This window comes from Bombina bombina, chromosome 2 (assembly GCF_027579735.1).
Source record: "Bombina bombina isolate aBomBom1 chromosome 2, aBomBom1.pri, whole genome shotgun sequence".
NCBI lineage: Eukaryota > Metazoa > Chordata > Amphibia > Anura > Bombinatoridae > Bombina > Bombina bombina.
In genome coordinates this window covers 518850380-518922468 of record NC_069500.1, presented here as the reverse complement: position 1 = coordinate 518922468, position 72089 = coordinate 518850380, and the positions used below count along the sequence as shown (strand labels likewise).

Sequence of the window (72089 nt, the reverse complement as noted above, 5' to 3'; positions counted from 1 at the left end):
ACCAGCGTTAGGAAGATCCCATTGAAAAGATAGGATACGCAATTGGCGTAAGTGGATCTGCGGTATGGAAAAGTTGCGGCTTGAAAGTGAGCGTTAGACCTTTACCTACACGACTCTAAATACCAGCGGGCGGCCAAAAGCAGCGTTAGGACCCCTTAACGCTGCTTTTGACGGCTACCGCAAAACTCTAAATCTAGGCGTATATTTTTATACTGGAATTAATAAAGCTTATATTTTTTACCTTACACTAAAAAAGTGGATAATCCAGATAAATTGAACATATACAACAGTTCTTGTTAATGAATAATATGCACTTGCTAATCCTTATTAAGTGTATGGAAGCTTGACACCTATAGATTAAACAAACCCATACAAAAAAAGCAACACATCAGGAGTGTAACTAGACCTTGCTGGGTCCCAGGGCAAAGGCTGTAGTTGGGCATCCCATTTCAACTGGCTGTATGCAATAAGCAGTATCTGAGGTGGCAGCCACATAGGGGAAAGAGGAGCTGCTTCTGAGATATCTTCCCTCTTTGATTAGTCCATGCTAGAGGATATGTGCAGCCTTCCTGTACAAATATTGTGACAGTTTTTTATACAACAACACTATGGTGGACATCTTGAAAACCTTTCCACCATATTGTAAAGGCAATCCATACACTTTCCTTAAACAGTAAGCCTAGTTTGTCGGGGGCACACAGAGGGTCCAGACATGTAAATTAATAATCTCATTAAGTATATGAAAAACAATAAAAAAAAAAAAAACATATTTTTGATTCAAACTTTGGGGTTGATCACAATCCTTTAGAATATATATATATATATATATATATATGTATATCCAATAAAAAGGCACTCATTGTGGCCGATTGTGTCTGCTAGGGATTCTTTGCTATCTAGTTTGGCGATTTTATATCGATTTCTTTTTACAGCCTATTGTCAGCGACACTCAGACAAACCTCCAAGATTCCCCTAGTATGATTAAAATGTTTGGTGAATATGTGGATTTAAAATGTGAGGATGTTCTAGTCACCATGGATGTTTACAGCCTTTACACCGTGATCCCCATGTTGAGGGGGTCCTTACTGTCAAATCCATGGTGACTGGAAACCAATTGTATATTGTTCCTCCTATAGAATTTTTGTGTGATCTATTGACTCTGTGTTTAGAGAAGAACTACTTTAAATTTGAAAGGGATTATTTTTTCCAGATTGCAGGCACAGCCATGGGGTCAAACATGGCACCCACTAAACTTATGAAGCCATTTATGCACCCTGAAATATAGTACTACACTCGTTACATTGATGATGTGTTTTTGGTGTGGAGAGGTAGCATATTGGAGTTGCAGGAAAGGGTTTAATGTTTGAACTCCATGGCGTGCCCTATCCGGTTCAAGTTGGAATTTGACAAGCATATGATACATTTTTTAGATTTGAATATCTTTAAGGTTGATGCCTGTGGTGGATGCCGTTTTGGCACGTCTCTTTACACTAAGCTAACGGACCGCAATTCTTTGCTGGATGCCAGGAGTTTTCACCCCAGGCATAAAAAACGGGTATAATCAACTCAAGGGTCAAGAGAAATAACAGTGAAGTGCCCATTATGATGACACAGATGGTTGAGATAGAGAGGAAACTGACTTCAAGAGTTTATAACGTCAAGTATGTTGTGGCTACAAGGGAGAGGTTGTTAAACCCCACTGCTGACACAAGGGCTAAGAAGATCATTGACATTGATAGCAGAAATAGCCAGCTGAATTTTGTGACTACTATGTACCAACGTGTGATAATTTTTGCTAAATCTGTATGGCAACATTGGCCGGTGGTCGAAACAGACACGACATTACCATTCCAATGGATGAGAGCCCCCAGAATGGTTTATCGCAGAGCTAACAACTTAAGTGATCAACTAGTTAAAACAGATCCGGTGATGTGTTATCACAAAGAGTCCTGGCTTAAATCAGCCAAGAAGGGCTATTTTACATTGGTTTACATTGGTAAAACTACCACCCCCTTCCGGGATAGAATGGCTCACCTTCGGTGTGCCATTCGGGAAGCACTGTCAAAAGGAGAATCCGATCAACCGGTGGCATGTCACTTTGCCAATCATAAACACAGTGTCTCTAGCTTAAGATCCATGCTTATAGATCATATACCCCCACTGTCTTGTGGTGGAAATAGGCCTAACAGACTCTTGCAGCTGGAGACCAACTGGATCTACAGGATGGACACTCTGGCCCCTAGGGGTCTTAACACCTCTCTGGACTTTAGTCCATTCTATTAAGCTATGCCAAAGTATCATTCAGAAGCTTTACATGGATGTTGGTTCCAAATGGGCACTTACTGGTTTTCTGGTTTCTACCCATACCTCAGGAGGCAATGAAGACAGTAGTGTATATATGTGGGTCTTATTGAAAGGATGATATGGTCCTAGTTATTGAGCACTAATATGTCTTTTGTTGGATACCCATGTACTCGTTACTGATGTGGTATATATATATATATATATATATATATATATATATCGTTCTCTATATTTGCAGTATCCCTACCCTATATGAATTGAACCTGTCTGTTGTAGGTGGAGTATACTAACCCCTATGGGAGCAACAAGGGCATTATGCAAGTTATCATTTTTCTCACTGCCTGATTAGCTAATGGCACTATTTTGTTTATTCTTATGTGGCCATTTTCTGCCTTAGGGGTTAAAGATCAGATAATATATAATGGTAGATTTGTAGATGAGGAATAATTTTACTGATTAGGTATGCACGGTACTTTAAGCATTATTGTGTATCCGGTCCCTTAGCTTAGTTTAGTTGTTATGATTGGTAACTATGGTAACGCTCATATGGGGTGATGACGCGTCATGCGACAGCCGTTAATGATGACGTCACTGCCGCATGTTGGCGTGGAGGGGAACCGGTTGGTCATTAGTATTGTTTGTTAAGGTATTTAAGGTGATGGTATTGTTCTATTTGTCAATTGTTTTTAGGTTTGTACTGTTAAACCTTTTTTTTTTTTTAAAGAGCTTTATTGAATAAAACAAAATACAGGAAGAAAAATGTAAGATGAAATACATACACTCGCAATGCAAGAACAGGCTTACAATAAATGCCTGTGTACAGAAGGCAGAATAAACACATTATGTACATCAGGTAAATGTCAACTTATATTCCAGTCCCTGCCTGCAAACATGTCTTGCTGTTCACAACTGTAGAAGGTAACTGGCAAAAAAACGTCCTCCTCCGTGAATGTATTCATTTTTAAACTCAACAAATAGCTCTACATTTTTCATGGAATTTTCCATATATTCCTGTCATAGTCCACAAACATCATGGTTAAAAACAGAAAGATAAAGAACAACAGAAACAAAAGCATGATACAAAACTTACCAATTATCCTCAGAAATAGAGTATAAAGATACAGTACAACAATAGCTTATGGTATTATTGTAAGGTTTTGGCTTGGTTACAGTTTGCCAATTGTCAATTATTCACACAACAAAAAGGGGAGAGAGAAAAAAAAAAGAAGGGGAGGAGGAAGGAAGGAGTGACAGGGAAGGAAGGAGGGAACGGTAGGGGAGCAGGGAAGAGCATTATGCTCTCAACAGATCTCGTCTCACATCAACCCATCATGTCTATACAGCTTAACTCTGCATCTAGCCCCCCTCCACATCTGAAGCATAAGCTCATAACTGTCTAACTTAGATATTCGGGCATAATTATATTTTTCAAGTATTAGGAGCTTCTGTGCTTTATGTTTCCAATCTGTTATTGTGGGGATTTGTGTCGATTTTCAGTGTAGATAGTGGGATCAGGTTTTTCGTGCCCGCCAACATCCGCAACAAGAGGGATTTTTAAATTGGGTCTCAAAGTTTGATGGGAAGGTAAAAGAGTAAAGTCTCTGGGGCTCTCGGAATATCTACTCCCAAGATCTCCTGCATCTCCACCCACACCGAGGACCAGTAATTATCTAATAAGGGACAATCTCACCAGATATAAACCATGGAACCCAGCTCTCCACATCCCCTCCAGCACCTGTCCAAGGTGTTTGGATATATTGTCTTAAGACGCGATGGTGTAGGGTACCAACGACTCATGTGTTTGTATTGGGACTCTTGCGTGTGTGCTCAGACCAACGTGAACTTGATGGCCCGGAACATCCGGTGCCAGTCCTCTGCTGTGAATGCTGTCCCTTATTGTCTGTGCCACATTCTAGTGTAGGTTGGGAGTGCACAGTCCACAGGAATGAGGAGGAGTATGTATAACAAGGAGATCAAATGTCTAGAGACCGAGCGCCGCGTACATAGCTGCTCGAATGGCGTGAGGTTTCTCAACACTTGTTGTTTGTGTTTGTGGGTGGTAATGTAGTGACATATTTGTAGAAAGACAAACCAGGGAAGTCAGGAAAGTCTCTCTCAACTTCTTCTTGTGTCTTCACCCTCCCACCTATTGTATAACTCCCTATATGGTTGTTAGTCAGTGAAGTCTGTACCGGTATCATTTTGGTTTGCAGTGGAAGCTCAGGGTTTCCATATAGCGGTGTCAAAGGGGAATATAGTTCCTCTAATAGTGGGAAATGCATAAGCTCCACCTGTCTAAGCCTTTTGTGTGTCCATAGGAGGGAGGCAAGGTCTCTGGTTCACAGGGCACTCCTGTCCAGGGATATCCAATTTTTTTTGGTCACTACCCTGACACCACTCCACCACTCTCTGGAGCAGTATAGATCTTCTGTATCGTAAGATATTTGGTAATCCCAACCCTCCCTCATCTATAGGAAAGTACATGGTTCTCTTATTTGCTCTACGTTTTAATCCCTGCCAAATATATTCCTCAATTAGTTTATGCAGGGAGGGGAGAAACTAGGAGGGGAGAGGAATCGGAATGGTCTGGAGCAAGTACAATATCCTTGGAAGAACATTCATTTTGATGACATGAATTCTACCCAGCCATGAGATCGATTTATGTCTCCAGGAGGAGAGATCTGCTGACATCACTGTCTTAAGAGTCACAAAGTTTGCAGCAAATGTATCTGATGTAGTGGCTGCTATATTGATACCCATGTATTTAAAAAAATTGGCATTTAGTACAAATGGGCTGTGAGCCTTAAGCCATGACAAAGTGGCAGGTGATAGAGAAATGCTCAAGAGTTCTGACTTAGCATCGTTGAGGTGAAAGTGAGAGACTTCCCTGTATTTTTTAAATTCCTCCAACAGGGCCAGTATAGTTGTTTCTATATCTGTGATAGTGAGCAGCAGGCCATCCGCATAGATTGCTAGTTTATTTTCCCTACCTCCCATCTCTATTCTCCTAATAAGATGATTGGCTCTGATATTACTCGCCAATGCCTCAATTGAGATGGCGAACAGTAAGGGCAAAAGCGGGCACCCCTGCCTGGTCCCATTAGAAATAGTAAAAGTATCTGAGAGAATATTATTTACTTTAACCTGCGCGTTTGGGGTAGAGTACAGTGCAAAAACTGTTTTAATTAATCTTTCTCCAAATCCCATTTTCACCAAAGTGGACCGTAGGAAATGCCAGCTCACTCTGTCGAACGCTTTTTCAGTGTCTGTGGACAACAGAGAAAACGGCACTCCATTCCTTTTTGAATGGGCAACCAGTTGTAATACTTTAAGGGTATTATCCCTTGCCTCCCACCCAGGGACAAGCCCCACCTGATCTGCAGAAATCAAACCTGGGAGAAACTTGTTTACTTTGTTCGACAAGGTCTTAGCCAGGATTTTCACATCAGTATTTAATAGTGATTTTGGCCTGTAACTTTGTGGCATATCTACCAGTTTCCCTGGTTTTGGGATGACTGTAATGTATGCAGTCAACATGGTTGGCGGTAACTGTTCTAAGTCAGGCAACCGATTAAATAGGTCCTGTAAGTGTGGGAGCAAACATATCAGAAAAGTCTTATAGTATTTAGTCGCCAGTCCATCTGGACCAGGGCTCTTCCCATTTGGAAGGTCTTTCAACGCTGTTTGTATTTCTTCTTAAATAAGGGGCGCTTCAAGAAAGTCAATGGCGTCCTGATCTAGTGTCTGCAATTTGGTGGTATGCAAATATTCCTGTGCCAGATGTCTGTTTATGGCCTTCTCAGGAGGTGTATTGGGTTCAGGTGTATCAAGGTTGTATAACTTACTGTAGTAATGTCTGCTATGTTGGGGCTATCTTTATAAGTTTTCCCTGCACTGTCTTTAAGGGTATAGACAAAGGATTTCAGTTGTGAATGACGCAATGCTCTAGCTAGTAGCTTCCCTGACTTATTCCCACCTTCTTAGTATTTTTGCTGTAGTAGGAGCACTTTGCATTGGTTCTCCTCTTGCAGGAGCTGCTTAAACTCTAACCTAGCCTGACCGAGTGTAGTTTCGGTGTCTGAATCAAGGGGGTTCTTTTTATCCTGTTCTTCTAGTGTCATTATGTTATTAATGATTTAATCATATCTTTCCCTAAGTCGTTTCAGTAATTTCGCTTTGTGTTTAATTAAATGTCCCCTGATGACACTTTTGTGTGGCTCCCAGATGGTAGAGAAAGGTAGGTCCTCTGTCATGTTCAGGTCAAAGTATTCAGATATCATAGAGGCTACATCGTCTTGAACCAATGGGTTGTCTAGTAGTGAGTCTTCCAGGCGCCTTATATATGGGGTGGCTGGTGTGTCTGGCCAGATCATCTCAAAGATGACCGGTGCATGGTCTGACCAGGTAATAGAGGATATGTCACTACGTGTGATGTATGCAATGCCCTGAGAGTCAGTAAAAAAATATTCTATGCTTGAATATGTGTTATGTGGTTGAGTAGTAGGTATAATCTGTTTCTGTAGGGTGCATAGTTTGCCAGATGTCATGTAGCATATGATCTTTGAGCACTGTATTAATTTGTTTTAAGATATGATGAGGTGCACTCGAAACCCCATTGGAAGTGTCTAGCCTTGGGTTAAGTGGGGTGTTAAAATCTCCGCCCAGGAACAGTACACACTTAGCTATCTGGATAACTTGCCTGAGAGATTCCTAAAAAAGACATGGTGGGCAGTGTTAAGCGCATATATTTTTGCGAATCTCTACCATGCAGTAAGCCCACCACTATAAAATATCTGCCTTCCTTGTCTCTCTCTATTTTTGGGGCTGAAACGGGGTTCTGTGATGTATCAGTATACCCACACCATTCTGCTTGTGTGGGCCTGATGATAAAAAAGCCATGGGGTATCTATGGTTATGCCATTTAGGCTCTCTATTCTTTGCAAAGTGTGACTTTTTTGCAAGTACCGTGAAACTATAGACCGCTTGCACGGGTTATTCAAACCCTTCACATTAATCGTTAGGAATTTGAGCGGGTGTTTTTTTGGTTTGTGCTGTAGAGGTATCATTGTGTAGGAGGGGAGAATGGGAGAGAATGGAAGGGGGTGAGGGGAGGTGAGAAAGAAAAAAAAAGGGGGCCCCCTTTACTTCTATAAAGTAAAGACCTTTAAGATGATCTTACTCCAAGGGTCTCTGGTATTTATGTATATCAAGTCTCCCTGTTGTGTGAAAGCAATGGTAGTATGAGCAGAATTATTCTGTAATACCAATTAGGAAAGAAATAGAGGAAAGAAGGAGAAAAGGAAAGAAGAAGAAAAAAAGGATTCTGGAGTGCCAATAGGCATTCCGAATTAAGCTCTTTCCTTTGAAAGTTTACTCAGGAGGGAATGTGCCCTGTTGAGAACGTAAAGGTAAGGCTGAACAAACATATAATTTAAAACATGTGTTACAACTAAATCTGAAAACATTGTCATACATTTCTGTATAAGAACCGAGGGGAAACAGTTTACAACTAGTGGTGGAGGGGTAGCATAGCTCCTTCAACATTTAACAGTTAGGTCTTAGTTACATGCATTGATTAGAACAATCACTATAAAGAAATATGTAAACCAATACAGACCTGGGCAGAGCATGATACCCACATTGTCCATCTTTTGCCGTGCTTATAACTCACAGCAGCACAATAATGTTCTAGGTTAATAGAAAGTCCCACATCTGTTGGACCCATTAGGTCTGAAGTAGATTCTCCCTCTCCGCAGAGATCTGAGGGGCAAGTTATCAAGACCCAGGGGTCTTATGCCAAGGGTAGTGCAGAATGATTCTAGGTTAGGCAAAGATTTGTACAGCGCAGTCTTTTCACCATTAGAAGCAATGATGCACGTGGGAAACCCCCACCTTTATGGTACCATATTTTCTTGTAATATAGAGGTAAGAAATCTCAAATCTTGGCGCTTCTGTAATATCGCTGGGCTGAGGTCCGAGAAACCCTGTAATGGGACACCAGCATGTTGCACAGGGTGCTTACTTCTGATGTTCTTGAGTATTTCCTCTTTATCCTTAAAGTTCAGCAATCTGAGGATGACATCCCTTGGGGGGGGGGGGGGGGTTTAGCAGAATATATGTGATATATAATCACTAGAGGGCGCTAAAGTGCAACTTGAAAGATATATCTTTTGGTTATGGAGCCCGTGTTAGTATGAGCTCCAGACAATTCGAATGGAGAACCTTTGACAAATATAGTGTGTTCTTAATTATAGCACTATCTATATGATACAGAGTTCAGAAATATAAAACCAACCACATATATAAAAAGCTACAGCTGCACCTCTCAAAACATGTACTCTAAAAGTAATGTAAATCAAACTCCTAAAAAAAGTGCATTAAAAACACCAGAGGGCACTAATGTGACTAAAAAATAAGCACCAAATATAAAGAATATTAAAAAACAAATAAAAATTGATTAATTCAAATGGATAATGGCACCTCATTAAAACGAATGTCCCAGTGTGAAAGTCCACTATATAATGTACAGTCGTTTGATTTGACCAAAAAGTTCAAGGTTTTCTTCACCGTCAGCAGTGGACTCTCCTTAATGGCAGAATCAGATTCCTTCTTTTCACGGATAGAAGCCAATCTGTGCAGGTTTAAACACAAACAAAAGCGACCAGTGTGTGTATCCACAGCCCCAATGCAACCCACACAGCAGTATTCTATTTCCAGGGTACTCACACTTTTGCAGAGCACACCAGTGTGCTTGTGGAAATAGACTGGTTATCAGAGCAAACCATCTTGCTCTCTCTGGTATGCTCTCTCCTCACAGGTGTGGATAAAGACAGACCCACTGGCTCCTCACAGCATATCAGGATAACAGAACTTCACTTAGCAGCGGCTTGGTAATGAGAACCTTACTTGTCAAGGAATGGCAGACAATGATCATAAAATACAAATCTTTAATCATTAGTGAAACCACAATCCTTACAGTACAAGTAGGTGGACAATGTGTAACAATGATATTTGCTACGCGTTTCTCGGCTCACTTGGCCGTTTCCTCAGGCATAATAAACACACACTTTTAGCCCAGCTATATAGTGCCGCTCAGTACCAAACCATAACTATTCCCTCCCCCTTCCTATGTTGAGGGGTGTGTACAGGCTGTCCAATAAGTTAATATCATTCTCAAGCCCACAAGTTGTTGTCATATTACCACTAACTCTCACTTAATATACATATAAAATAATATGTCCATAATGTCCCTACATATGCCAAATGAAATGTTAGTAAAAACATAACATATTATAATTCAAAGATACATTTATTCCAATCGCTATTCCACCTGCTATCACACAGCCAATCTATATTTATAATTAGCGTGTGGTTACTCTGCCTCTATACGATTGCTAGAGCAGGTGTATGTATGTGGCTTTTGTTGCAAGCATGGTGGTTCATATTGACAACACAGAAACAGGATTGTCAACCCTAATATACCTCAGCAATAAAAACATATATTCATCTCCAAAGTACAACCAGATAGACGATTAAAACAATACTTTTTGTATAATTTATATGTATGTATGATAAAATGTATAATAAAGTATATAAGCCATCCAATAGAACAATATTCTAACTATTTAAATGTATTAATCAAATATAAACATTCCTATAAGCTGCTAAGCTATTGGTCTTACAATAGGGGTTATTACATCCTCAACCTATATCTAACCATTGTGTATGGTTGTATCTGACAGCAATATGGATGAAAGTACATAGTGCCTACTCTATAAGTGAAACTAAGAAAATAGGATATGTGCTCATATGCCATTTATAACTCAAGTTTGTTTAGCCACTTTTTATATATTTATGTTTATGCGGTAATGCAGATTATAAAAACAAAATGCATAGACTGCTACAAAATATGTGGAAACGGACCAATGATGAATGCACATTTCCCCTTTGCAGTTCAGAATTTGTGTTGTAATGTTATATAATCGTCTTCCTATAGCTCTCTTATTGAAATGATACAAAACTGCGAGTGCACAGTGCAGTGAAACTAAACTAAAATAAATTATATAAAATATATGCTCATATGCCACTTCCACTTCGAGTTTGTTTCACAATTTTCTATGAATATGCTTATGCGGTTATTTGAGTTTTTAAATGTATAATGCACAAACCACTACTGCAAACTGCTACTAGAAATAGACAAACGATGAATGCTCAATAACCCTATGCAGATGTAAAATTTATTTTGTAGCATTATATGATCCTCCTACTGCAAACTGCTACTAGATATAGACAAACGATGAATGCTCAATAACCCTATGCAGATGTAAAATTTATTTTGTAGCATTATATGATTCTCCTCCTGCATCCCTTATTAGAAATATACAAGACTATCTATTTGGAGTTTTGTCGGTAACAACCCGAATAACTAACTCCGGCTTTTTTCTGGCCGCACCATAAAAATAACTCTGGTATTGAGAGTCCACAGAATGGCTGCGTTAGGCTCCAAAAAAGGAGCGTAGAGCATTTTTAACGCAGCTTCAACTCTCGATACCAGAGTTGCTTACTGATGTGGCCAGCCTCAAAAACGTGCTCGTGCACGATTCCCCCATAGGAAACAATGGGGCTATTTGAGCTGAAAAAAAACCTAACACCTGCAAAAAAGCCGCGTTCAGCTCCTAACGCAGCCCCATTGTTTGCTATGGGGGAACACTTCCTACGTCTGCACCCAATACTCTAACATGTACCCCGAGTCTAAACACCCCTAACCTTACACTTATTAACCCCTAATCTGCCGCCCCCGCTATCGCTGACCCCTGCATATTATTTTTAACCCCTAATCTGCCGCTCCGTAAACCGCCGCTACTTACATTATCCTTATGTACCCCTAATCTGCTGCCCTTAACACTGCCGACCCCTATATTATATTTATTAACCCCTAATCTGCCCCCCACAACGTCGCCACCAGCTGCCTACACTTATTAACCCCTAATCTGCCGAGCGGACCTGAGCGCTACTATAATAAAGTTATTAACCCCTAATCCGCCTCACTAACCCTATAATAAATAGTATTAACCCCTAATCTGCCCTCCCTAACATCGCCGACACCTAACTTCAATTATTAACCCCTAATCTGACGACCGGAGCTCACCGCTATTCTAATAAATGGATTAACCCCTAAAGCTAAGTCTAACCCTAACACTAACACCCCCCTAAGTTAAATATAATTTTAATCTAACAAAATTAATTAACTCTTATTAAATAAATTATTCCTATTTAAAGCTAAATACTTACCTGTAAAATAAATCCTAATATAGCTACAATATAAATTATAATTACATTGTAGCTATTTTAGGATTAAGAGGGACGCCATCTTGGATGACGTCCCTTAAAGGAACCTTCATTCTTCAGTTGGACGTCGCCGGATGAAGATGGGTCCGCGTCGGAGGTCTTCAGGATGGAGCCGGTCGTCATCGGATGAAGATAGAAGATGCCGCTTGGATCAAGATGGTTGCCGGTCTGGATTGCCTCTTCTTCCCGGATAGGATGAAGACTTTGGAGCCTCTTCTGGACCTCTTCAGCCACCGGATGATGGATGTCTAGCCCCCGCTTGGGTTGGATGAAGATTTTGGAGCCAGGATGGATCGGTGATACCTGGTGAGGTGAAGATAAGGTAGGATGATCTTCAGGGGCTTAGTGTTAGGTTTATTTAAGGGGGGTTTGGGTTAGATTAGGGGTATGTGGGTGGTGGGTTGTAATGTTGGGGGGGGTATTGTATGTTTTTTTTTACAGGCAAAAGAGCTGAACTTCTTGGGGCATGCCCCGCAAAGGGCCCTGTTCAGGGCTGGTAAGGTAAAAGAACTTTGAACTTTGGTAATTTAGAATAGGGTAGGGCATTTTTTATTTTGGGGGTCTTTGTTATTTTATTAGGGGGCTTAGAGTAGGTGTAATTAGTTTAAAATTGTTGTAATATTTTTCTTATGTTTGTAAGTATTTTTTTATTTTTTGTAACTTAGTTCTTTTTTATTTTTTGTACTTTAGTTAGTTTATTTCAGTGTAGTTATTTGTAGATATTGTATTTAATTAATGTATTGATAGTGTAGTGTTAGGTTTAATTGTATGTAATTGTAGATATTTTATTTAATTAATTTAATGATAGTATAGTGTTAGGTTTAATTGTAACTTAGGTTAGGATTTATTTTACAGGTAATTTTGTAATTATTTTAACTAGGTAGCTATTAAATAGTTCTTAACTATTTAATAGCTATTGTACCTGGTTAAAATAATTACAAAGTTGCCTGTAAAATAAATATTAATCCTAAAATAGCTACAATATAAATTATAATTATATTGTAGCTATTTTAGGATTAATATTTATTTTACAGGCAACTTTTTAATTATTTTAACTAGGTAACTATTAAATAGTTCTTAACTATTTAATAGCTATTGTACCTGGTTAAAATAATTAAAAAGTTGCCTGTAAAATAAATATTAATCCTAAAATAGCTACAATGTAATTATAATTTATATTGTAGCTATATTAGGATTTATTTTACAGGTAAGTATTTAGCTTTAAATAGGAATAATTTATTTAATAAGAGTTAATTAATTTTGTTAGATTCAAATTATATTTAATTTAGGGGGGTGTTAGTGTTAGGGTTAGACTTAGCTTTAGGGGTTAATCCATTTATTAGAATAGCGGTGAGCACCGGTCGTCAGATTAGGGGTTAATAATTGAAGTTAGGTGTCGGCGATGTTAGGGAGGGCAGATTAGGGGTTAATACTATTTATTATAGGGTTAGTGAGGCGGATTAGGGGTTAATAACTTTATTATAGTAGCGGTGCGGTCCGTTCGGCAGATTAGGGGTTAATAAGTGTAGGCAGGTGGAGGCGACGTTGAGGGGGCAGATTAGGGGTTAATAAATATAATATAGGGGTCGGCGGTGTTAGGGGCAGCAGATTAGGGGTACATAGCTATAATGTAGGTGGCGGCGCTTTGCGGTCGGCAGATTAGGGGTTAATTATTGTAGGTAGCTGGCGGCGACATTGTGGGGGGTAGGTTAGAGGTTAATAAATATAATACAGGGGTCGGCGATGTTAGGGGCAGCAGATTAGGGGTACATAAGTATAACGTAGGTGGCGGTCGGCAGATTAGGGGTTAAAAAAATGTAATCGAGTGGCGGCGATGTGGGGGGACCTCGGTTTAGGGGTACATAGGTAGTTTATGGGTGTTAATGTAATTTAGAGTACAGTAGTTAAGAGCTTTATGAACCGGCGTTAGCCCAGAAAGCTCTTAACTACTGACTTTTTTCCTGCGGCTGGAGTTTTGTCGTTAGATGTCTAACGCTCACTTCAGACACGACTCTAAATACCGGAGTTAGAAAAATCCCATTGAAAAGATAGGATACGCAATTGACGTAAGGGGATCTGCGGTATGGAAAAGTCACAGCTGAAAAGTGAGCGTTAGACCCTATTTCGAGTGACTCAAAATACCGGCGGTAGCCTAAAACCAGCGTTAGGAGCCTCTAACGCTGGTTTTCACGGCTAACGCCAAACTCCAAATCTAGGCCTATGAATGTACACTGTGCCTACTCCTAAGTATTTGCGTAAAGATGATACGCTAATAAGTGCTCAAAATATATATGTTTTGTTCATAAAATTTATTATCCATATTTAAATAATTGGATTTATATAATGGTCCAGTTTAAAGGTGTTTTGTGCACAAACTTATAATGAAATTTATATAACGATGTAATTTGCCAGTACAGTGTGCACTAACTAGTGAATTTATGTGATATTGATATGTTTAGTGCACCGAATTCTAAATAACAAAATTTGTTTAACAATGCAAATAATAAATATTTTGTGCAATAAAATATATACTAAGTGTTCAAATACTCTTAGGCCTAGATTTGGAGTTTTGCGGCCAAGGGGGTGCGTTAGCTACGCAGGCTTTTTTCTGGCCGCACCATAAAAATAACTCTGGTATTGAGGGTTCACAGAATGGCTGCGTTAGGCTCCAAAAAAGGAGCGTAGAGCATTTTTAACGCAGCTTCAACTCTCGATACCAGAGTTGCTTACGGACGCGGCCAGCCTAAAAAACGTGCTCGTGCATGATTCCCCCATAGGAAACAATGGGGCTGTTTGAGCTGGAAAAAAACCTAACACCTTCAAAAAAGCCGCGTTCAGCTCCTAACGCAGCCCCATTGTTTGCTATGGGGGAACACTTCCTACGTCTGCACCTAACACTCTAACATGTACCCCGAGTCTAAACACCCCTAACCTTACACTTATTAACCCCTAATCTGCCGCCCCCGCTATCGCTGACCCCTGCATATTATTTTTAACCCCTAATCTGCTGCTCCGTAAACCGATGCTACTTACATTATCCCTATGTACCCCTAATCTGCTGCCCCTAACACCGCCGACCCCTATATTATATTTATTAACCCCTAATCTGACCCAAACAACGTCGCCTCCACCTGCCTACACTTATTAACCCCTAATCTGCCGAGCGGACCTGAGCGCTACTATAATAAAGTTATTAACCCATAATCCGCCTCACTAACCCTATAATAAATAGTATTAACCCCTAATCTGCCCTCCCTAACATCGCCGACACCTAACTTCAATTATTAACCCCTAATCTGGCGCCTGGAGCTCACCGCTATTCTAATAAATGTATTAACCCCTAAAGCTAAGTCTAACCCTAACACTAACACCCCCCTAAGTTAAATATAAATTTAATCTAACGAAATTAACTCTTATTAAATAAAGTATTCCTATTTAAAGCTAAATACTTACCTGTAAAATAAATCCTAATATAGCTACAATATAAATTATAATTACATTGTAGCTATTTTAGGATTAATATTTATTTTACAGGCAACTTTGTAATTATTTTAACCAGGTACAATAGCTATTAAATAGTTAAGAACTATTTAATAGTTACCTAGTTAAAATAATTACAAAATTACCTGTAAAATAAATCCTAACCTAAGTTACAATTAAACCTAACACTATACTATCATTAAATTAATTAAATAAAATACCTACAATTACCTACAATTAAACCTAACACTACACTATCAATAAATAAATTAAATACAATTCCTACAAATAACTACAATGAAATAAACTAACTAAAGTACAAAAAATAAAAAAGAACTAAGTTACAAAAAATAAAAAAATATTTACAAACATAAGAAAAATATTACAACAATTTTAAACTAATTACACCTACTCTAAGCCCCCTAATAAAATAACAAAGACCCCCAAAATAACAAAATGCCCTACCCTATTCTAAATTACTACATTTCAAAGCTCTTTTACCTTACCAGCCCTGAACAGGGCCCTTTGCGGGGCATGCCCCAAGAAATTCAGCTCTTTTGCCTGTAAAAAACCACATACAATATACAATACCCCCCCCAACATTACAACCCACCACCCACATACCCCTAATCTAACCCAAACCCCCCTTAAATAAACCTAACACTAAGCCCCTGAAGATCTTCCTACCTTGTCTTCACCCTACCAGGTTCACCGATCCATCCTGAAGAGCTCCTCCGATGTCCTGATACAAGCCCAAGCGGGGGGCTGAAGAGGTTCATGATCCGGCTGAAGTCTTCATCCAAGCGGGAGCTGAAGAGGTCCATGATCCAGATGAAGTCTTCATCCAAGCGGGAGCTGAAGAGGTCCATGATCCGGATGAAGTCTTCTATCAACGGCATCTTCAATCTTCTTTCTTCCGGATCCATCTTGCAGACCTCCAACGCGGAACATCCTCTTCTCCCGACTCCTACTAGCCGAATGACGGTTCCTTTAAGGGACGTCATCCAAGATGGCGTCCCTCGAATTCCGATTGGCTGATAGGATTCTATCAGCCAATCGGAATTAAGGTAGGAATATTCTGATTGGCTGATGGAATCAGCCAATCAGAATCAAGATCAATCAGATTGGCTGATCCAATCAGCCAATCAGATTGAGCTTGAATTCTATTGGCTGTTCCGATCAGCCAATAGAATGCGAGCTCAATCTGATTGGCTGATTGGATCAGCCAATCGGATTGATCTTGATTCTGATTGGCTGATTCCATCAGCCAATCAGAATATTCCTACCTTAATTCGGAATTCGAGGGACGCCATCTTGGATGACGTCCCTTAAAGGAACCGTCATTCGGCTAGTATGCTTCGGGAGAAGAGGATGTTCCGCATCGGAGGTCTGCAAGATGGATCCAGAAGAAAGAAGATTGAAGATGCCGTTGATAGAAGACTTCATCCGGATCATGGACCTCTTCAGCTCCCGCTTGGATGAAGACTTCATCCGGATCATGGACCTCTTCAGCTCCCGCTTGGATGAAGACTTCAGCCGGATCATGGACCTCTTCAGCCCCCCGCTTGGGCTTGGATCAGGACATCGGAGGAGCTCTTCAGGACGGATCGGTGAACCTGGTAGGGTGAAGACAAGGTAGGAAGATCTTTAGGGGCTTAGTGTTAGGTTTATTTAAGGGGGGTTTGGGTTAGATGAGGGGTATGTGGGTGGTGGGTTGTAATGTTGGGGGGGGTATTGTATGGTTTTTTTTACTGGCAAAAGAGCTGAATTTCTTGGGGCATGCCTGTTCAGGGCTGGTAAGGTAAAAGAGCTTTGAAATGTAGTAATTTAGAATAGGGTAGGGCATTTTGTTATTTTGGGGGTCTTTGTTATTTTATTAGGGGGCTTAGAGTAGGTGTAATTAGTTTAAAATTGTTGTAATATTTTTCTTATGTTTGTAAATATTTTTTTATTTTTTGTAACTTAGTTCTTTTTAATTTTTTGTACTTTAGTTAGTTTATTTCATTGTAGTTATTTTTAGGAATTGTATTTAATTAATGTATTGATAGTGTAGTGTTAGGTTTAATTGAAAAGTGAGCGTTAGACCCTATTTTGAGTGACTCCAAATACCGGAGGTAGCCTAAAACCAGCGTTAGGAGCCTCTAACGCTGGTTTTCATGGCTAACGCCAAACTCCAAATCTAGGCCAGTGTGATTTAAATCTAATTAAATTGTTATCCCTCAGATAAAACTCATCTAAAAATTTAAAATAATTGTGTTTCAAAATAAAATTGATTAATTCCAACAAGTATTCCTTCTGTGTGTCAGGCATAAACACATCATCCTCCAAATAATGTTTGACTGTAAACAACCCCAATTCATGGGATATATTTGAATAAAGGGCACTGACATCTGCAGTAACCCAAATTACATCTTTGTTGCATTTTATTTGTTTAAGTTTATGTATCAAATCAGTTGTATCCCGTATAAAAGATGGAAGATTCTGAACACACGTATAGTTCATATTTTAGCACTGTTTAGTTAAGTTTAAGATTATATTATAATTTCTAGGATCTTGTTGCACATAAATAGATAAACACAGGAGCACATATTAAGAAATATAGTGTTTTGCAATGGTAATGATTAGTTTATATATATATATAGTCAGATATAGTCTACAAATATTTAGATAGGGTGATTAATAAACCTTGGGGTCACATTATTATTGTTTGACATATTAGTCAATATATATACATTAATAATATTAATTGATATTACATAATACATATAAGTTATAGTTCATATCTGCATTAGATTAGATGCAGTATATAATCATCACAAGAATGGGACCACATATTGTGTTAGTATATTAATGCATGTCATTTTCAATATTCACTTGATTCATATATAATAGTTATAGTTATTTATTTATATATATTATATTCTTATTAAAGCCTAATATTTTTGGCACAGAGGATAGATAAATATGAGGGATAACAATTTAATTAGATTTAAATCACTAACGGCTAGATTTAGAGTTTTGTCGGTAACGACCCGAAAAGCTAACGCTGGCTTTTTTCTGGCCGCACCATAAAAATAACTCTGGTATTGAGAGTCCACATAAAGGCTGCGTTAGGCTCCAAAAAAGGAGCGTAGAGCATATTTAACCCCTTAATGACAACTGACGTACCAGGTACGTCCTGCAAAAACTAGCAGTTAGTGACAATGGACGTACCTGGTACGTCAGTTGTCTAAGAGAGTGCTGGAAGCGATCGCAATCGCTTCCAGCAGCTCTCAGGGTATTGCAGTGATGCTTCGATATTGAGGCATCCTGCAATACCCTTTAAAAAGCATCCGATGCAGAGAGAGCCACTCTAAACACCCCTAACCTTACACTTATTAACCCCTAATCTGCCGCCCCCGCTATCGCTGACCCCTGCATATTATTATTAACCCCTAATCTGCCGCTCCGTAAACCGCCGCTACTTACATTATCCCTATGTACCCCTAATCTGCTGCCCTAACATCGCCGACCCCTATATTATATTTATTAACCCCTGATCTGCCCCCCTCAACGTCGCCTCCACCTGCCTACACTTATTAACCCCTAATCTGCCGACCGGACCTGAGCGCTACTATAATAAAGTTATTAACCCCTAATCCGCCTCACTAACCCTATAATAAATAGTATTAACCCCTAATCTGCCCTCCCTAACATCGCCGACACCTAACTTCAATTATTAACCCCTAATCTGCCGACTGGAGCTCACCGCTATTCTAATAAATGTATTAACCCCTAAAGCTAAGTCTAACCCTAAAACTAACACCCCCCTAAGTTAAATATAATTTTATACTAACGAAATTAATTATCTCTTATTAAATAAATTATTCCTATTTAAAGCTAAATACTTACCTGTAAAATAAATCCTAATATAGCTACAACATAAATTATAATTATATTATAGCTATTTTAGGATTAATATTTATTTTACAGGTAACTTTGTATTTATTTTAACCAGGTACAATAGCTATTAAATAGTTAAGAACTATTTAATAGTTACCTAGTTAAAATAATAACAAAATTACCTGTAAAATAAATCCTAACCTAAGTTACAATTAAACCTAACACTACACTATCATTAAATTAATTAAATAAAATATCTACAATTACCTACAATTAAACCTAACACTACACTATCAATACATTAATTAAATACAATATCTACAAATAACTACAATGAAATAAACTAACTAAAGTACAAAAAATAAAAAAGAACTAAGTTACAAAAAATAAAAAAACAATTTTAAACTAATTACACCTACTCTAAGCCCCCTAATAAAATAACAAAGCCCCCCAAAATAAAAAATGCCCTACCCTATTCTAAATTACTAAAGTTCAAAGCTCTTTTACCTTACCAGCCCTGAACAGGGCCCTTTGCGGGGCATGCCCCAAAGAATTCAGCTCTTTTGCCTGTAAAAAAAAACATACAATTCCCCCCCCAACATTACAACCCACCACCCACATACCCCTAATCTAACCCAAACCCCCCTTAAATAAACCTAACACTAAGCCCCTGAAGATCTTCCTACCTTGTCTTCACCTCACCGGGTATCACACCGATCCGTCCTGGCTCCGATATCTTCATCCAACCCAAGAGGGGGCTAGACATCCATCATCCGATGGCTGAAGAAGTCCAGAAGAGGGTCCAAAGTCTTCATCCTATCCGGGAAGAAGAGTAGATCCGGACCGGCAACCATCTTCTTCCAAGCGGCATCTTCTATCTTCATCCGATGACCTCCACCGCGGACCCATCTTCATCCGTCGACGTCCAACTGAAGAATGACGGTTCCTTTAAGGGACGTCATCCAAGATGGCGTCCCTCGAATTCCGATTGGCTGATAGGATTCTATCAGCCAATCGGAATTAAGGTAGGAATATTCTGATTGGCTGATGGAATCAGCCAATCAGATTGAGCTTGCATTCTATTGGCTGTTCCGATCAGCCAATAGAATGCGAGCCAATCAGAATATTCCTACCTTAATTCCGCGGTGGAGGTCTTCAGGATGGAGCCGGTCCTCATCGGATGAAGATAGAAGATGCCGCTTGGAAGATGATGGTTGCCGGTCCGGATCTACTCTTCTTCCCGGATAGGATGAAGACTTTGGAGCCTCTTCTGGACCTCTTCAGCCGCCGGAAGATGGATCGCCAGCCCCCGCTTGGGTTGGATGAAGATTTTGGAGCCAGGATGGATCGGTGAACCTGGTATGGTGAAGACAAGGTAGGATGATCTTCAGGGGCTTAGTGTTAGGTTTATTTAAGGGGGGTTTGGGTTAGATTAGGGGTATGTGGGTGGTGGTTTGTAATGTTGGGGGGGGTATTGTATGTTTTTTTTTACAGGCAAAAGAGCTGAACTTCTTGGGGCATGCCCCGCAAAGGGCCCTGTTCAGGGCTGGTAAGGTAAAAGAGCTTTGAACTTTAGTAATTTAGAATAGGGTAGGGCATTTTTTTATTTTGGGGGCTTTGTTATTTTATTAGGGGGCTTAGAGTAGGTGTAATTAGTTTAAAATTGTTGTAATATTTTTCTTATGTTTGTAAATATTTTTTTATTTTTTGTAACTTAGTTCTTTTTAATTTTTTGTACTTTAGTTAGTTTATTTCATTGTAGTTATTTGTAGGTATTGTATTTGTTACGGTACCAACAGGATACCAAGGGTTAACACCAGATGAACAATGTCCTGCATAGGGAATCAGCAACTCACAACCCAGCCAGTTTTTCCCCTCAAACATGAGACCAGGCTTCACATCAGGTTTAAAACAGAATGACATTTATTAAAGGCTAGATGCCTAGTATTTATACAGGTTTGACCCCAGATGGGGGGGGTTGAAAGACTATTGTACATTACATGGAGGGAACACGCCCTTTTACATGATACAATAGAATACATTACTTTACTTAGGCAGATATCAAGTTAAACATAAGACACAATGGAGTCCTTATCACCAACAGTCTGACTCTGGAGGTGATTAAACAATGGAATTCTTATCACTAACTAAATTATGGCTGGAGCCAGCAACTTGTATTTAGAAAATAAAGTTAACGCTTTCAGTCCTGACCGAAGGGTCCGTCACATAGCTCCCCCCTTGTGGAACACTCCGGCAGACCCGGCTTGACCCTTTGGCGGGTCAACCTGGGGATGACCGGACTAGGAGGTGGTAGGCATGTCAGTTTGCCAGGACAATCCATCTGTATTTCCGTTATGAGAGAGAATTCCTGTCAATACAAACAAGGGTTCAACTTCCTCAGTGCCCAGACTAGGGCTAAACAGTCCTTCAAAATCCCATCAGCTTCTTTACGAGTTTTCTGTACCTGCTCTTTATAGGTATCCACAATCCCTTCATACTGACATAGGGTGCCCTTGAGTTGCTGCACCTCTCTATGAGCCAGCGTCAGCTTCTCCTCAAGTGTCACTAAGTTTGTCTTTAAGGTTTCATGTTCCACTCTCAAGCTGGTGTTTTCTGCAGTCTGTCGGTGCAGCTTGTCTAGCAGAGATTCCTGTTCTAAACGTGCTTTTTCCTCTCCGCTCCTCTTCTCCTTCATCAGCGCATTGTAACGGGACTTCCACGTATCAATAGCGGATAGAGATTTACTGAGCTCAGCGTTCTGGGGCTTAGCAGCAGGGGGTTCAGTCTCTGCTACACGGATCTGAGCACGGGTAGGCACAGGGTTAACATCAGCGGGACCCATGGGAGCATAGGCAGAAACAAGGGGGGCCAAGTCATTTCCAAGAAGAACATCAGCAGGTAATTCCTTCTTGACCCCCACATTCACAGGTCTAGCGCCCACTCCCCAATCCAAATGTACCCTGGCAACAGGTAGGCGGAACACATCGCCCCCTGCTACCCTCACAGCCACAGTGTCTCCAGTGTGCTGTTTCTCAGACACCAAGTTCTTTTGAAGCAAGGTCATGGTAGCACCAGTATCCCGTAGACCACTGACCTCCTTCCCATTCACTTTAACCAGTCGCCGGTTATTCTGGTGGGCAGCTTGCACAAGGTCTGCCTCATGTAGGATGCCCCAGCATTCTGGCGCCTCTACATAGCGGGCCGCAGGCTGAGGATTACGTGGGATTCCGCCGGCGGGTCTTCTCCAGGACTGCGCTTGGTTTGCTGCGTTTAGGGGACACTCTGGTCTTTTGTGCCCTAGTTGCTTACATCTAAAGCACCGAATAGGTTGTGAGTAGCACCGCGAATTGAACCGGGCTCTCTGAGGGTAGTTCGTGGCCGGAGGCCGTGTGGTATAGCGGTGCGCCGGGGTTTGGTAACTGGCAGCTGCTGGGGTGACTGGGGGTCTGTACTCCACTCTAGCAGGGGGCTTAGTGGTAGCAGTGTCCAGTTTGCAGGCATCCGTATACTCATCTGCCAAGCGAGCCGCTTCCTGCAGGGTGGAGGGTTTATGGTCCCAAACCCACTCTCGAACTCCTGCGGGTAACTTGTCGAAGCAATGTTCCAATAGGAATAGCTGCAGCACCTCTTCCCCAGATACGGCTTGGCACCCCGCTATCCAGTGAGCTGCTGTGCGGTGCACCTTACATGCCCACTCAAGGTAGGAATCTCCAGCTAATTTAACAGTGTCTCTGAACCGCCTCTGGTATGCCTCCGGTGTTACCGCATACCTGGAGAGCAGAGCCTCTTTTACAGTATTATAATCCCCGACTTCCTCATCTGGAATGGCCCGAAAAGCCTCACTGGCCCGGCCGGATAATTTTCCAGATAATATCGTGACCCAGTCCTCTGCGGGTACCTTGTGTAGTGCACATTGCCTCTCAAAATCCGCAAGGTACCCATCAATTTCTCCTTCTGTTTCCAGGAAGTTTTTAAAAGCTGCAAAATTTACTTTTCTCTTTTCCACTGGGTTTGCTGCAGCGCCGCTTTGGCGAAATAGGTTGGGGCCATAATATGCCAGTCTTATCTTAACCGTCCGATCAAAGCTTGCTTCTTCAGGGGTTCTGTCTGATATGCTGGGCCCATTGGTTCCTTCTGTCCCTGGTACTCTTTCCATCTTAGTCAGTATTGTAATAATCCCCCTCTTCCTGAGGTTACTGGCTTGTGTAGTTGCTCTTCTGGGCGATAAGGTTCATTCTGTCGCTTGCCACCAATTGTTACGGTACCAACAGGATACCAAGGGTTAACACCAGATGAACAATGTCCTGCATAGGGAATCAGCAACTCACAACCCAGCCAGTTTTTCCCCTCAAACATGAGACCAGGCTTCACATCAGGTTTAAAACAGAATGACATTTATTAAAGGCTAGATGCCTAGTATTTATACAGGTTTGACCCCAGATGGGGGGGGGGGGGGGGTTGAAAGACTGTTGTACATTACATGGAGGGAACACGCCCTTTTACATGATACAATAGAATACATTACTTTACTTAGGCAGATATCAAGTTAAACATAAGACACAATGGAGTCCTTATCACCAACAGTCTGACTCTGGAGGTGATTAAACAATGGAATTCTTATCACTAACTAAATTATGGCTGGAGCCAGCAACTTGTATTTAGAAAATAAAGTTAACGCTTTCAGTCCTGACCGAAGGGTCCGTCACAGTATTTAATTTATTTATTGATAGTGTAGTGTTAGGTTTAATTGTAGGTAATTGTAGGTATTTTATTTAATTAATTTATTGATAGTGTAGTGTTAGGTTTAATTGTAACTTAGGTTAGGATTTATTTTACAGGTAAATTTGTAATTATTTTAACTATTTTAGCTATTAAATAGTTCTTAACTATTTAATAGCTATTGTACCTGGTTAAAATAAATACAAAGTTACCTGTAAAATAAATATTAATCCTAAAATAGCTATAATATAATTATAATTTATGTTGTAGCTATATTAGGATTTATTTTACAGGTAAGTATTTAGCTTTAAATAGGAATAATTTATTTAATAAGAGTTAATTAATTTCGTTAGATTAAAATTATATTTAATTTAGGGGGGTGTTAGTGTTAGGGTTAGACTTAGCTTTAGGGGTTAATCCATTTATTAGAATAGCGGCGAGATTCGGTCGGCAGATTAGGGGTTAATAATTGAAGTTAGGTGTCGGCGATGTTAGGGAGGGCAGGTTAGGGGTTAATAAATATAATATAGGGGTCGGCGGTGTTAGGGGCAGCAGATTAGGGGTTCATAGCTATAATGTAGCTGGCGGCAGCGTGCGGACGGCAGATTAGGGGTTAATAAGTGTAGGTAGCTGGCGGCGACGTTTTGGGGGGCAGATTAGGGGTTAATAAATATAATATAGGGGTTGGCGGTGTTAGGGGCAGCAGATTAGGGGTACATAAGGATAACGTAGGTGGCGGTCGGCAGATTAGGGGTTAAAAAAATTTAATCGAGTTGCGGCGATGTGGGGGGACTTCGGTTTAGGGGTATATAGGTAGTTTATAGGTGTTAGTGTACTTTAGAGTACAGTAGTTAAGAGCTTTATGAACCGGCGTTAGCCCAGAAAGCTCTTAACTACTGACTTTTTTCTGCGGCTGGAGTTTTGTCGTTAGAATTCTAACGCTCACTTCAGACACGACTCTAAATACCGGAGTTAGAAAAATCCCATTGAAAAGATAGGATACGCAATTTACGTAAGGGGATCTGCGGTATGGAAAAGTCGCGGCTGAAAAGTGAGCGTTAGACCCTTTTTTGAGTGACTCCAAATACCGGAGGTAGCCTAAAACCAGCGTTAGGAGCCTCTAACGCTGGTTTTCACGGCTACCGCCAAACTCCAAATCTAGGCCTAAGAGTATTTGAACACTTAGTATATGTTTTATTGCACAAAATATTTATTATTTGCATTGTTAAACGAATTTTGTTATTTAGAATTCGGTGCACTAAACATATCAATATCACATAAATTCACTAGTTAGTGCACACTGCACTGGCAAATTATATCGTTATATAAATTTCATTATAAGTTTGTGCACAAAACACCTTTAAACTGGACCATTATATAAATCCAATTATTTAAATATGGATAATAAATTTTATGAACAAAACATATATATTTTGAGCACTTATTAGCGTATCATCTTTACGCAAATACTTAGGAGTAGGCACAGTGTACATTCATAGTCTTGTATCTTTCTAATAAGGAATGCAGGAGGAGCATCATATAATGCTACAAAATAAATTTTACATCTGCATAGGGTTATTGAGCATTCATCGTTTGTCTATTTCTAGTAGCAGTTTGCAGTAGTGGTTTGTGCATTATACATTTAAAAACTCAAATAACCGCATAAGCATATTCATAGAAAATTGTGAAACAAACTCGAAGTGGCATATGAGCATATATTTTATATAATTTAGTTTAGTTTAGTTTCACTGCACTGTGCACTCGCAGTTTTGTATCATTTCAATAAGAGCGCTATAGGAAGACGATTATATAACATTACAAAACAAATTCTGAACTGCAAAGGGGAAATGAGCATTCATCATTAGTCCATTTCCACATATTTTGTAGCAGTCTATGCATTTTGTTTTTATAATCTGCATTACCGCATAAACATAAATATATAAAAAGTGGCTAAACAAACTTGAGTTATAAATGGCATATGAGCACATATCCTATTTTCTTAGTTTCACTTATAGAGTAGGCACTATGTACTTTCATCCATATTGCTGTCAGATACAACCATACACAATGGTTAGATGTAGGTTGAGGATGTAATAACCCCTATTGTAAGACCAATAGCTTAGCAGCTTATAGGAATGTTTATATTTGATTAATGCATTTAAATAGTTAGAATATTGTTCTATTGGATGGCTTATATACTTTATTATACATTTTATCATACATACATATAAATTATACAAAAAGTATTGTTTTAATCGTCTATCTGGTTGTACTTTGGAGATGAATATATGTTTTTATTGCTGAGGTATATTAGGGTTGACAATCCTGTTTCTGTGTTGTCAATATGAACCATCATGCTTGCAACAAAAGCCAAAAACATACACCTGCTCTAGAAATCGTATAGAGGCAGAGTAACCACACGCTAATTATAAATATAGATTGGCTGTGTGATAGCAGGTGGAATAGCGATTGGAATAAATGTATCTTTGAATTATAATATGTTATGTTTTTACTAACATTTCGTTTGGCATATGTAGGGACATTATGGACATATTATTTTATATGTATATTAAGTGAGAGTTAGTGGTAATATGACAACAACTTGTGGGCTTAAGAATGATATTCACTTATTGGACAGCCTGTACACACCCCTCAGCAAAGGAAGGGGGAGGGAATAGTTATGGTTTGGTAATGAGCAGCACTATATAGCCGGGCTAAAAGTGTGTGTTTATTATGCCTGAGGAAACGGCCAAGTGAGCCGAGAAACGCGTAGCAAATATCATTGTTACACATTGTCCACCTACTTGTACTGTAAGGATTGTGGTTTTACTAATGATTAAATATTTGTATTTTATGATCATTGTCTGCCATTCCTTGACAAGTAAGGTTCTCATTACCAAGCCGCTGCTAAGTGAAGTTCTGTTATCCTGATATGCTGTGAGGAGCCAGTGGGTCTGTCTTTATCCACACCTGTGAGGAGAGAGCATACTGGAGAGAGCAAGCTGGTTTGCTCTGATAACCAGTCTATTTCCACAAGCACACTGGTGTGCTCTGCAAAAGTGTGAGTACCCTGGAAATAGAATACTGCTGTGTGGGTTGCATTGGGGCTGTGGATACACACAATGGTCGCTCTTGTTTGTGTTTAAACCTGCACAGATTGGCTTCTATCCATGAAAAGAAGGAATCTGATTCTGCCATTAGGGAGAGTCCACTGCTGACGGTGAAGAAAACCTTGAACTTTTTGGTCAAATCAAAAGACTGTACATTATATAGTGGACTTTCACACTGGGACATTCGTTTTAATGAGGTGCCATTATCCATTTGAATTAATCAATTTTTATTTGTTTTTTAATATTCTTTATATTTGGTGCTTATTTTTTAGTCACATTAGCGCCCTCTGGTGTTTTTAATGTACTTTTTTTAGGGGGGTTTTAGCAGATGGCTTTGGGCGCAGAGCCCTGTGTGCTCTTTCTATCATGACCTCGGGGGCCATAGGGGTGCCTTTAATCATCCTGAACAGATCCTGCAGGTATTAACTGACTTGGGGATACCCCGAATGCGTAAATTGTTCCACCGACTGCGGTTATCCAAGTCTTCTATCCGTTCAAGTAAACTTTGAACCATCTTTGCATTTTGCTTTGTTTGTGAAGTAGTGTCTTTTAGCTTCTTTTGTAGAGTGCTTTGAGAGTGCTCCACAACGGCTACTCTTTGCGTTACATCTGCTAAATTTCTGCGTAGCTCGCTAAACAGGTTCTTAATTTCTGAGACAACTTCTCTTATATTTTCTTTAGAGGAAAGAGATTGTAGGTCCTCCTTTGTTACATATTGCGGCAGGGAAGGAGATTGCGACGAGGCTTGTATAAGTTCACTCATGGTAGATTGCTGCTGTACAGGACCCTCATCTACTATCTGTGACTCAGCGCTCTTGAGATAGTGGCTCATGTTTCTGGTTTTAGACCCCTTCTCCAGAGTGCCTGCCATCTTCTGTGCCATAATGTGTTCAAGTCCCACTGGAGAACTAAATGAGAACGTGCTCTATGGCTCCAAAACTTTCTATTATTGCTATTATGTTATATATTTTACAAAGGAGGTTATAGGTTATATGAGAGGAGGAAATATATATATATATATATATATATATATATATATATTGTTTTAGCCTCTTAGGGGGCCGTGAGGTAAGTTATATGGTTTCAGCGTTATTTCCCCTGCAATATTGTGATTCTTATATTCCCAGACTTGACTCTGTTAGGGTTCCTTGCATTCTCTCTCCCCCCCCCTTTGCTTATATCCTCTGCAGTATTTGCCATGCTTATAGCCTCTGCAGTATTCATCCGGTGTTATGGCCCAGACCTTGTGTGGCTTAATGAAACTGCGTCACATGTATATAGAAAAAAAATTAAGAGTGTCCGCTTAACTATGAGTCCGCCTCAGTCGCCTCCAGGGCTTCTATTGTCTTGTTCAGTGTCCCACAAGGATAAAACTCCTATCCTGTTTGTGCATTTAACAGTGTCACAAGTTATTGAGATTCTGAGCACTCACCATGGGCAGATGTTTCAGGGCCTACAATCAGTGACGGATCCGGTGCAGTAGTACAATGGTACCGTTATGTAAATAGTTCACTGTGTACTTGGATCAATCCTTAAGATAGTTTCTACCTTATTGTGAGTATCCGAGTGCCAGTCGCAGGGTTAACTTCACCCAGGTTGACTATGTGTCTCCAGAGCAGCCGTTGGATACTTTAGGCAGGCTAAGGCCTGTTGTGATATACCTGGCTAACTCGTTGCTCCGGCTCCATAACAGGGACTACTTCTTACTTCCTATCTGTTCCCCTCGGTTCTAAGGTGCAGATCAGAGGTTATTACAGCCTTTTAGCTAAATTTGCATATTTGGGGCCAACTTTCGGCTCCGGAGCTTTAAGCAGACGCGACCATTCTCCTGCATGGTCAGGCTCCGCCCCTATACTGTTAAACCTTTTATGTGACATTTGAAAAAGCCGCTGATGTGCGCCAAAATGTTATGTCTTTTTTTTACATTTGATTGAATAAATGCTATGTTCTAATGCAAGAAGACCAATGAGTGCCTTTTTATTGGATATGGATCTTTACTTGGATTAAAGTGCATCTTGGCATTAAGAAAATTTGTATGATTTTGCTTTCCTTTTTTGGACTTCATATATATATATATATATATATATATATATATATATATATATATATATATATATATATATATATATATATATATATATATATACACTAATCAACTAGTAAAGTTTCTGGGGATTTTTGTAGATTCATTATTTGATAAGGATTTCTTAAATGGATATTAAACAGTTTGTTTCATTGTTGTAATACAAGAGCACTAAGCATTGGCTTAAACTTCATAGATATAATTATATATATTTAAATGGATTTTGCCTTTTATTTATTTTTTAAAAACATACGCCTAGATTTAGAGTTTTGTCTGTAACGAACCGCGTAGCTAACGCATGCTTTTTTTTCCCCGCACCTTTTAAATACCGCTGGTATTTAGAGTTCACAGAATGGCTGCGTTAGGCTCCAAAAAGGGAGCGTAGAGCATAATTTACCACCACTGCAACTCTCAATACCAGCGGTGCTTACGGACGCGGCCAGCTTAAAAAACGTGCTCGTGCACGATTCCCCCATAGAAAACAATGGGGCAGTTTGAGCTGAAAAAAACCTAACACCTGCAAAAAAGCAGCGTTAAGCTCCTAACACAGCCCCATTGTTTCCTATGGGGAAACACTTCCTAAGTCTGCACCTAACACTCTAACATGTACCCTGAGTCTAAACACCCCTAACCTTACACTTATTAACCCCTAATCTGCCGCCCACACTATCGCTGACACCTGCATATTTTTTTTAACCCCTAATCTGCTACTCCGTACACCGCCGCAACCTACATTATACCTATGTACCCCTAATCTGCTGCCCCTAACACCGCCGACCCCTATATTATATTTATTAACCCCTAATCTGCCGTCCCCAACATCACCTCCACCTACCTACAATTATTAACCCCTAATCTGTCGACCGGACCTCACCGCTACTATAATAAATGTATTAACCCTAACACTAACACCCCCCTAACTTAAATATAATTTAAATCTAACGAAATAAATTAACTCTTATTAAATAAATTATTCCTATTTAAAGCTAAATACTTACCTGTAAAATAAATCCTAATATAGCTACAATATAAATTATAATTATATTGTAGCTATTTTAGGATTAATATTTATTTTACAGGCAACTTTGTAATTATTTTAACCAGGTACAATAGCTATTAAATAGTTAATAACTATTTAATAGTTACCTAGTTAAAATAATTACAAAATTACCTGTAAAATAAATCCTAACCTAAGTTACAATTAAACCTTACACTACACTATCAATAAATTAATTAAATACAATACCTACAAATAAATACAATAAAATAAACTAACTAAAGTACAAAAAATAAAAAAGAACTAAGTTACAAAAAAATAAAAAAATATTTACAAACATTAGAAAAATATTACAACAATTTTAAACTAATTACACCTACTCTAAGCCCCCTAATAAAATAACAAAGACCCCCAAAATAAAAAAATGCCCTACCCTATTCTAAAATTAAAATAGAAAAGCTCTTTTACCTTACCAGCCCTGAACAGGGCCCTTTGCGGGGCATGCCCCAAAGAATTCAGCTCTTTTGCCTGTAAAAAAAAACATACAATACCCCCCCCAACATTACAACCCACCACCCACATACCCCTAATCTAACCCAAACCCCCCTTAAATAAACCTAACACTAAGCCCCTGAAGATCTCCCTACCTTGTCTTCACCACACCGGGTTCACCGATCGGTCCAGAAGAGCCTCCGATGTCTTGATCCAAGCCCAAGCGGGGGGCTGAAGATGTCCATGATCCGGCTGAAGTCTTCTATCAAGCGGCATCTTCAATCTTCTTTCTACCGGATCCATGTTCATCCCGCCGACGCGGAACATCCATCTTCACCGACGACTTCCCGATGAATGACGGTTCCTTTAAGGGACGTCATCCAAGAGGGCATCCTTCGAATTCCGATTGGCTGATAGGATTCTATCAGCCAATTCGAATTAAGGTAGGAAAATTCTGATTAGGGGTATGTGGGTGGTGGGTTGTAATGTTGGGGGCCAACATTACAGGCAAAAGAGCTGTTACAGGCAAAAGAGCTGAATTCTTTGGGGCATGCCCCTCAAAGGGCCCTTTTCAGGGCTGGTAAGGTAAAAGAGCTTTTCTATTTTAATTTTAGAATAGGGTAGGGCATTTTTTTATTTTGGGGGTCTTTGTTATTTTATTAGGGGGCTTAGAGTAGGTGTAATTAGTTGAAAATTGTTGTAATATTTTTCTAATGTTTGTAAATATTTTTTTATTTTTTGTAACTTAGTTCTTTTTTATTTTTTGTACTTTAGTTAGTTTATTTCATTGTATTTATTTGTAGGTATTGTATTTAACTAATTTATTGATAGTGTAGTGTTAGGTTTAATTGTAGGTAATTGTAGGTATTGTATTTAATTAATTTATTGATAGTGTAGTGTTAGCTTTAATTGTAACTTAGGTTAGGATTTATTTTACAGGTAATTTTGAATTTATTTTAACTAGGTAGCTATTAAATAGTTATTAACTATTTAATAGCTATTGTACCTGGTTAAAATAATTACAAAGTTGCCTGTAAAATAAATATTAATCCTTAAATAGCTACACTATAATTATTATTTATATTGTAGCTATATTAGGGTTTATTTTACAGGTAAGTATTTAGCTTTAAATAGGAATACTTTATTTAATAAGAGTTAATTTATTTCGTTAGATTTAAATTATATTTAACTTAGGGGGGTGTTAGTGTTAGGGTTAGAATTAGCTTTAGGGGTTAAAAAATTTATTTGAGTAGCGGTGAGGTCCGGTCGGCAGATTAGGGGTTAATACTTTTTATTATAGGGTTATTGAGGCGGGAGTGAGGCGGATTAGGGGTTAATACATTTATAGTGGCGGTGAGGTCCGGTCGGCAGATTAGGGGTTAATAATTGTAGGTAGGTGGAGGCGACGTTGGGGGCGGCAGATTAGGGGTTAATAAATATAATATAGGGGTCGGCGGTGTTAGGGGCAGCAGATTAGAGGTACATAGGGATAACGTAGGTGGCGGCGGTGTGCGGTCGGCAGATTAGGGGTTAAAATTTTTTATTAGAGTGGCGGCGATGTGGGGGGCCTCGGTTTAGGGGTACATAGGTAGTTTATGGGTGTTAGTGTACTTTAGAGCACAGTAGTTAAGAGCTTTATGAACCGGCGTTAGCCCAGAAAGCTCTTAACTCCTGGCTTTTCTCTGCGGCTGGAATCTTGTCGTTAGATTTCTAACGCTCACTTCAACCACGACTCTAAATACCGGCGTTAGAAATCCCATTGAAAGGATAGGATACGCAAATGGCATAGGGGGATCTGCGGTATGGAAAAGTCGCGGCTGCAAAGTGAGCGTTAGACCCTTACCTAAACCACTCTAAATACCAGCGGTAGCCCAAAACCAGCATTAGGAGCCTCTAACGCTGGTTTTGCCGGCTAACGCCAAACTCTAAATCTAGCCGTTAATTTGCCCACTGTAGATTACTTTCTGGCACAGCTCTACAAGGAGACTATGATCTCTACTGGAAGCTTATCTAGCAAAATGTCATATAACTTCAAGAGTTGGTTTAGTATTAAGTGAATAGACTAGATAATCATGGAGTCTACCCAAGACTGGCAGAATTAAGCTTTATTTTCAAAAATATCTACACTCTTATCACACTTAGGGCAGGGGCTACATTGACAAATTCTAAGTGTTAATTTTGCAATAAAACAAGTAAGTTGTTTGCTGTTTTTACACAATCTGTTTCTTATAATGTTTACTTTGATTCAACATACCTTATTTGTTTTTACCAAAGGAGCACTGTTTAATATCCCTTTATGTTCATGTTCAGGAAAAGAGTTGAAAAATTATACATACATTTACAATTGAGTTCTTTTTATGTTCTTACAATTTGTAGAGTAAGCTTTTGGGACAGATTAATTAAAGCCCATTTTAAGTCAAGCAGCCAATGTGAGATCTGAAGGTGATATAGGATTCAAAAAGTTATAAGCCCACTTTCTAACCAGGGTGTTTTATATTTTTCATCTGAGAAGGCAAACAACAGATGAAGTGCCAAATACTGTATATATATATATATATATATATATATATATATATATATATGCACAACAAAGTGTATTTTTTTTTTACAATGCACCAATCAACTCTGGGAAGGTTATGCACATGAGATATACAACATGCTTGTTGCTTCCTGTATTATGGTTGACTACAGAAATCCCATTAGGCACCTGCAGTATTAGGCAATGTTAACCAAGCAAAGAAAATTAACCAAAAATACCAATATAATACACTTAGTACACAAAGGAAAATGGCTGGAAAATTGTTATACCTAAAAAATCTCTCGCCTAGATTACGAGTCTTGCGTTAGCCTTAAAAAGCAGCGTTGAGAGGTCCCAACGCTGCTTTTTAACACCCGCTGGTATTACGAGTCTGGCAGGTACAGGTGTACCGCTCACTTTTCTTCTGCGACTCAAGCTTACCGCAAATCCCCTTACATCAATTGCGTATCCTATCTTTTCAATTGGACTTGCATAACACCGGTATTACGAGTCTTGGAAGAAGTGAGCAGTACAGCCTCTCCTGTCAAGACTCGTACCGCATTTAAAAGTCAGTAGTTAAGAGTTTTATGGGCTAACGCCTTAGCATAAAACTCTTAACTAAAGTGCTAAAAAGTACACTAACACCCATAAACTACCTATTAACCCCTAAACCGAGCCCCCCCCCCCACATCGCAAACACTTAAATAAAAAATGTAACCCCTAATCTTCCGACCGGACATCGCCGCCACTTTAATAAATATATTAACCCCTAAACCGCCGCACTCCCGCATCGCAAACACAAGTTAAATTTTATTAACCCCTAATCTGCCATCCCTAACATCGCCGACACCTACCTACATTTATTAACCCCTAATCTGCCACCCCCAACGTCGCCGCTACTATATTAAAGGTATTAACCCCTAAACCTAAGTCTAACCCGAACACGCCCCTAACTTAAATATAATTTAAATAAATATAAATAAAATTACTATAATTAAATAAATTATTCCTATTTAAAACTAAATACTTACCTGTAAAATAAACCCTAAGATAGCTACAATATAACTAATAGTTACATTGTAGCTAGCTGAGGATTTATTTTTATTTTACAGGCAACTGTGTATTTATTTTAACTAGGTAGAATAGTTATTAAATAGTTATTAACTATTTAATAACTACCTAGCTAAAATAAAGACAAATTTACCTGTAAAATAAATCCTAACCTAAGTTACAATTACACCTAACACTACACTATCATTAAATTAATTACCTAAACTACCTACAATTAATTACAATTAAATAAAATTAAATAAAGTATGAAAAACAACAAGCACTAAATTACAGAAAATAAAAAAATATTTACAATTTTTTGAAATTAATTACACCTAATCAAATCCCCCTAATAAAATAAAAAAGCCCTACCCTACACTAAATTACAAATAGCCCTTAAAAGGGCCTTTTGCGGGGCATTGCCCCAAAGTAATCATTTCTTTTACCTGTAAAAAAAATACAATACCCCCCCAACATTAAAACCCACCACCCACACACCCAACCCTACTCTAAAACCCACCCTATCCCCCCTTAATAAAACCTAACACTAACCCCTTGAAGATCTCCCTACCTTGAGACGTTTTCACCCAGCCGGGCACAAGTGGATCTCCAGAGGGGCAGAAGTCTTTATCCGATCCGGCCAAAAGAGGACCTCTATATAGCCAGAAGTCTTCATCCAGGCGGCATCTTCTATCTTCATCCATCCAGAGCGGAGCGGGTCCATCTTCAATCCAGCCGACTCGGAGCATCCTCTTCAAACGAAGTCCAACTGAAGAATGAAGGTTCCTTTAAATGACGTCATCCAAGATGGCGTCCTTTGAATTCCGATTGGCTGATAGGATTCTATCAGCCAATCGGAATTAAGGTAGGAATAATCCTATTGGCTAATGCAATCAGCCAATAGAATTGAGGTTGCATTCTATTGGCTGATTGGTACAGCCAATAGAATGCAAGCTCAATCCTATTGGCTGATTGGATCAGCCAATAGGATTGAACTTCAATTCTATTGGCTGATTGCATCAGCCAATAGGATTTTTCCTACCTTAATTCCGATTGGCTGATAGAATCCTATCATTTAAAGGAACCTTCATTCTTCAGTTGGACTTCGTTTGAAGAGGATGCTCCGCGTCGGCTGGATTGAAGATGGACCCGCTCCGCTCCGGATGGATGAAGATAGAAGATGCCGCCTGGATGAAGACTTCTGGCCATATGGAGGTCCTCTTCTGCCCGGATCGGATGAAGACTTCTGCCCCTCTGGAGGTCCACTTGTGCCCGGCTGGGTGAAGACGTCTCAAGGTAGGGTGATCTTCAAGGGGTTAGTGTGAGGTTTTATTAAGGGGGGATTGGGTGGGTTTTAGAATAGGGTTGGGTGTGTGGGTGGTGGGTTTTAATGTTGGGGGGTATTGTATTTTTTTTTTACAGGTAAAAGAGCTGATTACTCTGGGGCAATGCCCCGCAAAAGGCCCTTTTAAGGGCTATATGTAATTTAGTATAGGGTAGGACTTTTTATTATTTTGGGGGGGCTTTTTTATTTTATTAGGGGGATTAGATTAGGTGTAATCAGTTTAAAAAAATTGTAAATATTTTTTTATTTTCTGTAATTTAGTGTTTGTTGTTTTTCGTACTTTAGTGTATTTAATTTAATTGTAATTAATTGTAGCTAGTTTAGGTAATTAATGTAATGATAGTGTAGTGTTAGGTGTAATTGTAACTTAGGTTCGGATTTATTTTACAGGTAAATTTGTATTTATTTTAGCTAGGTAGTTAGTAAATAGTTAATAACTATTTAGTAACTATTCTACCTAGTTAAAATAAAAACTACTTGCCTGTAAAATAAAATTAAATCCTGAGATAGCTACAATGTAACTATTAGTTATATTGTAGCTATCTTAGGGTTTATTTTATAGGTAAGTATTTAGTTTTAAATAGGAATAATTTATTTAATTATAGTAATTTTATTAAGATTATTTTCAATTATATTTAAATTAGGGGGGGTTTAGGGTTAGGATAAGATTTAGGTTTAGGGGTTAATATATTTATTATAGTGGTGGCGACATTGGGGGCGGCACATTAGGGGTTAATAATTGTAGTTAGATTGCGGCGACATTGGGGAAGGCAGATTAGGGGTTAATAAATATAATGTAGGTGTCTGCGATGTTGGGGGCAGCAGATTAGGGGTTCATTAGTATAATGTAGGTGGCGGCGGTGTCCGGAGCAGCAGATTAGGGGTTAATAATATAATGCAGGGGTCGGCGATGTGGGGGGCAGCAAATTAGGGGTTAATAAGTGTAAGATTAGGGGTGTTTAGACTCGGGGTTCATGTTAGGGTGTTAGGTGTAGACGTAAAATGTACTTCCCCATAGGAAACAATGGGGCTGCGTTAGGAGCTAAACGCTGCTTTTTTGCAGGTGTTAGGTTTTTTTCAGCTGGCTCAGCCCCATTGTTTCCTATGGGGAAATCGTGCACGAGCACGTTACACCAGCTTACCGCTGACTTAAGCAACGCTGGTATTGAGGTGAGATGTGGAGCTAAATTTTGCTCTACGCTCACTTTTTAGAGTCTAACGCCGGGTTGAAGAAAACCTGTAATACCAGCGTTGTCTTAAGTGAGCAGTGAGAAAAAAAGGCTTGTTAGCACCGCAAGCCTTACCGACAAAAACTCGTAATCTAGCCGAATGTATGTTATGATCACACTATATATAAAAGGTGTGATAAAAATGTAGTTTAAGTATACACAAAGAAATGTAAACAGTGGTCCAAATTAGCCCATAATTTCAATGCATCAGAAGGCACTGTTTTACTATGCTACAACATGGATAATGGGACAGGATGTGTCACTACTGCAATATGCTATTTAAAAGTAATAATTGGTTTGAAAATTGTGCCTTCCACGACAGTAAGCAAACACAAAATGTGTGCAAAATACTCAGCTTCCCCATCCTTTACCTTCACTACAGCTGGGCCAAACAGGGCACTGAAGCAGAGCCTGGGAGGAGGTGAAGGAGACGCGTACCCTAACTTACAGTTCCAGCCTACTTCACTTCATACCCCGGCTATGGTTCTCACTGCTCATGTAATCTCCAATATCCTTTTTAGCATCTCCTGTAGTTTGCTGGCTTTCTGCCTGGTCCTCCTACTGCTTTACCCACCGACCGCTATAAGCATTTGGCAGCGACAGATGTGACTCCGCACAGGATGCTACCTCCAGGAGGTTAAGCGCTTCACTGCCCCCCCAGCAAGAGAAACACATGGGTTCCCTAGGGGTAGGGTGTATATTTCTTATGCCTGTATGTAACTATAACATATGTATTTTCCCCTCTGACATAATGCAGATCTGTGGATTAAAACAATGACAACAAGAGTGTGCACTTTGCCCTGTTCTCTACAACTCTGTTCAGGGTTTTAGAGCCGAATGTGATTTTCATCACTTACCGTGACCGTCTCATCAGGGAACAAGGACCTTCCTTTCCAAGGCTGCTGCTTCTCTCACACAGCTGTTAAAAGATGCTTTTCAGTAGGTTATAGCAACATTAATAATTAAATTTTTTACAAAAAAATCTAAATATCTATTTTAACAGTGACAGACAAAAATGATTAATAGAGATTAACTCAGCTTTGGATAAATACAAATTCATCCAAATTTATGTGGAGTTGTCAAGTTTTCCAATACATGAACAGCCAAATGCATTAGAGGACGATATGGATGAAGAGTAAATGATTACAAAAAAGGTACAAGAAGGTGGGAAAGGAGCTATATTGTATGTCTAATCAGCGCCATTGTTTGTAATGATGTACAGAGAGTCTGACCAACTATGTGTTTATCGCCCCCTGTCCATTTCTGCCATAGTAGTGCAGTTTTGTAACTTTTGTGCTTACATAGCTATTGCCTCAGAAGAAGCACAGCCAAATGTCAACTATTCATATGACAGAAATATACCCAGTTATGCTAACATGTCTCTAAAAAAGACTTGTATCTATGCAATTAAAAAAGGAAATAATTAGTATAATCTGCTGTATTGCTTATAGCAAGTATCACTAGGATTCTTGAAAATGGGGAATTCTGCATAAAGACACAAAGAATATGGAGCTTTTGAATACTTAGAAATGGAGGTGTCTAAAAGAAAGGTCAAGTTCACCTGAAATCAAGTCTAAATAAGTATATGTTTTCTCAATATCCAAAAATCATCATCGCCTAGATCACGAGTTTTGTCGGTAAGGCTATGCGGTGCTAACGAGCATTTTTTACTTACTGCTCACTTAAGACAATGCTGGTATTACAGGTTTTTTTAAACCTGGCTTTATCCGCAAAAAGGTGAGCGTTGAGCAAAATTTAGCTCCACATCTCACCTCAATACCAGCGTTGCTTACGGTAGCGGTAAGCTGGCTAAACGTCCTCGTGCACGATTTCCCCATAGGAAACAATGGGGCTGAGCTGGCTGAATGGCCAAGATGGCGTCCCTCGAATTCCGATTGGCTGATAGGATTCTATCAGCCAATCGGAATTAAGGTAGAAAAAATCCGATTGGCTGATGCTATCAGCCAATCAGATTGAAGTTCAATCCGATTGGCTGATCCAATCAGCCAATAAAATGTGAGGTCAATCCTATTGGCTGATTGTATCAGCCAATCGGATTGCACTTCAATCCGATTGGCTGATAGCATCAGCCAATCTGATTTTTCCTACCTTAATTCCGATTGCTGATAGAATCCTATCAGCCAATCGGAATTCGAGGGACACCATCTTGGATGACGTCATTTAAAGGAACCTTCATTCTTCGTTAGGACTTCGATTGAAGAGGATGCTCCATGTTGGCTGGATGGAAGATGGACCCGCTCCGCGCCGGAAGGATGAAGATAGAAGATGCAGCCTGGATGAAGCCTTCTGCCGTCTGGAGGACCTCTTCTGCCCCGATCGGATGAAGACTTCTGCCGTATGGAGGACCACTTGTGCCCGGCTGGGCAAAGACGGCTCAAGGTAGAGTGATCTTCAGGGGGTTATAGTGTTAGGTTTTTTTAAGGGGGGATTGGGTGGGTTTTAGAGTAGGGGTATGTGGGTGGTGGGTTTTAATGTTGGGGGGGTATTGTATTTTTTTTTACAGGTAAATGAGCTGATTACTTTGGCGCAATGCCCCGCAAAAGGCCCTTTTAAGGGCTATTTGTCATTTAGTATAGGGCAGGGCATTTTATTATTTTGGGGGACTTTTTTATTTTATTAGGGGGCTTAGATTAGGTGTAATTAGTTTAAACTTCTTGTATTTTTTATCTTCTGTAATTTAGTGGGTTTTTTTTTCGTAATTTAGTTTATTGAATTTAATTGTAATTAATTGTAGGTAGTTTAGTTAATTTATTTAATGATAGTGTAGTGTTAGGTGTAATTGTAACTTAGGTTAGGATTTATTTTACAGGTAATTTTGTACTTATTTTAGCTTGTAGTTATTAAATAGTTAATAACTATTTAATAACTATTCTACCTAGTTAAAATAAATACAAAGTTGCCTGTAAGATAAAAATAAATCCTAAACTAGCTACAATGTAATTATTAGTTATATTGTAGCTAGCTTAGGGTTTATTTTATCAGTAAGCATTTAGTTTTAAATAATAATAATTTACTTTATTTTGTTACATTTATTTCGTTTAATTTAAATTATATTTAAGTTAGGGGGGGGTTAGGGTTAGGTTTAGACTTAGGTTTAGGGGTTAATACCTTTAATATAGTAGCGGCGACATTGGGGGTGGCAGATTAGGGGTTAATAAATGTAAGTAGGTGTCGGCGATGTTAGGGCAGGCAGATTAGGGGTTAATAAAATGTAACTAGTGTTTGCGAGGCAGGAGTGCGGCGGTTTAGGGGTTAATACATTTATTAAAGTGGCGGTGACATCAGGTCGGCAGATTAGGGGTTAATAATTGTAGGTAGGTGGCGGCGACGTTGGGGGTGGCAGATTAGGGGTTAATAAATATAATGTAGGTGTCTGCGATGTTAGGGGCAGCAAATTAGGGGTTCATAGTTATAATGTAGGTGGCGGCGATGTCCTGTCGGCAGATTAGGGGTTAAAAAAAATTATTATAGTGTTTGCGATGTGGGGGGCCTCGGTATAGGGGTTAATAGGTAGTTTATGGGTGTTAGTGTACTTTTTAGCACTTTAGTTAAGAGCTTTATGTTCCGGCGTTAGCCCATAAAACTCTTAACTGCTGACTTTTAAATGCGTTAGGAGTCTTGACAGGAGATGGTCTACCGCTCACTTCTTCCAAGACTCATAATACCAGCGTTATGCAAATCCCATTAAAAAGATAGGATACGCAATTGACGTAAGGGGATTTGTGGTAGCCTCGAGTCGCGGAAGAAAAGTGAGCGGTAGACCCTTTCCTGCCTGACTCGTAATACCAGCGGCGTTAAAAAGCAGCGTTGGGACCTCTCAACGCTGCTTTTTAAGGCTAACGCCAAACTCGTGATCTAGTCATTTGTTTTTAAGGCTTTCTCCAACATTCTCCAACTGTCCACTGAGGGTGCTTCATCGTTACAAATAGTCTAAACTCTCCAATCTGTATTGAAATGAGAAGGCGTCAGAAGGGTGTTAGTGGACATAAATCATTAGATAGAGTATTTTAGTATGTATTAATAATCAGAGGCTGATGGACTTAATGAACATAGAGCCATATTGCTGAACTAAATGTTGGGTCTAGTCCCATGCAAGGATTTTAGTATTTTTTTTAAATGAAATATTTATGTATCAGAGTTCTGACTGACATGTTCCATCATTAGAAACATATTTGCGAGCTAAGATGGCGCTACCGGCGTATAGCGGAACCACACAGGCAGGCAATGCCTTTAGCACCTGGAATGATTATTTGGGACTCTCAGCTCTCATTATCAGAGGCTTGAAGGTGTCTGAGCCCCGGGAGGATGACAAGATGCTGCCAGTGTCTCCTACATGGAGCTGTTTTCTCTCCGCCCCCTCGGAGCCCGAGCAGCCTGCTGTGAGCCATGGGAAGCAGGGCTGTGGTTTCTGCAAAAATAACCGGGAATCTGCCGCATTCTACAGCACACACCGCCTGAAAGGACCGGATGGCCGAGTCCAGTGTCCGGTGCTGCGAGGATACACCTGTCCTCAGTGCGGAGCCAGTGGTGATCGCGCTCATACCGTGCGATACTGCCCCCAGCGGATGCTTATGGCCAATACACGGACTGCCCTATTCCTTGCTGGTAAATGTCGCGGCTAAACTCAGCGGATTCATCATCCTCATTTGAAGAGCTAAGAGGTTAGCAACAGCCATGCTGAGACCGCGGTTCCTCTGGCACATGGGACATTTTACTGAAACTTTGGATCAGTTTTTGAAACGGCATAATTTATCCACCTATAACCCACTGATCAGGATCGGACTGCTACAATGCAATCACTGCACTTTTTTATTACGCTTTTTCACTGCTCCACTGTTTGTATTCACATTTATGCTTTTTACTCAATGTATCAAATGAAAACTTAATTTAAGGGACAATGCACATTTTTATTTTTTTGAATACCCTGATCATGATGTATAGTAATCTGAAGGTGTTAAATATCCACTAATAACTGCAATCACCCAATATAAAACACACGTGTCTTTGTTAATCACTGTTTTAAGTGTTTTGCATTTCATTGATGTTTATCTGTTAAATCACAAATTTTAGTTTAATCTTGTTTAGAAACTAGCTGCTTGTTGAAGGGCACTTACCTCTACACTAATGCTGATTATAGGTTATAATTTTTTTTTTAACTCACTATGCTTTATGAATTTGCACTCTGTATCTAATTGTATAGCTTGTAGCATAGAAATCCATGAATGTTCAGCTGATTAACTACAGTTCAGTTTTGCCTTGTGCGTTTTTGGGGGGTTTTTTTCCCCTAAGGTTTTAATAAAAATTATTTTTTTCTAAAAAAAAAAAAAAAAAAAAAAAAAAAAAAAGAAACATATTTGCTTGTCATCTTTGTGCGTGATTTAAGGACAAGAAACTGGGCAGTAAATTTGATTCAGTACATTTATTTACTCATTTGACCTGTGTCCATGATGGACTGTCTATTTACCTTTGGTATTATGAAAAGAAAAAAGCTAAAGAAATTAAAAAAATTATAGATAGCTAAGGACATAGGGTATCTTGCAGTTCAGTTAAAGCTGAATGTGTTCACAGACTCCGTTTCATTCAAAGCAATACAGTATGTCTAACATTTTTGTGTATGTCATATATAAAAATTAAGATAAAATTCTCAACATTTACAAAGGGTTTTGCGCCTCAATCTGTTAGTTTGTATAGTGTCTAAAAAGAACATTTTTGCTTGACTAACCTTAAACCCAAGTACTAATAACAAACAGAGGAAAATGTACATACTGTATATATAAATGGTTCAAAAAGACATAATGACAGATTTAGTTATATTTGAAAACAAAGTTATACATTTTGGTACAAATGTAGAGAAAGTCACTACCATGTAAACTTTATTATTCTAGTAAATTTAAAAACAGAGAAAGAAGCAAATACAGGGTGGAACTCATGGACACATACAAAATATACAAGGACACATTCTAATATACAATACATTATTTACATGCAAAAATACATAAACATGCACACAAAAAATTCAGCTAACTCTTCTACAGCATGATCCCAAATGAGTATACATCAGTTACACATACAAATAGTCGTATAAGCACATACAAAAAGACATACTATGCACAGGGGGAAATGCGCATACATACAAGCAAAAAAAAAAATGTGAAAACAAGAATGAATTTATACACATAGATACAAAATGTGTAGCGTTTACATGTGCATCATCACACCTGCACAATCAAAAATGTATAAACATTGGAAATATGATTGTGTGTATGCACAAAGATGCACACACAGAAATATGAAACATCCACAATGGAACAGGAATATGAACACAGATATATTTCTATGTATTTATAGCCAAATGCACAACATGTTTGCACACTTATGCACATGGATACAGACACATGGACACTCCCATAGATTTGCTTACCCACCAATAGTTAGAGTTACTGAATACCCACTGCCATATATGCACATACCCAAATGCAATACATTTACTGTAAACAGGAAAATTTAAAACTGCTAATTAAACATATATTATTGGACCCATCACGGAGAAACTGACTTACAATGTTCAAAAATGTTCTTACTCAAACCCCCATGAGGGCATTAGAATACTCTGCAATAGGAGAGCAGGAGCATTTGGGAATGATGAATATATATTGGCTTATCCATCACCATAGAGGAGCAGCATGCCGTATTTTTTACAATAGCTTCTGTATTGAAAGAAATAGTGGATAAAACAGATGTGAATCTTAAAGTTCAGTTACATTTCTTTATTACAGACACATTGCATAAAGTACATTGTAAAAACTTAACTCCAAATACATGTGACCCCCTCACATTACCAGGTTTCAGACATTACATTTGTTTACTATGTAAGTACTTGTGACAAGCCATGACGTTTTAGTCTAGCTTCTGCACACTGTGTGTGCTTGACACAGTAATATGTTCCTGAATCGCCTGAGCTCAGTTGACTGTAATCCAAATAAACCTCATTTTTGGCAGTGTCTCTGGACAAGGTGAGTCTGCTCTTCAGAGTTGGATTGAATGTTGTGCCCTGTGCATGATTAATGTGAGCTAAAAATTCTAATTTGTCACCACTCAGCTGTCTTGTAAAGTCCACAGCAGAAATTTTGCTGCTATCAGTGATTGCAGCTCCTGCAACTTTACAAACAAGTCTTATGCTGTCATTGGGTTTCACTAAATTAGGACCTGAGATTGACACCGTGACCTGGGAATTGGCATCTAAAAAAAAAGAAGACTCATGAAAATTACAGAATATATAGCTGTAAATAATATCTAACAATTTTTAAATTCACTTACGCAGCAGATATGAAATTAAACAAAGTAGAAGGAGCCAAGTGTTCATCCTGAAATAATATAGGGAGAGAATATAAAGATGTATTGTTCCAAAACAAATAATGTGCAATACTAATCCAATCCAATGTTTTTTTCAAGGTTTATAAATACTTTAGAGAAAAAAAGTATTCACCATTTGCATAGCATAATTTTGCATATTTACCTATATAAATATTTATTAAATTCTGTTAAAATTCTACGAATATTTTTTTGGTGAAATCAGTGCTAGAAACAAAATTCTATCTGCTTTACTTTTGAAAAGATTATGTTTATGTAAAGCTTTTAGCAAAGAATACCAAGAGAACAAAGCAAATTTGATGATTAAAGAAAATGTGAAAGTTGGTTGAAATTACATTCCCTATCTGAATCATGAAAGTTTAATTTCGACTTGATTATGCCTTTAACATACTCCTGCAAAATAAAAATAAAAAAAACTTGTTTTCTTGGGGTCTAATAATCTAGGTTTAGACTAATTTAAACTAAAACAAAATAGGTGGCTGAAAGTAATACAAAGTAAGTCAAGCAAACATTTTTTTATTTAAAATTCCATCTGTGATAGGAATTTTGTTGGTTCCCTTAATTACAGAACACCTATATTATTTAAATATAATATTTGTAACATAAAATGCAGCCACAAGTTTACATTACTGCTGTCCAATTTTGTATTGGTATCAAATTTAAGGGTTGTTCACAATTTTTTGGAAAAGGAAGGATTGGTATCGAACCCTTACCGTTTAAAATAGCTATTTCTCTGCTTTGTTAAGTTCAGTAACAATAGCAACATTGCTAAAAACAGGAAGAGAAGAATAATTTTAGTTTCTTCTGAAAATATCCCAAATTTTTCCCTATTATTGTTTTGTGGATTGGAACGGATTCACTACAGAGCCCCATCATGTGTTTGAAGGGAAAGTAATCACCTTGAGGTTTGTATATAAAATGTTTAGTTATTTACATTACAATACGTTTTCATTATTAGTTTGCGCCTTTTCATGTAAAAAAAAATTTATTTTAAATTTGATTCAAGTAACCTTAAATAGGAAATAAAGTTGTTTAAATATTTGACATTAAAGAAACAGTAAACACTTTGTAATTATAAGACATTTCTGTTGTTCTGCTATAGAATAACATATCAGCCGAGTCTAAACATTTTTAAAAGAAATAAACATCCTTTTTCTGCAGTTATTTTTCAATAGTCAAACTCCACCCCCATTTGCCTTATTTGTAGGAGCCAATCTGGACTTTAGTCATCAGACTACCATGTTAACCAGGGTCATAAACTTAGTATAACATAAATGTATTTGTAGTTATCAGTTAAAGCCTATTAGGGACAGATGTCTAGCAGTTGGCCTTGAGAAATCAGCAGGTACATTTCAAGTTCTGACTTCTGAGTATTAGAAGTTGCTCAATTTTGAACCATTATAGCAGTTGTAAAGTAAAAATAGTGCAGTCAATTTATCAATCTCCGTACAGCTGCTTCATAACCTGTCCACCTGCTGTGAGGCGGCAGACAGAAATCAACCCGATTACGATCGTGTTGATTGACACCCCCTGCTAGCGGCATCTGCAGGGGGCGGCATTGGACAAGCAGCTCACAAGAACTGCTGGTGCAATGATAAATGCTGACAGCGTATGCTGTCGGCATTTATCGTTGTGCAGCGGACATGATACGCAATATTGTATCATGTCCGCTTGCACATTAATAAATTGACCCCAGTGTCTTACTGAGTGTTACTCACACATATATAAATATTTTGTAATAACAAGACAATATAATAAAACAATCACATTACAGACTCATTTTTACAAGAATTGGTGCAAAAAATAAAACTGCAGGTGGCATATGATTAGTTAATGGGGAAGTGAGAAACATATACGGCCATATTACGAGTGGTGCGGTGACAGTTACACGCAAGTGAAAAGGGGTTTATCATGGCTGCTTGTGTGCGTTGGATGTAGCGCTTGTATTACAAGTTAAAAGTAAACATGATCGCTTGAGCGCAATTGAAGTTAACGTGTGTCAGGATAGCGCACTCTCAGAGCTCTGGTTAACTGTTTTGCTAAACTGAAAAATTGTCACAAAGCATATTAAAAATACATTGAAAAGTACAGTTACATTTATAGGGGCCGATTTATTAAGGGCCCCTAATGCTGCTGTTTCCACGCAAGCCTTCAGACCGCTGCTCCTCAACTCGTCCGCTAGCTCTGAGTCGGTGGACAGTAATCCGCCCGATCGTATACGATCGGGATGATTGAAACCCCCTACTAGTGAATCTTCAGGGGAGACCATTGCAGAAGCAGTTCACCATTTAGCAATGCAGGGCGGACATGATTCGCTATAGCGAATCATATCCGCCTGGGGTATGATAAATCTACCTCATTATAACACCATCTTATAAAATGATTTAACCCCTTAATGACCACAATGTACCCTGTATGTCACTGGTCGTTAAGGGTTTTTTCAGGACATAATAGCACAAGTCTAGCAAGAACACGCTATTAATGCCCTCCCTCCCGCAGGCTTTGTGGAATAGAGCAGTCTCAACGCTGGTGGCAAGACCGCGCTATAAAACAATCAAGTCCCAAAAAAAGGCCAGCGACATACAGGGTACGTCGCTGGTCCTTAAGGGGTTAAAAAAAAAATGCACAAAAATGTTAGAAGGGTTCAAAGTTATGAGGTCTCAGGTGTTAGAAAAAAAGGCAGGCAAATAGAACATATACATTTCTAAAAAAGTATATGTATTTATATATGTGTGTGTTTATATGTGTGTACATAAAGTATGTATTTATGTATTTATATGTGTATATATGTGTTTTCAGAGCCCTTTGCTGTAAAATCTTATTTATGCAATATTCATATTTAATAAAGTGTAATACTGTGAATTTACTGTAACTATTTCACATTCCAATGTTCTGCACATAGCAGAATATGTTCTAAGTATTTATAAATAGATATTCCTATATATATATATATATATATATATATATATATATATATATATATATATATATATATAACTATACATACTGTAGTCATACAGGTATAGATATATAATAACAACAAAGTGACCGCACCACCTACTAGGTATCAAATGCTCAGGCACGGGATGGAGTCTGGTCCATGACTCAATAAAAATATAATATTAAATAATCCCAGCCAATGAGTTTTAGTAATTTTTACAGCAAAATATTTTAATAATTTCCCACCATGTCATAATCAATCTGACATTCTGTAGAGAACTGTTAAAGAGAACCAAAGATGCACTCATACAGATCCACACAATCTGTATGAGTGCGAGCTGCACTCAGTCTTATGGCACGGTCGGGCCGGGCTGTGACTATACAGCTGGCCCGATGCGCTGAGTAAATATAACAGACCCGCTCAGCAGAGAGCAGAGAGTGAGTCTGTGAAACAGCGTTTTTTAAAAAAATGAATAGGGGAAATTATGTTTTAATAATGTTTGGCTAATATAATGTTATATAATTCTGCACTACGTGCAGAATTATATAACATTATTTTTAAGGTTTACTGTCCCTTTAAGTTATGGGTACTCCCAAGTGATGTCTGCAAACAACATTCATACTGATAAATTTAAACTTTTAAAATTATTTCTAAAGAGTATTGATTGTGCAGTCCCCCTGAGATTAAAAGCGTAAAATATATGGCCCTTAAAACATTCAACACTTATTCCCATATATAAAAACACATTTTTTCAAGATGTAAAGCACACAGGGATATCTAATATAAATATAATAAGTAATCTTTATCAGGTTGATTGAGCCATTCTGATGAACAACTTCAAACCTAGTTAATGCTGAGAGTGGCGGATGTGATACAAATGTACATCCCAAGTATAACAAGCCTGATAATTCTCCTCATAGTATCTAATTGGCATTCTAGTGGTCAATTTTTTGAGGTAATCTGAAGAGGTTTCACCCCATGCTTCCTGAAGCATCTCCCACAAGTTGAATTAGTTCAAGGGGCACTTCTTACATACCATATGGTCAAGCTGCTCCCACAACAGATCAATAGAGTTGAGATCTGGTGACTGTGCTGGCCACTCCATTAAAGACAGAATACCAGCTGACTGCTTTTTCCCTAAATGGTTATTGCATAGTTTAGAGCTGTGCTTTGGGTAATTGTCCTGTTGTAGGAGGAAATTGGCTCCAATCAAGTGCTGTCCACAAGGTATGGCATGGCATTGCAAAGTAGAGTGATAGCCTTCCATCTTCAAGGTCCCTTTTACCCAGTATAAATGTTTCACTTTATCACCACCAAAGCACCCCCAGACCATCACATTGCCTCCGCCATGCTTGACAAATGGCATCAAGCCCTTCTCCAGCATCTTTTCATTTGGTCTGCATCTCAAAAATGTTCTTCTTTGTGATCTGAACACCTCAAACTTCAATTTGTCTGTCCATAACACTTTATTTTCCAATATTCCTCTGTCCAATGTCTGTGTCCTTTTGCCCACCAAAGGGCTAGATTATGAGTGGCCTGCTAACAGTTGTGCAAATATCGAAAAAGGGGTTTATTGCAGGGGGTTTTTCACTTGTATTACAAGTTGAAAGTAAATGCTATCATTTGAGCACAATTTAAATTAACGCACGTTGGATTAGCATGACCACAGAGCTCTGGTTAACTGTTTCCCAAAACAAAAGTGTCACAAAACACAACAAAAATACATTACAAAGTACAGTTACACTGACAATAACACCCTCTAATAAAAATTATTAAATAAAATTATTGCACAAAAAAGTGCTCAAAGATATGAGGTCTCAGGTGTTAAAATAGATGAAAACATGAAAAAACATATTTGTGAAATATTCACATTTAATAAAGCTTTTGACTATGTATTTGCTGTAAATATTTCACATCCAAATGTTCTGCACATAGTAGAATATATTCTAAGTATTTTTACCAAAATACCATCATATATATATATATATATATATATATATATATATATATATATATATATATATATATATATATATATTTATATATATATATATATATATATATATATATATATTTATGAATAAATATAACATATTCTTCTATGTTAAGAACATTGGGATGTGAAATATTTATATTTTCATGTCAAGTTATCGCACTTGCTCCATTAACTTCTATGGGGGAATACATTTTCGTTCGAGCGATATTGTAAGTTCACCTTTTTACACGTGTCGGGTAAACGCACAGGTGAAAACAGTTTACTTAAAATTTGTAATATGAGAGTAACCCTATGTGTGCAAAAAGCTTACTTCTAGGTCAGTTAATGCTCGAGCAGGAGCATTAATTAACGCTCCACTTGTAATCTGGACCTGAATGAGATAAACCAGAGATTGGTGTTATCAAACTAATAAACATAATAAAGGCAGTATTTTCTCTAATAACATATTTCACACAAATTGTTAAGAAACAAAGCATTAGCGATGTAATATGTCATGTTTCTTTTTTGTATTTTTTCTACCTGATCTTAAACAAATACATCTGTTCTAAAATCTAATTACAATATTGTTCTGCAGTCTTGCATTTAATTATCATATTAGCAAAGTTAAAAGTAGGGATGGGCGAATGTGCAAATTTTCGAATTTCGAATGTAGAACGAATGTTATTACCGAAATTCGAATTCTAAATTCGAATGTCGATAAGAACGAATATTCTTAAAAATTCGAAAATCGAATAGTATTTACAGTTTTCGAATGTCACTTTCGAATTCGAATGTTTATAATTATATCGAATGTCTACATTCGAAATTCGAATTTTTCGAATTCGAATATAAATTTGAATTTTTCGAATTCGAATATAAATTCGAATTTTTCGAATTCGAATTTAAATTCGAATTTTTCGAATTCGAATATTGCATAATTCGAATATTACATTTAAAAGCATTAGAAATACTATTACAATCTAAATTCGAATTTTTCGAATTCGAATACACGTATTGCATAATTCGAATATTACATTTAAAGAAAAAGCATTAGAAATACTATTACAATCTAAATTCGAATTTTTCGAATTCGAATATTGCATAATTTGAATATTACATTTAAAGAAAAAGCATTAGAAATACTATTACAATCTAAATTCGAATTTTTCGAATTCGAATACACGTATTGCATAATTCGAATATTACATTTAAAGAAAAAGCATTAGAAATACTATTACAATCTAAATTCGAATTTTTCGAATTTGAATATTGCATAATTCGAATATTACATTTAAAGAAAAAGCATTAGAAATACTATTACAATCTAAATTCGAATTTTTCGAATTCGAATACACGTATTGCATAATTCGAATATTACATTTAAAGAAAAAGCATTAGAAATACTATTACAATCTAAATTCGAATTTGAATATTGCATAATTTGAATATTACATTTAAAGAAAAAGCATTAGAAATACTATTACAATCTAAATTCGAATTTTTCGAATTCGAATATTGCATAATTCGAATATTACATTTAAAAGCATTAGAAATACTATTACAATCTAAATTCGAATTTTTCGAATTCGAATACACGTATTGCATAATTCGAATATTACATTTAAAGAAAAAGCATTAGAAATACTATTACAATCTAAATTCGAATTTTTCGAATTCGAATACACGTATTGCATAATTCGAATATTACATTTAAAGAAAAAGCATTAGAAATACTATTACAATCTAAATTCGAATTTTTCGAATTCGAATACACGTATTGCATAATTCGAATATTACATTTAAAGAAAAAGCATTAGAAATACTATTACAATCTAAATTCGAATTTTTCGAATTCGAATATTGCATTATTCGAATATTACATTTAAAGAAAAAGCATTAGAAATACTATTACAATCTAAATTCGAATTTTTCGAATTCGAATACACGTATTGCATAATTCGAATATTACATTTAAAGAAAAAGCATTAGAAATACTATTACAATCTAAATTCGAATTTTTCGAATTCGAATACACGTATTGCATAATTCGAATATTACATTTAAAGAAAAAGCATTAGAAATACTATTACAATCTAAATTCGAATTTTTCGAATTCGAATATTGCATAATTCGAATATTACATTTAAAGAAAAAGCATTAGAAATACTATTACAATCTAAATTCGAATTTTTCAAATTCGAATATTGCATAATTCGAATATTACATTTAAAGAAAAAGCATTAGAAATACTATTACAATCTAAATTCGAATTTTTCGAATTCGAATATTTTCGAATGTAATCGTAAAATTCGAAACCGAATATTCGAAAATCGAATGTTAGAATGTTATGTAAATATTCGAAATTCGATTCGAACGAACGAATGTGTTAAAATTCGTGCCGTTTTTCGAATGTTGCGAAACATTCGCCCATCCCTAGTTAAAAGCACACTGTTTGCTGCAACTGTTTTCAATAACAAAACTCCACCCACCATTTGCCTTATTTGGAGGAGCCAATCAAGACTTGTTATAGGAGTAGACAATAATAGCTGTGGCCATTTTGTTAGCATAGCTATAATTGTTTTGCAGTTTCTTATCTTATCTTTACTGTAGAAGCCAATTATGGACAAATGTGTGAGGAATAAGAATTGTTAAGACTACCATGTGCTCTTTCAATTCTTAGAATTAAAAAAATTACCAGTAGAGCGATAATTAGTGATTTTGCTAGATCGCTAACTGTGCTAGTGGTTAGCCTTTTGCGCTTGTCGGGTTACAATGGTATTACAAGTTGAAAGTAAAAAGTTATAGCTCCAGCGCTTACCCAACGAGTGCAAAAAGCTGATCTTACACTTTCGCACGTGCGATAACCTATTCCTCCATAGAAGGCAATGGAAAAAATACTAACACCCTACTCGCACAAACCCGATCGCCATAAGCCCCTACTCTAAGAACGCCTAAACTGCCACAAAGTTCACCACAAAGTCCCCACTACACTAGCAACCCCTAAGCTGCCAGCCCCCCAACGCGTAGTAAAACACTACACTATTTACCCCTAAACTGCCAGCCCCCAATGCAAAATAACCCACTAACATATAACCCCTTACCTTTACACCCCCTAAGTTAACCCAAAATAGACTAACCTTCACCAAAAAAAAAAAAAATAACTACCTTTAAATAAATAAAAACTTACCTGTGAAAGTAAAAAAAAACTAATCTTACCTTTTAAAATAATAAAAAAACCTAACATTACTTTAAAAAACAATTTCAATTGAAATAAAAAACATTCAGATAGATTACGAGTTATGCGCGCTATAGGGAAATTAATGAATGCAACAAAAGTTTTGTTATTTAATCCCTTATAGCGCAGCCATTACAAATTTTTAAAAACCTGGCTTGTGCGGGAGATATGGTGCTTTTAAGCTCCATACCGCACCAAAAACAAGCGCTGTTTTGACATGCTCATGCATGCTTTCCCCATAGACATCAATGGGGAGAAGGTGTCAGAAAAAAAACCTAACACCTGCGATCTCGGAAAGAAAATCTCTGTAATGCAGCCCCATTGATGTCTACGGGAAAAAAATACAGTTTAAACCTAACACCCTAACATAAACCCCACATCTAAACACCCCTAATCTGCCGCCCCCAACATCGCCGACGCCTGCCTACAGTTATTAAACCCTAATCTACCGCTCCCGATGTCACCACCACCTAAATAAAGTTATTAACCCCTAATCTGCCTTACCCTATATCGCTGACACTATACTAAAGTTATTAACCCCTATTCCGCCGCACCCGAACATCCCTGCCACTATATTAAAGTTATTAAAACCCTATTCCGCCGCTCCCCGACATCGCCGCAACTAAATAAAGTTATTAACCCCTAAACCTCTGGCCTCCCACATCACTACCATTAAATAAACTATTAACGCCTAAACTGCCAGCCCCCCACATCACAACAACCATAACCTAACCCTAATGTAACCCTAACCCTTAACCTAACCCTAACACCCCTAACTTTAACATAATTAAAATAGAACTAAACTAAAGTTACAAGTATTGATTGTGCAGTCCCCTGAGATTAAAAGCGTAAAATATATGGCCCTTAAAACATTCAACACTTATTCCCATATATAAAAACACATTTTTTCAAGATGTAAGGCACACAGGGATATCTAATATAAATATAATAAGTAATCTTTATCAGGTTGATAGAGCCATTCTGATGAACAACTTCAAACCTAGTTAATGCTGAGAGTGGCGGATGTGATACAAATGTACATCCCAAGTATAACCAGCCTGATCATTCTCCTCATATTATCTAATTGGCATTCTAGTTGTCAATTTTTTGAGGTAATCTGAAGAGGTTTCACCCCATGCTTCCTGAAGCATCTCCCACAAGTTGAATTAGTTTGAGGGGCACTTCTTACATACTATATGGTCAAGCTGCTCCCACAACAGATCAATAGAGTTGAGATCTGGTGACTGTGCTGGCCACTCCATTAAAGACAGAATACCAGCTGACTGCTTTTTCCCTAAATGGTTATTGCATAGTTTAGAGCTGTGCTTTGGGTAATTGTCCTGTTGTAGGAGGAAATTGGCTCCAATCAAGTGCCGTCCACAAGGTATGGCATGGCATTGCAAAGTAGAGTGATAGCCTTCCATCTTCAAGGTCCCTTTTACCTAGTATAAATGTTTCACATTATCACCACCAAAGCACCCCCAGACCATCACATTGCCTCCGCCATGCTTGACAAATGGCATCAAGCCCTTCTCCAGCATCTTTTCATTTGGTCTGAATCTCAAAAATGTTCTTCTTTGTGATCTGAACACCTCAAACTTCAATTTGTCTGTCCATAACACTTTATTTTCCAAAATTCCTCTGTCCAATGTCTGTGTCCTTTTGCCCACCAAAGGGCTAGATTATGAGTGGCCTGCTAACAGTTGTGCAAAAGCAAAAAGGGGTTTATTGCGGGGGGTTTTTCACTTGTATTACAAGTTGAAAGTAAATGCGATCATTTGAGCACAATTTAAATTAATGCATGTTGGATTAGCATGACCACAGAGCTCTGGTTAACTGTTTCCCAAAACAAAAAAGTGTCACAAAACACAACAAAAATACATTACAAAGAACAGTTACACTGACAATAACACCCTCTAATAAAAATTATTAAATAAAATTATTGCACAAAAAAGTCCTCAAAGATATGAGGTCTCAGATGTTAAAATAGATGAAAACATGAAAAAACATATTTATGCAATATTCACATTTAATAATGCTTTTGACTATGTATTTGCTGTAAATATTTCACATCCAAATGTTCTGCACATAGTAGAATATATTCTAAGTATTTTTACCAAAATACCATCATATATATATATATATATATATATATATATATATATATATGTATTTATGAATAAATATAACATATTCTTCTATGTTAAGAACATTGGGATGTGAAATATTTATATTTTCATGTCAAGTTATCGCACTTGCTCCCTTAACTTCTATGGGGGAATACATTTTCGTTCGAGCGATATTGTAAGTTCACCTTTTTACCCGTGTCGGGTAAACGCACAGGTGAAAACAGTTTACTTAAAATGTGTAATATGAGAGTAACCCTATGTGTGCAAAAAGCTTACTTCTAGGTCAGTTAATGCTCGAGCAGGAGCATTAATTAACGCTCCACTTGTAATCTGGACCTGAATGAGATAAACCAGAGATTGGTGTTATCAAACTAATAAACATAATAAAGGCAGTATTTTCTCTAATAACATATTTCACACAAATTGTTAAGAAACAAAGCATTTGCGATGTAATATGTCATGTTTCTTTTTTTGTATTTTTTCTACCTGATCTTAAACAAATACATCTGTTCTAAAATGTAATTACAATATTGTTCTGCAGTCTTGCATTTAATTATCATATTAGCAAAGTTAAAAGCACACTGTTTGCTGCAACTGTTTTCAATAACAAAACTCCACCCACCATTTGCCTTATTTGGAGGAGCCAATCAAGACTTGTTATAGGAGTAGACAATAATAGCTGTGGCCATTTTGTTAGCATAGCTATAATTGTTTTGCAGTTTCTAATCTTATCTTTACTGTAGACACCAATTATGGACAAATGTGTGAGGAATAAGACTTGTTAAGACTACCATGTGCTCTTTCAATTCTTAGAATTAAAAAAATTACAAGTAGAGCGATAATTAGTGCTTTTGCTAGATGGCTAACTGTGCTAGTGGTTAGCCTTTTGCGCTTGTCGGGTTACAATGGTATTACAAGTTGAAAGTAAAAAGTTATAGCTCCAGCGCTAACCCAACGAGTGCAAAAAGCTGATCTTACACTTTCGCACGTGCGATAACCTATTCCTCCATAGAAGGCAATGGAAAAAATACTAACACCCTACTCGCACAAACCAGATCGCCATAAGCCCCTACTCTAAGAACGCCTAAACTGCCACAAAGTTCACCACAAAGTCCAAACTACACTATCAACCCCTAAGCTGCCATCCCCCCAACGCGTAGTAAAACACTACACTATTTACCCCTAAACTGCCAGCCCTCAAAATAACCCACTAACATATAACCCCTAACCTTTACACCCCCTAAGTTAACCCAAAATAGACTAACCTTTATCAAAAAAAATAAAAATAACTACCTTTAAATAAATAAAAACTTACCTGTAAAAGTAAAAAAAAACTAATCTTACCTTTTTTAAAAAAAAAAAAAACTAACATTACTTTAAAAAAATAATTAAAAAAAATACTATTACAATTGAAATAAAAAACATTCAGATAGATTACGAGTTATGCGCGCTATAGGGAAATTAATGAATGCAACAGTTTCGTTATTTAATCCCTTATAGCGCAGCCATTACAAATTTTTAAAAACCTGGCTTGTGCGGGAGATATGGTGCTTTTAAGCTCCATACTGCACCAAAAACAAGCGCTGTTTTGACATGCTCATGCATGCTTTCCCCATAGACATCAATGGGGAGAAGGTGTCAGAAAAAAAACCTAACACCTACGATCTCGGAAAGAAAATCTCTGTAACGCAGCCCCATTGATGTCTACGGGAAAAAAAATACAGTTTAAACCTAACACCCTAACATAAACCCCACATCTAAACACCCCTAATCTGCCGTCCCAATATCGCCGACGCCTGCCTACAGTTATTAACCCCTAATCTACCGCTCCCGATGTCGCCACTACCTTAATAAAGTTATTAACCCCTAATCTGCCTTACCCTATATCGCCGACACTATACTAAAGTTATTAACCCCTATTCCGCTGCACCCAAACATCCCTGCCACTATATTAAAGTTATTAAAACCCTATTCCGCTGCTCCCTGACATCGCCGCAACTAAATAAAGTTATTAACCCCTAAACCTCTGGCCTCCCACATCACTTCCATTAAATAAACTATTAATGCCTAAACTGCCAGCCCCCCACATCACAACAACCATAACCTAACCCTAATGTAAATCCTAACACTTATCCTAACCCTAACACCCCTAACTTGAACATAAATGAAATAGAACTAAACTAAAGTTACAATTATTAACTAAATAATACCTATTTAAAACTAAATACATACTTACCTGTGAAATAAAACCTAAACTAGCTACAATATAACTAATAGTTTTATTGTAGCTGGCTTAGGTTTTATTTTTATTTCACAGGTAAGTTTATATTTATTTTAACTAGGTAGACTAGTTAGTAAATAGTTATTAACTATTTATTAACTACCTAGTTAAAATAAATACAAGAAAACTGGGTATGGGTGTACCTAGGTACACACAAACCCAAAGGGGGTGCTTCCCAATACTAGATCTACAAACAACAAAAACTATAAATGAAAATTAAAATATAAAATATATATAATAATAGTGTATATACTGTATATATATATATATAAAAACCATACACCAGCAGAACACAAAAGTCCAATGTTATCCAAAAGGCGACAGCACTCTATCAGAGGACTGTCAAATCCTGGTGTGTGATGATCTAAAGAAAAAAGAATAACAGAGGCGCCACCATGGCCTAGTGCCGCCGACACAGTATGATAATGTTGCAAGATAAGTCAAAATAATACTCACAAAAGTGAAGCACCTAATGGTGCTAATGGGGCAGACTGGAACTTTGCAGTGGTCCAGCTCACTGGATAGAACCAGCAATGGTGTCCAGTCAGAAATCCCTTGGGAAAGACTTCTTAGCACCTACAGTATGTGAACACAAAAAGCAGACAACCATATCCCAGTAACGTATAGACAAGGGCAAAAGGAAATGTGTTGGTTGCACTTACAAGAAGGGAAGCACCAGGTGCAGTAAAAGCATACTGGGACTTCACAGTCACCCAGCTGACTGAAAACACCAGCAAGCAGCAGGCAGCTACAAACTTGTTCCACAAAGGCCCAGATCTAGTGATGTATTAGTGTTAAACACCATACAGACCAATATAAAGTAATGATGAAGCAAGTGTATAATAAAAGTAATCTTTATTCCAAAGTGATGCGTTTCTCAGCCTAGAAGTGGAAGTTTCCTCAGGCTATAGGAAAAAGCCACTTCTAGGCTGAGAAACGCGTCGCTTTGGAATAAAGATTACTTTTATTATACACTTGCTTCATCATTACTTTATATTGGTCTGTATGGTGTTTAACACTAATACATCACTGAATCTGGGTCTTTGTGGAACAAGTATAAACTACCAATAGTCCTTAAAAGGGCATTTTGTAGGGCATTGCCCTAAAGATATCAGCTCTTTTTCTGAAAAAAAAAATACTAAGACCCACTAAAATTACAAACCCCCACCCCCCCAAACCCACAAAATACAAAAAAACTATCTAAAAACCTAAGCTACCCATTGCCCTGAAAAGGGCATTTGGATTAGCATTGCCCTTAAAAGAGCATTTAGCTCTTTTACATGCCCAAACCCTAAACTAAAAAAAAAAAACACCCCAAAAAACTAACTATCACTAACCCCCGAAGATCCACTTACAGTTTTTGAAGTCCCGCTTAAACAATATTCATCCAGGCGGCAAGAAGTCTTCATCCAGGTGGCCTCATCAATCTTCATCCCGGCTGCAAAGCCCTCATCCAAGAAGCAAGAAGTCTTTATCCAGACAGCCTCTTCAATCTTCATCCAGGCGGCATCTTCTATCTTGATCCCGGCGGCATAGAGTGGGTCCAGGTGCAGAGCATCCTCTTGATACGGTCGCTGCCGTACACTGAATCTGCTCATCTGCTTGGATGAGGACTTCGCCGCCGGGATGAAGATTGAAGAGGCCCCCCTGGATGAAGACTTCTCGCCGCCTGGATGAAGATCGTTCAAGCGGGACTTCAAAAACTGTAAGTGGATCTTCAGGGGTTAGTGGTGTTTTTTTTTTTAGTTTAGGGTTTGGGCATGTAAAAGAGCTAAATGCCCTTTTAAGGGCAATGTCCATCCAAATGCCCTTTTCAGGGCAATGGGAGGCTTAGGTTTTTTTTTAGAGTTAGGTTTTTTATTTTGGGGAGTTGGTTGGGTGGTGGGTTTTACTGTTGGGGGGTCTTTGTATTTTTTTTTACAGGTAAAATAGCTGTTTAACTTAGGGCAATGCCCTACAAAAGACCCTTTTAAAGGCTATTGGTAGTTTATTGTAGGCTAGGGTTTTTTATTTTGGGTGGGCTTTTTTATTTTGATAGGGCTATTAGATTAGGAGTAATTCTTTTTTATTTTTGATAATTTCGTTTTTTATTTTTCGTAATTTAGTGTTATTTTTTGTAATTTAGTCTTTTTTATTTTTTGTATTTAGATCGTTTGTAATTTTTAGAGTAGTGTTAGGATTTTTTTAATGTGTAGTTTAGTTTAATTTAATTGGTAGTTAGTTTAATTTTAGTAATTATATTAGTTTAATTGTTAGTTTAAACTTAGTTTTTTTAATTTGACAGGTAAGTTTTAATTTAATTTAAGATAGGGAAATTGTAATTTTAATCTAAAATTAGGGGAGCGTTAGGTTTAGGGGTTACTAGTTGAAAATAGCTTATTGTGATGTGGGGGGCTTTCGGTTTAGGGGTTAATAGTTTACTTTAGTATATTTCGTTGTGGGGGGCTTGTGGTTTAGGAGTTAATAGGTTTATTATAATGGCGGCGGTGTAGGGCTTAATAATTTTTGTATAGTGGGGGTGATGTGGGCTTACGGTAGATAAGAGGTTAATTATATTTAAATAGTGTTTGCAATTTGGGAGGGTGGCGATTTTGGGGTTAATACATTTTATTATAGTGGCGGCGATATAGGTAGCGGAAGATTAGGGGTTAATAAATGTAATATAGTGTTTGCTATGCGGGAGGGACTCGGTTTAGGGGTTAATAGATAGTTTATGGGTGTTTAGTGTACTTTGTAGCAGTTTAGTTATGAGTTTTATGTTACAGATTTGTAGCGTAAAACTCATAACTACTGCTTTTAGATGGCATTACGGATCTTGTCGTTTTAGGCTGTAACGCCGTTTTTTTTATCCAGAACGCAAAACTCGTAATGGCAGAGCATATGGGAATCCCATTAAAATTTTTAAGAGTGCGGTACTGTCGTTGCGTTACAGGCTAAAAGGCTTGCGGTACACCTATACCGACAAGACTCATAATGGCTGCGTTGCTGTTTTAACGCTGAAAATACCATATGTTCAGCGTAAACAGAAGAAAACACAGACTTGTAATCTAGCTGTAACATTGCTATTAAAATTTTTAAAAAATTATTAAATTGCTTTAAGAAAACTAAAAACTAACATTACTAAAAAAAAAAGCGTTGCCAATAGTTCTCATTTGCCGTGCAAGATTTCATGCATTGGAGGCTCTTAACACAACTATTGGCTAGAGTAAAAGTGGCATGCTCTTTAGCGCTTTCACTCAAGTGTTAACACGGCCAGAAGTAATCTTTTTGCACATTGGATTAGACTGTGTATCACAAGTTTAACGTAAAACATTTGCGCACGAGCAAAACCAAATGCGCACTAACTTCAGGACCTCGGTTATCGCAACATTGCTAACTTATTTTCTCCTTTGACTAAAATAGTGAGTGCGGAAGAAAAAAACACCACAGGAGTTATTAATATTTCACATTCCAATGTTCTTTAAAAACAGGACAATGTTATTGTTATTGTAATTAAATATTTCTTTATATATTTATATATACCTATACCTAAATATCTATTCCTATAGATATATAGGTATACATGTAAATTTTAAATTAACATTATCAGATACAAATAGAAATATATATTTAGTAATAAAAGAAGAAAATTGCAATGTAAAACATGCCTAACACGCTTCTGATTTAGCAATCTAGGTCTAACATGGTGTTGGCTTAGCGCACATGAAGAATTAGTTATCTTAAGGTGTTTGGTGTAATATTAAATATTAAAAAATATTTATATTAATTATTAATAAGTATTATAGATGCATGATACTCATGTTGGGTTAGAAAACATGAAGAATTAGTGTACTCCTGTCAGGTTTGTGCACATAAAAAGTTGCGCTAAATAGAAGTTGCACTAAACACAACTTAAATACATTAAAATCAACAGTTACACTCATAAATACACTATCTGATAAAGATATTCATATACATAATAATATTTTTTTTATAAGGGCTTAAAGTTATATGGTATATGACAAGGTGTTTGAATGGAAAGGGCTATAATGGCTATATACATATGTATACATGTCTATATATAGATATACACACACACTTTTGAGCCCTTTCCACTCAAATACCTCAAAACATTAAAAATAATTTTTAAACAATTGTAATATTTTATAATTTGTTTTACTGTGTATTTGTAGTTATATTCATATAGGTATAGATATATATTTTACAAAAAAATCATAATATATATATATATAGACATATATATTTAAAATAAAAATGTTCTTTGTGAAGAACATTGGAATGTAAAATATGCATAACTCATGTCAAGTTGAGCACATTTGGTTAAATCAGTTCCATTAAAGTCTATAGGGAGAAGACATTATCCCGGTTGCGGTATCTAAAGTCCTGAATAATGAGATGGGTTCTGTATAAATATGTGTGTGGTGTTAAGATAGTTAGTGATTTCTCAACTTAAACTCATGTTGAGTTTGTGGAATCTGTTGTAGAGAGTCTTAGGATATCTTTCTCCAGGGAGCAAAGTCTTTGTACAGTTACAGACTACTGCTGAACCCATCAGGTGACTGCTTTCTTGGCCAAAAGATACTATTCAGATAGTCAAAAAGCTACATGTGAGTCAGATAAGTGAGTGGATGAGGACATGAGAATGAAGTGGGCACGTTTATTGCAGCATCCTCAGGCTGTGTCTAGTCTACGATGACATGGGACCCAATTTGATCATCAAAATCTTAAATAAATACTTAAGATAGATAATAAAAAAATGTTAATGTGAGGCATCAAATTATCATGTAAATGAAGAAAAAAAAGGCAAACTCCCGTTTTCAGCTCTTTCTTAACTCAAATATATTTGCGTTAATGAATTAAAGGATGCAGAATGTTTATAACTAACATATCCACATATCGTATGCAAAGAAGAATGGGCAGACACTCAATAATTCAGTCCAAACTTTTTACTCAAGGCAGCAGTACATACAGAGCAACGTTTTGGGGCTTACACCCCCTCCTCAGGCTCAATACAAATAAATGCCAAATGCAACCCTTAAATAGCCAAACAGTCCCACCCCCTTTCAATCATGACATCATCAGAATCCTCCTGTGATACAAATTTAAAGTGCCAACACAATTTAACATAAAAAATATTCAACCCAACATTACCAAAAGCAACCAAAATAAATAATGACCATTTCAAATAAAAATACAAAATACTTATAATTCCACAAATAATCTTAACTAAATATGAACCTTAAACTAAACTTCCTTTAAATGTTACCCACTATAAATTTCAATGTAATCTTAGTTTATTTAATTTATTATCTTATCAAGAAATGCTAACTTAGTGTCTTCCTACTTATCCATTATCTTATTTATATATTAGTTTTATAACTTTTACTAATAATTTTTTATCTTTCTTTCCTCCTTTTCTATCTAAAAACAGATAGATTAGAATAAACCTGTGAGGTTATAATCCCTATTAAGACCTTTAGGATATAGCGTGCTAAGCCTATGTATCCACATAGCTTCTTTTTTAAGTAACATTCTCTCCCTATCAAAGCCTATAGTTCCTTTGGACACCTGATCTAGTACCATAAAGCGCAACTGATTCACCTGATGACCCCTATCAAAAAATTGTAGGGGACAGGAAGGTGTCTCATTTTGGGATTCCTAATTTTTGATTTATGTTGGGTTAGGTGCTCTTTAAGAGGCTGTGTCATCTCTCCAATATATAATAAGCCACACGGGCATTTGAGCGCATACACAACATAAGACGATTTACAATTAAAATGACCTTTGATATGAAAAAGTCTACCAGAAAAGGGATGACTGATAGTTTTGCCTTTGATAATACTATTACAATGGGAACAATTTAAACAAGGAAAAGTCTCATTATCAACAGGTCTGAAGACCCATTGTGTGGTCCTTGAGGTTTTAACCTTTGCCCTTACTAACTGTCTACCAATGGAATTACCCTTCCTGAAAGAAGAAAAGGGAGGATGTTTAAATTCCTCAATTTCTGGCATAGAATCCCTTAACATAAACCAATTTCTGCAAATCACTTTGTGTAACTTAACACTAATATCACTAAAGTCAGAAACAAAGGCCAATTTCTTAATCTCACTGATTTTATCCTTTGGTTGAAGATCCATAGTCTCTAATTTTCCAAGAGAATAACCTATATCCTGAAATCTCATTTAAGCGCATTGAGCAAGTCAGAGGATCAGAGACTATCCTCTTCACCCTAAGGAACTGAGATTTAGGTACACTTTTAAACACCCTAGGAGGTTGATGGCTATGACGGGATAACAACGTAATTTTATCCGTGTGCTTTCTAAAGATATCTGTTTCAAAGTGGTCACCCACACGCATTACCACAGTATCCAAGAACACAACATGGTCAATATGATAATTAGCAGTAAATTTAACAGTCGGCACCTGATTCTGTATCCTGTTGCGGAACACCTCAATGGATTTAATATCGCCCCGCCATATAATGAAAAGATCTATATAACGCCACCATACCAAACAATTCTAAAAATCAGGATCAGTATATATAACTTGTTCCTCCAACTGATCCATAAAAAGGCAAGCGTAGGCCGGGGCGACATTTGAACCCATTGAGGTGCCCCGCAACTGCAGAAAAAAACTGTCATCGAAAGAGAAATAATTGTGAGTTAAAGCTAACTTAAGTAACTCCATAAAGAAATTAATTTGTATTTCTGAATATCTTTCTGATTTCACCAAAGAAGACCAGGCACTATTTAGACTATCAACATGGGGAATAATAGTATAAAGACTACTAACATCCCAGGTAGCCAAAACAATGTTTTCTGGTAAATCAGAAAAATCTTTAATTTTATTCAAGAAGTCACTAGTATCCTTCAAAAAAGACTGTCCCTGTCTTACAAGAGGAGTTAGAATTTTTTCCAAGAATTTTGAAATAGGGCTAAATAGGGAATCAATAGATGCCACAATAGGCCTACCAGGGGGATCGTAAAGATCCTGATGTATTTTGGGTAGGACATAGAAATTAGGGGTTTTAGGATTCTGTAAATAAAGATAATTAAACATTTTCTCATTAATAATGCCTTCATCAACTGCCCTATTAAGAATCTCCCTAACTCTAGCCATTAAACTGGGTAGTGGATCAATCTCAAGTTCCCTATAAACCAAATGATCATTTAATTGTTTCAAAATTTCATTTTTGTGTTTGGAAGTATCCATAACAACTATGGCTCTGCCCTTGTCAGGCCCTTTAATAGTAACATCAGGGTTGTTTTTTAAATTATCAAGGGCCACCTTTTCAGCCATAGTTAAGTTATGTTTTAAATCCAAACATGAAAATTTACTGACCAACACATCAAATTCTCTTTTAATAACATTAATAAAGGTATCAACTGAATGATTGTACACAGATGGAATGAACTGACTCTTAACATGTAGACCAAACATAGATGGATCAAAACAGCATTTGTCCATATCAAGGCCAGTATCCATATTAGATACAAATTCCCCCCCAAAAAAGCTTTTAATTTAATGGTTCTATACAATCGATGTAAATCTAATTGCAGCTGAAAAGTGTCCACTTGTTCAACAGGGCAGTATGTTAATCCCCTTGATAACACAGAAAGTTCTGCAATAGAAAGTTCATAGCTGGAAATATTAATGACATTGTCAAAATTACCTATTTCTTCATTCGGCGTGTTCACCGTTGCATGCCCTGACCCTGACCTCCTTGCTCGCTTGTGGCTCTGCTGCCTCCTTCATTTGGAGTTGGGCTGTCGTCCCCCGAGGATGCTGAAGAGGAACTTGCTTCAGTGGAGGCTAAATCGGTGGAGGGCTTTTTTCCTCGTTGCGAGTTGCGACTTCGATTCTTTCGCTCGGGGCCGATTTTGAAATCCACATATCGTAGATTGCAGAAATAATCCAGATGTTGAGAAATTTATAAAAGGCCCTTGGCAATGATTTTAATACATTTTAAAAAAATTATTTCTAAAATGCTTAAAATGCTGTTTTATATGTCAGTTAAAAAAAAAATAAAAAAAATGTCCAGTCATGACCCTGGATAAACACAGTGGTTATAAAAAGAAAAATATATAAAGTGACAAACAGTTCAAGTCATAGATTAAAATTTTTATTTATTATACCTCGGTACTTAAAAAAAAAAGATAAACATGTGTAGTGATGTATATATACATTATTGTATTCAAATGTACATAAACACATATATAGACAAAATACCTGTACACACTGGAATACATATACATATGTTAACATTTGGGAATACTGATTTTATAGTAACTTGTAACCCTTTAACCCTAGTAGGCGGCTACAGCATAAGACAGATAAAAAGTTAAAAATGTTGCACAAGTTATCATTGTGTTAATTTTTTTGTCTTTCAGCTCCTTCTGACTTCACTGAAGACTGCAAACAACCTTTCACTGCTGTACCTTGTTGAGCACAAAATAAAAATATGACAGAGTTTTGCAAGTATCAACAAATTTAACATAATTATCACCAGTGGTATGTGATGAATCTTTAAAGAGAAATTGACTTAAATTATTTAACATTTTCTACCTCAATTGCCAGTGATGAGAGTAGATGAATCTGTAGAAGGAGAGAGCAAGCCTGTGTAATTGGTACATATATGTCCCTATGTATCAGCATAGAGGCAAAGCAAACGTTATTTCATTCAATCATTAGTGTTACTGAAAAAAATATGAATAAATAGAGAATAAAATAAATGTTAATTATATCTTTAAATATTTCAGTTACATTAATGGGAAATGTATTATAAATCTAAATGGCAATGACCCCCTCATGACTTCACATGTTAATTTGCTTATTATATAAGTGCTTGTGGTTTTAGTTCAGGTTCCTCACTGTCTTTGCACACTGTGTGCTTGGTACAGTAATAGGTTCCTGAATCTTCTGTCATCAGTTGACTGTAATCCAAATAAACCTCATTTTTGCCAGTGTCTCTGGACAAGGTAAGTCTGCTCTTCAGAGTTGGATTGAATGCTGTGCCCTCTGCATAATTAAGGTGAGCCAGAAATTCAAATGTATCTCCATTTAGCTGCCTTGTAAAATCAACAGCGTGAATCTTACTCCCATCAGTGATCTGCGCTCCTTCCACTTTACAAATCAGTCTTATGTTGTCCTTGGGTTTCAATAAACTAGGACCTGAGATTGACACTGTGATCTGGCAACTGGCATCTGAAAAAGAAGAAACATCAAAAACACAGGACCTAAAATATATAGTAGATCATATAATGCTAGTTATTAAACACACTTACACATCAAAAATGAAGTTAAACAAAGCAAAAGGAAAAAATTATTCATCTTCTTAATATATAATAATATGCCAAGAGAATTGTAAATTATAATTGATTAAAAAAGAATAGTGTGCAATAACTGTCCTATCCCAGTGTTAATTGCCATTTAACCACTTATAAATATTTCAGAGAGAAATCTGTTTATCATTCATTTGCATGGCATAATTTGCATATATAACCTATATAAATGTGTCACTGTTAAATTCCAATTGTTACTTTCTATGTAACAAATCAAATTTGTGTTCATTTTTTTGTGTGATTATATCAAGGTTTTAAATTATTTCTATCTACACTATAACTCGTATACTCAATGACATTATTATTGCAATTAATATTATTATTTATAGGACATCATTTCTCAACAGTATACATGAGTACAATTATTACCCATGAAGCACAAAATGACAACAAACCAATCTAGAAAGAATATCTGGCTAATTACCAAATTAGGCAACAATTATAAGACTGCAATTATCAGATTCTAAACCAATTTACATTTTTATTTCAAATTCAATATATGATTTTTTTTTCTCTTGGTTTCTGAAAGGCAAAACCACTATGTTATTATTTTTGTAACATTTACATAATAAAATGTTGTGTTTTTAATGTGAAAAAAATTGCTAATATCCAATTTTGTATGTGTATGATGTAAAAAGGAAATGTCTCTGCTTCAGTAAATTCTGTAACGATAGCCAGCAGATTTAAAAACAGGAAAAGAAATCTAATTTTAGTTCTCCTCTAAAAATATCCAATATATATTTTTAATAATGTTTAGTGGTTTGAAATAAACTCACTGCAGAGAGTTATATAATGTGTATATTTTATTAAACCACTTTACTATTTTCTGTAAAAGTATATTTTGATCAGACACAAAAAGAAGCCTGATTCTTGAAATATTATAGCATGTGTCTAATAATTAAAATAATAAAAAAAAATGTTTTAAAATGCACCGTTTACTATTAAAGTTAGCACTCTTTAGTCAATAACCTTTATTGGGTAGAAGTGTATTGCACAGCCAGAAATTCAGAAAATACTTAAAGGGACACTGAACCCAAATTTTTTCTTTCATGATTCAGATAGAGCATGCAATTTTAATCAACTTTCTAATTTACTTCTATTATCAATTTTTCTTCGTTCTTTTGCTATCTTTATTTGAAAAAGAAGGCATCTAAGCTAAGGAGCCAGCAAATTTTTGGTTTAGAACCATGGACAGCAATTTTTTATTGGTGCTGTCCAATCAGCAAGGACAACCCAGGTTGTTCACCAAAAATGGGCCGGCATCTAAACTTACATTCTTGCTTTTCAAATAAACATACCAAGAGAATGAATAAAATTTGATAATAGGAGTAAATTAGAAAGTTGCTTAAAATTGCATGCTCTATCTAAATCACGAAAGAAAAAATTTGGGTTCAGTGTCCCTTTAATATATGAAGTATTTTTAAGATATACTAATAAAGTTCTTTCAAATGTTCTTGTTACAGTATCTAGAAACTGCTAGAATTAACTAGAATTTGAGTTCCCTGGCTATAGTAATATTAACACAGTTTATGTGATAGGGTTGACAACTCTATTACTGATCTCTGTATCCATCTCTGACTTCCATCTCTGTAAATTATAGGCAGAAGCTACTCGCATATTTTTTCATCAATTGAAATCGGGTAAATGTGTTTGCTTAGTTTTATATTTATTTGGCAACCAATTTTATAGTTCAGATGCAAGAAAATAAGAAGTATATAATATAGTTTTATCACTTGATTAGCCAGTCAGGACTCTTTGAATTATCCTATATGCAGCTACCTATTTTGTTAAATCTGACCCTTTCATATAGTAGCTATCCATTACTGCTTTTTGATGATTATAAATATTCTTATGATAGATCATTATAAATTAAGACAAGCTTGAGGGACAAAGGTGAAATAGAGATTTGTTATGATGTTCAAATTTTCCATCTCTTATTTTAACAATATCTGTTATGACAATAATAAATCTTTTAGTTTTCAAGGATCATATTGTATTGTCAAAAGGTCCAAAAACACGAAAGGATGGTGTTTTGAGGACACAACATGGCCCTAAGTCATTTCTTATTTATCTACTGACTATTCTTATTAATGCACATCAATTCACATTATTCTATTCATTTATACAAAACTAGTCCTAAAGCCTGTGTACATGGGACATTTTTTGCAGTACAGCAGTCCCACCCCTTGCACTCTCTCTCTGCCCCCTCTCTTTTGTGCTCTCTCTCTCTATACCCCTCTCTTTTATGCTCTCTCTCTCTCTGCCCCCTCTTTTGTGTGCTCTCTCTGTACCCCTCTCTTTTGTGCTCTCTCTCCCCCTCTCTTTTTTGCTCTCTCTCCTGCCTCTCTTTTGTGGTCTCTCTCTCTCTCTGTCCCTCTCTCTTTTGTGCTCTCTGTCTCTCTCCCCCTCTCTTTTGTGCTCTCTATCGCACCCTCTCTTTTGCTCTCTCTCTCCCCCTCTCTTTTGTGCTCTCTCTCTCCCCTCTCTTTTTTGCTCTCTCTCCCCCTCTCTTTTGTGCTCTCTCTCTCCCCCCTCTGTTTTGTGCTCTCTCTCTCTCTCCCCCTCTATTTTGTGCTCTCTCTCTCCCGCCCCCTCTCTTTTGTGCTCTCCCTCCCCCTCTCTTTGTGCTCTCTCTCCCTCATTCTTTTGTGCTCTCTCTCCCCCCTCCTTTGTGCTCTCTCTCCCCCTCCCTTTTGTGCTCTCTCTCCCCCTCTCTTTTGTTCTCTCTCTCTCCCCCTTTCATTTGTGCTCTTTTCCCCCTCTCTTTTGTGCTCTCTCCCCTCTCTCTTTTGTGCTCATTTTCCCCCCTGTCTTTTGTGCTCTTTCTTCCCCCTCTATTTTGTGCTATTTCTTCCCCCTTTCTTTTGTGCTCTTTCTACCCCTCTATTTTGTGCTCTTTCTGCCCCCTCTCTTTTGTGCTCTTGTTTGTGCTCAGATTGTCCTCTTCTCTTTTGTGCTCTCTCTCTCTCAATGTCTCCCTCTTTTTTGTACTCTCTCTCTGTCTGTCAGGGTGCCAGAAATCAGACTGAGACAAGAAGTGCAAAAATAATCACATCTTTATTAATAGCAAAAAATAATAAAAAAGTCCACAAGTCAAATAACAAGTCAGGGGTCAAGACCAGAGCTGGTAGTCAGACGAGCCGAGGCAGGAGCCAAAGCGACTAGTCAGACGAGCTGGAATCAGGAACAAGGAAAACAGCAGAGTCAGGAACAAGCCAGGGATCAGGAACCAGGAAGGACGTCAGGCAGCCAGGTAATACACAGGAACTCTAACAAACAGGTCTGAGACAACGCAAAGGCAAAGCATACTGAACAGAGGCCCTTTAAATAATAAGTGATGACATCACAATTCTGAGACCGCATCCTGTCTCACATGGATGATGCACACCAGTCTGGCCATAAAAGGAAGTGCAGGAAATGAGCAGCATCCCCCACAATGCACCATAGTCAGGAAGAGAGGTGAGTAAAATGGCTGCCAGCAGCACATGGCAAAAACAACAGGGAAAAAACCCTGACAGTACCATCCCCTCAATGACCCCTCCCCCGTGGGAGGACAAAAGGCTTATTGGGGATACGGGCATGGAAGGCACGGAGGAGGGCGGGAGCCTGAACATCGGAGGAGGCAACCCAAGAACGCTCCTCCGGACCATAGCCCCTCCAGTGAACCAAATACTGTACACGGCCCCTGGACATACAAGAGTCAATAATTCTGCTGACCTCATACTCCTCATGGTTGTCAACAAACATAGGACAGGGACGAGGCAACACAGGGGTAAACCAATTACAAACCAATGGTTTCAAGAGGGAGACATGAAAAACATTGGAGATGTGCAGAGCAGGAGGAAGGTCAAGAGCATAGGCCACAGGATTAACCAGTCATAGTATCCGAAAATGACCAACATAACGGGGAGCCAATTTATTGGAAGGCACACAAAGGTTCAAGTTGTGGGAGGACAGCCAAACTCTCTCACCAACCTGGTAGGAAGGTGCCTACGGTCAGCCTGGAACTTTTGGCACTGCATAGAATGATGAAGGCAATCCTGAATCTGCACCCACGTGGAACGGAGTTGCCGGAGATGCTCCTCCAAAGCTGGAATACCCTGAGAAATGAATGAATCGGGCAACAAGGATGGTTGAAACACATAATTCGCCATGAACGGGATAACTTGGAGGAAGCATTAATAGCACTATTACGAGCAAACTCTGCCCAAAGTAACAGTTCAGACCAATTATTGTGGTGATCTGAGACATAGCAATGGAGGAACTGTTCCAGAACTTGATTAGACCGTTCCGCAGCCCCATTGGATTGAGGGTGATATGCCGAGGAGAAGGAAAGCTGGATCACCATTTGAGCACAAAAGGAACGCCAAAATCTGGAGACAAACCGGCTACCTTGGTCCGACACTATCTCCTTGGGTAAACCATGTAAACGGAAGACCTCCCGGGCAAAAATTGAAGCAAGCTCCTGAGCGGTAGGCAGCTTCATCAAGGGAATGCAATGTGACATTTTAAAAAAACGGTCAACCACCATAAGGATAACAGTATTGCCATTGAAAACAGGGAGCTTGACAATGAAGTCCATGGAAAGATGTGTCCAAGGACACTCACCATTAGCAATAGGTTGAAGAAGACCCACAGGAAGACGTTGAGGAGTCTTATTCTGTGCAAAAACTGAGCAGGAGGCAACATACGCAGCAACATCAGAACGAAGACCTGGCCACCAGAATTGTCGAGTGACAGACCAAATCATTTGGTTCTTGTCTGGATGACCTGCGACTTTAGGATAGTGGTAAGTGTGCAAAAGTTTAGTTCGAAGATTCTCAAAAAACAAAACACTTACCACTAGGTTTCTCAGGAGGTGCATTGGTTTGTGCAGCCAGGATCTTCTCTCCCAAGGGAGAAGTCAAATTAGTACGTATGGTAGCCAAAATATGGTCAGAAGGTATAACAGGAGTAGGTACAGACTCCTCCTTGGACAGAGGCGAAAATTGTCGAGAGAGGGCATCAGCCCTAACATTCTTACTACCAGGCAGGTAGGAGACCACATAATTAAATCGAGACAAAAATAGCACCCATCTGGCCTGTCGGGGCGACAAACGTTTTGCTTCAGATAGATAAGTTAAATTCTTGTGGTCAGTAAGAATGAGCACTGGCATGCTAGTACCCTCAATAAGATGCCTCCATTCCCTGAGTGCCAAAATTATGGCCAATAATTCCTTGTCGCAAATTTCATAATTGCACTCTGCTGGAGACAATTTCTTAGAGAAGAAACCACACGGATGCAAGGAACCATCAGGCGTAGGACGTTGAGACAAGAGGGCACCTTACCCAGTCTCAGACGCATCAACCTCAAGAACAAAAGGCAGGACAGGGTTAGGATGAGCCAGAACTGGAGTGGCAGAAAAGGCAGTCTTAAGACTATCAAAGGCCTTAATGGCAGTAGGTGACCAATGGAGTGGATCATTCTCTTTATGGGTCATGTCTGTGATAGGTTTGACCAAGTAAGAAAAGTTTTTAATAAACTTTCTATAGTAATTGGCGAACCCCAAAAAACGTTGAGTAGACCAAAGACCAACTGGGCGACGCCACTGCAGATCTGCAGATAACTTGTCGGGATCCATGGAGAACCCTGCAACAGAGATAACATAACCTAGGAAGGTTACTTGAGTCTGATGGAAATCACATTTCTCGAGTTTACAAAACAGGCCATTCTCAAGTAGTCTTGTGTAACATCAGAACGATGAGCCTCAAGTGTGGGTGAGTGTATGAGGATGTCATCTAAGTACACCACAACATACTGTTGCAACATATCTCGTAGGACATCATTAATAAATTCCTGTAAAACAGCAGGAGCATTACATAGGCCAAAGGGCATTACAATATACTCATAATGCCCGCTCCTGATGCTAAATGCTGTTTGCTGTTTTCCATTCGTGGCCCTCCTTAATCCTAACGAGATTGTACGCTCCTCTCAAATCAAGTTTAGTAAAGACCGTAGCTCCCTTGAGGCGGTCAAAGAGTTCCGTAATGAGCTGAATATGGTAAGCATTCTTAATGGTAAGACGATTAAGAACCCTATAATCGATATATGGTCTTAACTCGCCATCCTTTTTTTTTCACAAAGAAGAAGCCAGCCCCTGCAGGAGAGCAGGATTTGCATATGGTTCCCTGCGACAGAGCATCGGCAACATACTCCTCCATAGCACAATTCTCTGCAACAGACAGAGGGTACACC

The 72089-nt window shown here is 37.8% G+C and overlaps 1 protein-coding gene and 1 gene segment (V, D, J or C); one reads left to right on the top strand and one right to left on the bottom strand.

Moving 5' to 3' along the window:
- Window positions 1-40762: 40762 nt before the first annotated feature.
- LOC128647141 (nanos homolog 1-like) lies at window positions 40763-41200 on the top strand. Its single transcript, XM_053699948.1, has one exon. It carries the CDS (start codon window positions 40763-40765, stop codon window positions 41198-41200), a length of 438 nt encoding a protein of 145 aa, XP_053555923.1.
- A 24146-nt stretch (window positions 41201-65346) lies between these two features.
- Window positions 65347-65909, bottom strand: LOC128647140 (Ig heavy chain V region 1B43-like). The segment is given in 2 exon segments: window positions 65347-65717; window positions 65798-65909. Coding segments are annotated over 2 exon segments (417 nt in total).
- Between the last annotated feature and the right edge of the window lie 6180 nt (window positions 65910-72089).

Excerpts from the sequence above, each read along its gene's own strand:
- LOC128647141 (XM_053699948.1), top strand. The coding sequence starts at position 40,763 with ATGGCGCTACCGGCGTATAGCGGAACCACACAGGCAGGCAATGCCTTT.